At 42.4% G+C, this 70,322-nt stretch overlaps 7 protein-coding genes and 1 long non-coding RNA gene across 13 annotated transcripts in view; 4 read left to right on the top strand and 4 right to left on the bottom strand.

The window, feature by feature from the left end:
• Nucleotides 1–757: 757 nt before the first annotated feature.
• Nucleotides 758–7,725, bottom strand: tspan36 (tetraspanin 36). The gene is made up of 7 exons (XM_035638792.2): nucleotides 7,298–7,725; nucleotides 3,819–4,010; nucleotides 3,442–3,516; nucleotides 3,229–3,324; nucleotides 2,245–2,394; nucleotides 1,987–2,070; nucleotides 758–1,369 (listed from the first exon to the last, which is right to left on the bottom strand). Exons 1-7 carry the CDS (start codon nucleotides 7,355–7,357, stop codon nucleotides 1,289–1,291), a joined length of 738 nt encoding a protein of 245 aa, XP_035494685.1. The 5' UTR covers nucleotides 7,358–7,725; the 3' UTR covers nucleotides 758–1,288.
• A 974-nt stretch (nucleotides 7,726–8,699) lies between these two features.
• smarcad1a (SWI/SNF-related, matrix-associated actin-dependent regulator of chromatin, subfamily a, containing DEAD/H box 1 a) lies at nucleotides 8,700–57,433 on the bottom strand. Of its 3 annotated transcripts, none has more exons than XM_047328946.1 (23): nucleotides 57,263–57,433; nucleotides 36,305–36,443; nucleotides 36,093–36,225; nucleotides 35,146–35,215; nucleotides 34,687–34,781; nucleotides 34,292–34,399; nucleotides 33,782–33,860; nucleotides 32,948–33,651; nucleotides 32,003–32,199; nucleotides 31,206–31,296; nucleotides 30,743–30,842; nucleotides 30,273–30,332; nucleotides 30,009–30,084; nucleotides 29,721–29,856; nucleotides 29,460–29,591; nucleotides 28,993–29,088; nucleotides 28,585–28,702; nucleotides 28,347–28,462; nucleotides 27,818–28,006; nucleotides 27,609–27,727; nucleotides 27,168–27,350; nucleotides 26,893–27,002; nucleotides 8,700–9,012 (listed from the first exon to the last, which is right to left on the bottom strand). In XM_047328946.1, exons 2-23 carry the CDS (start codon nucleotides 36,436–36,438, stop codon nucleotides 8,927–8,929), a joined length of 3,132 nt encoding a protein of 1,043 aa, XP_047184902.1. In that variant the 5' UTR covers nucleotides 36,439–36,443; nucleotides 57,263–57,433; the 3' UTR covers nucleotides 8,700–8,926. The 3 variants fall into 3 exon arrangements, with proteins under 3 accessions (XP_047184902.1, XP_047184901.1, XP_035494680.1); XM_047328945.1 differs by lacking the exon at nucleotides 57,263–57,433 and adding an exon at nucleotides 37,158–37,597; XM_035638787.2 differs by lacking the exons at nucleotides 8,700–9,012; nucleotides 57,263–57,433 and adding exons at nucleotides 24,085–25,252; nucleotides 37,158–37,594.
• Nucleotides 10,389–11,265, top strand: LOC118313398 (protamine-like protein). Its single transcript, XM_035638791.2, has one exon. It carries the CDS (start codon nucleotides 10,404–10,406, stop codon nucleotides 11,049–11,051), a length of 648 nt encoding a protein of 215 aa, XP_035494684.2. The 5' UTR covers nucleotides 10,389–10,403; the 3' UTR covers nucleotides 11,052–11,265.
• Nucleotides 15,607–18,784, top strand: mpeg1.1 (macrophage expressed 1, tandem duplicate 1). The gene is made up of 2 exons (XM_035638788.2): nucleotides 15,607–16,126; nucleotides 16,371–18,784. The coding sequence occupies exons 1-2, from the start codon at nucleotides 15,677–15,679 to the stop codon at nucleotides 18,051–18,053; spliced, it is 2,133 nt and encodes a 710-aa protein (XP_035494681.1). The 5' UTR covers nucleotides 15,607–15,676; the 3' UTR covers nucleotides 18,054–18,784.
• On the top strand, nucleotides 19,591–23,096 carry prf1.5 (perforin 1.5). The gene is made up of 5 exons (XM_035638790.2): nucleotides 19,591–20,058; nucleotides 20,747–21,022; nucleotides 21,185–21,456; nucleotides 21,618–21,759; nucleotides 21,923–23,096. The coding sequence occupies exons 2-5, from the start codon at nucleotides 20,753–20,755 to the stop codon at nucleotides 22,808–22,810; spliced, it is 1,572 nt and encodes a 523-aa protein (XP_035494683.1). The 5' UTR covers nucleotides 19,591–20,058; nucleotides 20,747–20,752; the 3' UTR covers nucleotides 22,811–23,096.
• Nucleotides 37,665–45,363, top strand: LOC118313399. 3 transcript variants are annotated; one of them, XR_004794456.2, is made up of 3 exons: nucleotides 37,665–37,775; nucleotides 39,305–39,430; nucleotides 40,141–45,363. It is a non-coding gene; the product is annotated as an uncharacterized LOC118313399 (long non-coding RNA). The 3 variants fall into 3 exon arrangements; XR_004794455.2 differs by having other exon boundaries at nucleotides 39,359–39,430; XR_004794457.2 differs by having other exon boundaries at nucleotides 39,359–39,430; nucleotides 40,168–45,363.
• A 5,509-nt stretch (nucleotides 57,434–62,942) lies between the features above and the next one.
• On the bottom strand, nucleotides 62,943–66,058 carry atoh1a (atonal bHLH transcription factor 1a). The gene is made up of 2 exons (XM_035641162.2): nucleotides 64,943–66,058; nucleotides 62,943–64,622 (listed from the first exon to the last, which is right to left on the bottom strand). Exons 1-2 carry the CDS (start codon nucleotides 65,208–65,210, stop codon nucleotides 63,730–63,732), a joined length of 1,161 nt encoding a protein of 386 aa, XP_035497055.2. The 5' UTR covers nucleotides 65,211–66,058; the 3' UTR covers nucleotides 62,943–63,729.
• Nucleotides 66,059–69,427: 3,369 nt separating this feature from the next.
• grid2 (glutamate receptor, ionotropic, delta 2) overlaps nucleotides 69,428–70,322 on the bottom strand; it is a 434,177-nt gene continuing 433,282 nt past the window's right edge. For both annotated transcript variants that reach the window (XM_035639568.2, XM_035639565.2), the window contains exon 16: nucleotides 69,428–70,322. This exon is cut by the window's right edge and continues 2,268 nt beyond it. The gene's annotated coding sequence lies outside the window, so the exon portion shown is untranslated.

The raw sequence follows: 70,322 nt of genomic DNA on the forward strand, positions 1-70,322 counted from the left end.
TGGCTTCATTCGTGATTCTTCATGCTCTTAAACATGTTGTATATCCTACTGTTTGGAAACAGACTTACTGCAATCATGCATTTTGTCCATTACTTTATAATAACTGAATAAAAAGGTGGCTCATATTCTCTGTTACCTCTAAAGAGAGTTCATGTTAGGTGTTTCAAGGGCCCCTTCCTCTCCCCAACTGCAGGTTTAGGCCTCAAAGTCAGAGCAATTTTTCTACCGCCACCTGCAGGAATTTCCTTGTTACTGCAATGAAAAAATGCAACAGCAAGAAAGGAAATATTTTTAAGTCAGTTGTATCTACGGCCTCCTCAGTAGGTGACAAACAGTAGGTGCTGTGTGACAGGGGATGTGTATGAAGCCCCCAGTTTTTTTTTTTTTTTTAACTTTTTGAGGCCACTGTAAAAAGAACAGTCCTATCTTCTGTAAACCAAGCCCCTCTTTATCAGCAGAGGTCAGGAGGTGACAGTGAGATAACCACGGCGGGTCCCGTTCAACGTGGTGCATCTTAACGTGCACTCTGTAACAGTGACCTGCTGTAACCCTGAACGCTGCAACTGGAGAAGAGGCTAGAGGGTTTTTAAGGACAGGATTAGATGTTTTTTATTTTTTGCTGTTGTTGTTCTGTGAGGATGAACTGTTATGTCATTATATTGTTGTGTATAATGTATGTGTCTATTCAATAAATGAAATAATAAAAACAGAAGACAAGGGAAAGCAGGGATGTGATATCACCGCACCAACTTCCAAATTATTTTGAAATATTGACCTTTTATTTTAGAAACATAATAACAACCAAAAGTCAAACTATGTAGAACTGTGACTTAATTGCAAACAGTCAACTGACCATAACATTATACGTATATACTGAATCCATTCATTCAGTTGGCTAAAAATATCACAATCCTAAATAAGGCATCAAATTGCAGTATCACAATCACAATAGGGCTTTAAATATTGTGTAGACTTTCATTATAGTACATTCCAAGGTGTAATGTTCTTTAAGAGAATATTAACTATATTAACAGCAGAGTGAGTAGGCTCAGCAACATTTAAGAGGTCTCCATGTCGGAAAATTGTTTCCTTTTCTGTCACCATTTCTCTCTTAGTAACAAGAAAGCAGCTTCAGAAGAGTTATTTTTCAAGCAAAGTACATCAGTTGTTCAGTAGATCAGTATTTCCTGTAATCGAATTACTAAATTCAATGAATAAAGCTTAGATTTCTATATGTTGGACCTGTATGCTTCAGTATACTGCAGAAAGAGGAGGTGGGAGGAGGCTTTCAGGCATAGAACGGCTGGTAGCCGCTCCTCCGGCTGCCAGTTTGACAGTTGATCACGCATACACTCAGCATCCCAAAGAACTGCAATGGGAGACATAAAGGTCGTCAGATACAAGCTTGCACTTAAAATACATTTTCTGAAGCAGCATAGGTTGTGCGAGATTAGATCTGAAGTGGATCATAAAGGGTTAGAAGTACTTTAACTGCTGTATGTGAGTAAGTTAAAGGCCAGGATCAAGGACTGAATAAAATCTCTAGAACATAGGATTCTGATGTTTTGTTCCTTGTAAGATCACCTCTGAGTTCAGCTTTCTTAGGAAGATCACTTTGACAAGCAAACCTGATTCAGTAAATACATACTGGAATGTTTTACAAGGTAGCCATCAACGGAACTATCCATGTACATTACCCTAAGTGGATTTGAAGACAGGTGATCATCTATTTAAATTTCAATCAACAGTGCATCAGCTTGTTTTTTCATCCCTGACAAGCTCCAATACATATCACCACCACTGCGAGGTCAAGTGATCCATGCACAGTTGAGTAATGTGTGGAGCCTACTGTTCCTGAAAAAAGATGCGCATCTGTTGCACTGACTGGTTTGAATGTCCCATATCAGTTGACTCAACAGTTTACTGTGTGGGACGCACAGTAACGCTCTTTGTGTGTTGGGTCGCGTCCAATGAACGCGTTTTTACCTTGATGATGGCGAAGCCCAGAATGACCAGCATGGCGTAACGCCACACACCCTCGATGAGGCTCCCAAGCTTGACCTCACAACCCTAAAACACAAGCACAAGTGTAGAGAATATTATCAATAGACTCCACTGCACGTCAGAAAAGTTGGCCTGAAAATGCCTGGAAGATAATTTGCTTGTTGCTAATACCAAACAAACATCTTACAACCCCCCCCATAAGCACACGCCACGGCTAAAGTGTGATTTTACAGGATTTACCTGCACGTTGAGCAGGTCCGGTTGATCCATTCTGCCAGTGCACTGCGTGGTGTTGTTTTTACAGCAGGACAGAGGCACTGTGTTGTTGTGGCTGGTAAACCAGGTCGTGTTGGACCAGCTGGTGTAGTTCTTAACTCCACAGCACTGAAGCTGCAGAAAGAAAAAAACAAACAGGTGATTAAAAAAGTATGATCAAATCAAAAATTAAGATCAAAATAGAGGGAAAGGTAGATGCTAAATGATAAATGTATGTGGGAAGTATCTACCTGCCAACATTACTATTAATCTGCATACAGTGAGTGAAGGTACAGATGATATTTAAGGATGTTGGAGGTCTTGTTTATTTTTGGACTGGCACACTTAATTTCCTGTTTCTCACAGTGACTTTTGACCAGAGGTGTGAATTTGCTGCATCTCAAAGCATGTCCGTGCAGAGGACAACTGTTTTTAAAATGTGTCCATCCTGTTAAGATTTACAGTTTATTTTCGCTGTGCTGCAGATACCTTAACATTAGGGCAGGCTGGAATGATATTTTGAACATATACGGCAACACTGATATACAGTATATCAAATAATTGCACAACTATTTTATGGGCTATCCACTTATAACACATTTGTTTCAGAATTTTTGGAAAAACAAAATAATCTATCATATGGAATAGATGAGGGGTGAGCGAATGGTTTTACAACTTTTCAGTCCTACTCAATAGCTTTTACTGTATTTTCTACATCTGGCCATGTATACAAAGGAATAATAAGAAAATACACCACCAACAAGATCTATATGTATATAAACAGTGTTTTATTTTGTCTTTTTACAAAAAAAACGCAAGAGAGATTCAGACAGACTGAGGAGTAAAACGAAAGAACAAATAAGGAAATGAAAGCAAGCAGGTGAGAGAGAGAGAGAAAGCAAGTAAAGCGGAAGAGGTTGAATACAATGAAAGTACAAACTATTTCTATACAGACAAACATATACCAACCTGACTCTGCAAGTAGTCCACACCTTTGGTCTCAGTGCCCTGTCCGTCATACTTTGCAAAGGACTCATTCATAGAGCGCTCCAGGTCTCCGCTTATCTGGAGAGACATGTACATGATTTAGCAGTTTTAAAACAATGGAGATTCAATAGATCCCTAATAAAGTGTATGCTCAACAGCAAATATTGTGGGACAGATAATACATATGTGACTCACCTTGCCCTGGTAGATGAAGCTAAAAACCAAAGCAGCCACTTCAGCCGCGAAGATCGCCATGATGATCAGAAAGAACTGGAGAGGAACAAAAGGGGGAAAGGTGTAAAGAAAAAAAGGAGATATTGGAAACTAAGCGAAATGATAAAACTGAAGCTAAAGGCAAAAATAATTTGGACACCAGAATGACAGATACAAATTCATGACTAAAATAATACATGTTTGCAGTTGCACTTTCACCTTCACGCTCCACTGCTGTGAAAGCAGCTGTAGAGTCAGACAAACAGACGCGAAGAAACTGAGAGGATAAGCGAAGCACAAATCATGGCCTACACCTAACACACACACACACACACACACACACACAAACACACACTTACAAAGCTGAGGCCAAATTTGGACTCCCGGAGAGTGGAGCAGCATCCGATCAGACCAAACAGGAACATCACGATGCTGATGCCGATGATGATGGCTGCTGGGACCAGTGCATACTTGTCCTGAATGAAGCTGTCAAAGTTGTTGTAGCTCCTGATCACATAGGCACCGATGTAGGCCAACACCGCTCCTGCAGCCTGCAGAGGGAAGGAAATGTCATCATCGCATGTTACACATCCTAGTGTAAATATACAGTATATAATCAGTAAAGAATTACCATAATATCAAGTATAATAATCACACATTCCCTTATGTTTGCCATTGATGTTATTCTGGGAATAAACTATTTGAGTATAGTAATAAGGTAATGGATCTGCAGCTTTTCCAGAAAACCTCAGAACCCATCGACCTTGCATTTAACAAACTACAGCACAGACCAACACACACTGATATAATTGATGGGATTTGTCACATGATCTGTGCTTTTCTTTCTTGAAAGCATCATGTTCGTACATCCGTCACAAAGTGAGAGGAAACGGCACCTTTTCAACCTACCATTAATCAATATTGATATATGAATCTTTTATGTAAACTTATAGTTAAAAAAAACAACAGAAAGTTGAATATCTAAACTGAATTATAACATTTCAGCTTCTTTTTCGAAGGTACATAAGATAGAATCACACGGCAGCCTGCCCATAACCATGAACACCCTTAAGAATAGAGTGAGAACAGAGCTGCGTGTCAGAGCACTTTAAGATTGAGTACAAAGGGATTTGTTCTGATGAAGTTATCTGATATGACCTCGTATGATGAAAAGAGGCTGTAAAGGTCACTGAGGGTCTGTTTCTGTGAATTCAAATGTACTGTAGATAAGTCACAACACCATCACGACTTTTCCACAAATCATGCTTCACTGGTGATCACTGGTCATGAGACTGTGTGCGTGTGGGCCAATTTTGTGCATATACACAACACAGACCCAAAGATAATGACACTGTTAAAAATGATCTCTCATTTTATTGGAAAAATGACAACTTTGTTTATTCTGCTTTCCATATCTTTTTGGCCAAAATACAGGGACAACTGTTATGAAACCAATGTTGGTACATATTTATCTCATCATCGGCTCTCCTGACTTCCTGTCGCCCTTTGAAACTCACAGTATCAGACTTCTTTCAAACTCCTGTCGGCTCTCAAATGAAGCCCGAGGAGAGCAAAGAGTGTCTGCAAAGGGATGAAAGCTAATAACTATAAAACAGGAGTACACTCAAATATCTGTGGTAAATCCATTGTCTTGGGGTAAATGGGAGTAAGTTGGCCTTTGCATCAGAGACGGATAATGTGTGCCAATAAGACCAACAAATTATTACTGGGGAAAAAATGTGTGTGTCTTTGGATAAGTGCCCATTTCAGTATCACTTCTCCTTTAATGACATGAGTTAGGCTTTACAATAGTGTGTGTGTGAGAATGTGTGTTTTGTTCGGCCTTACAATCATTCATCCCTCAGTTGAGCCTCATGACTCACTTCTTTTAGTCACTCCATAGTCACGGGATCCCTGTACAGCACAGTCTCCCCCCCTCCCCAACAAATGGCTCACCCCTAATCTTTCCAGAAACTCTGATCTTGTGCCTAAGAAGCAGCACAAAGAGGCTTACACAACATATTCTTCCCCAGTGCACACCACCTCTGTGGAATGTGAGAGACCTCTGGGGCGACGTTTCTTGATCTGTGTGTGCATGACTCCAGCGGATGCCCGCCTGACAACCGTCCAATCGTGTTTCTCAGACCAGGTTTTACGGGGCAGGCGTAATGTACGTCTGGCAGACTGGGAAAGAAAGCGGCCTCGATGTGGTGTTTCTTCCACATATTCGGAACCTTTTTCCCTCTTAAATCACCCGAGTTGTTCAGAAGACAACATTTTAATGCAGAATAAGATGCATAGGCTGATTGAATATTACAATAAAAAAGGAACCATGTTTTATCAGAGCAGTTGTGAAGTGAATTTCATTCAATTTACTACAAAATACCGGAAATATTTGAAAACGTAAGGGATTTGTCAAAAGATTTGGTTACACTTTTGTGGGTTTGTACAACGTTTGCCAGCATGAAATGATTTCCTACAGACGTAGCAGTGGGTCAGGCAGACTTTAGAAAGATATGATGATATATTGGTTGTATTATAATTCTCTTTCAGAGTTGCAGTTCATCTTGCTCAAAACGAGGAATTTTTCGTCACTGTTTCAGATTGTTGGCCTGATAAATCAGTGGAAAAAATTGAAGACGGGTGCTCACCGTTTTATTCCAATACATGGCCTTGTTTTGTAGCATTAGACTGTTGGCAAAGCAAAGTTAGCCCCACATTCTTCATTAAAGAGCAACAAGCGTGACAGACTTACTGAGCTGCAGCTGTAAAAAAAAAAAAAAAAAAACAGCCCCTAAAGTGGGTCTTTTGCATTTATGTGGTTTATAAATGAGACAGGATGATATGGAAATGTCAAAAAAAAAATACCCACTGCATTGTATGTAAAAGATCTTTGTAACATGGTGGGGATGTGCTGTGTTGAATGCCTTGCTGGTGAGAAATAAAGGGGAAGCATGGCTTTGTAATATAGTGAAGTACAAATCCAATAAACCCTGAACATTCAAAATAATTCACAGACTCGTTAAACACTTGTATATTCTTGTTGGGGGACATGGTGAGTGTGAACTGCGACGAGGAAGTAATTCATTGAAGAGAAGAGAGTGAATACAGGATCAGGACGTGGCTGTTTGGATTTAAAAGATAAACCATGTCTGTGGTTTTGCAATGGAAATACACACAGGCCAAATTTTTCATCTTACAGTAATCTAATTACACAGACATGAGCCGCAGACAGACAGACACACAGACAGAGGACTCGGCCCCCTTTCAATATCCATTTCCACCGCACTGTGCAGAGAGAACTGAGGGCTGTTTGACCAGTGAGGACAAGTGCTCATAGCCATAGTGAATTTATTATATTATTCATCACTTTGACCAAAAATAGCCAGATATAAAAATCTAGTCAGTGACTCAGTCAGTCAGAGTTCAATAGAATCCGGGCAATAGCCTCACTGATTCCCATGAACTCAGTTGCATCCGAGGAGTTTCGGCAATCACAACTCACTAATTTTAATAGAATGAGGAAGTGTTGCAGCTATGGAGATAAGAATGTGCGGGCCAGGAAAAAAAAAAAGGAAGAGAAAAAAGAAAAGAAAAGAGAACTGCGCCAGGCTACCAGGATGTTCATCAAGTGACTTCTCTGATCTGAGCTGTACAACACGGAGCAGAGCAGACAGACAGACAGCTGAATAAGAATAACGACGATTGACCAGGGGAAGAGGAATGATGAATTATCATATATATAGATATAGATATAGATATATCTATATCTATATATATCTAGATATAGATATATATACACATTGGCAGGTGGAGAAACACCAACACAACGACTTACCCAAAACACCAGGCTGAGGAAGAGGAGGATGGTCTTGGACGTGAAAATCCCGCAGTCCATGTTGCCTGGCGGAGGGATGGAGAGATGGAGAGATGGAGGGATGGAGAGTTGGAGAGTTGGAGAATTGGAGGGATGGAGGGATGGAGAGACGGAGAGATGGAGAGTTGGAGAGTTGGAGAGTTGGAGGGATGGAGAGGTGGACGCGCGAGTCGCCGGGGTCCAAGTCTTTATAGAAGTCGCAGAGGCTCCGATCCGCCGCCGACGCGTCTCGGTCACAAGTTGCCCGCAGTTCGTCTGACTCCGCGGTGACGGACCGTGGTCACATGGTCACATGCCTCGGGGAGCAGCAGAGCCACTCCCACGGAGGGAAGCGAGGACTCACAATGCGTCAGGATCACCTTTGTTTCCAAATGTAGGAGTTTGTCAGTTTCACAGTGCTCCGCTTTTCTTTTTCTTTTCTTTTTTTTTAAACTTGTGCCACAACCCTACTGTACACGCAGGGGTGTAGCAACAAAGTTGGAAAAGCCTGGAATCAAAAGTTTATTTTGCTGTTTGTAATTAGTGTCATGATATAAATTAAAAAAAAAAAAAATTGTCTGAATACATTTGCTGAGAGCTATGTATGTTAAAGAACTATGTATAACCAAAAAAAGAGCGGCGGTTCTCTCAGGGGCCCTCACCCCCTTACAAAATGGCACAAAATGGTTTAGTCCGCTCATGAAGACTCAGCATGAGTCCCACTACACCACTTTATTTTATTTTTTTGCCATTTTCAGAAGTTAACTTGACCCAACAGCTGCACGGTGGTGTCGTGGTTAGAGAGGTCACCTCACGGCAAGAAGGTTCTGGGTTCGAGTCCCGGTTCCAACCAACCAGGGCCTTTCTGTGTGGAGTTTGCATGTACTCCCCGTGTATGCGTGGGTTCTCTCCGGGTTCTCCGGCTTCTTCCCACAGTCCAAAGACATGCAGAATGGGGTTATGTAAATTGCAGACTCTAAATTGACCGTAGGTGTGAATGTGAGAGTGAATGGTTGTCCGTCCCTGTATGTGGCCCTGTGATAGGCTGGCGACCTGTCCAGGGTGAACCCCGCCTCTCGCCCAATGTCAGCTGGGATTGGCTCCAGCGCCAGAAGGAAAACAAACCAAGGGAAAAACCATTTCAAAAGGCTCAGCTATTAACAAACTCCTACGACAGCCCAGGATTTGGTGCTACGCCCCTCGCTAGGTCCGCGTACACACGTATCAATATGATTGCGTACTGGCTGAAACTGGCAGGTCATCAATATGTGGACTTCTTCAAAAAGGTTTAAAAGGTCGTCAGATTACAGTGACAGTCCCCAAACGTCTTCTTCTCCTCAGCAGACAAATTATTCTGTCATAAAAAAAAAGAAGAAGAGGCCTGTGAGAATCAATGCATCAATGACTTTATTACCCTTCAAACGAGGGGTTGGCAGTAAAATAGCACAAGTGAGCTTGAAACAAAAATTTGCCCAATGAAGTTAACGTTTTGGTTTTGTTATAGTGAAAACACGCCAATCACTTTAATCAAAATCAAATCCAAGCTGCATGTAAAGGCAGTGGTAAATATGATTTTTTTTTAAAGATCTGACTTCCTCCACTGGTCCAAGTTCATCTGATCTGAGTCGCCAGCTTCATCCTATCTTGTTGACCTCTGTTGACCTCTCCAGTCCCTGATAGAGTGAATTCCAAGATTTCTAAAAAAAAAAAAATGAATTTAAAAGAACACTACTGACAGACTTCAAATCGGAATTTTTGTTTAAATTAATTTGCCGTAATAAATACTGTGTGTGTGTGTGTGTGTGTGTGTGTGTGTGTGTGTGTGTGTGTGTGTGTGTGTGTGTGTGTGTGTGGGCGGAGGAGGCACTATCAGTACACTACAGAAGGCAGTGCCAATATTTTCCCTCACACATCCACAGACTCACACACACTGTATCTCATATACAGATAGAGGAAATAAAACATAGTGGATGAATTCTCTATTGTTTGACCAATTTATTAAAGTTATTTGGAAACATTTCAGACCTACTGATATTCCTGATATTCCATTGGCTACACATAATATAAATGGCGTATTATGTTTGAAATCTGACTTCATAGTTCAAATTACCCGCTATACTTTACTAGCCTACTCTACTGTACATTAGACTCTAACGTACAATAATCCTCAAATAATTTGTGCTGTTCATTAACCAAAAACATTACAGACTGGAGTATAATGCCATTGCTTCATTGATCCTTTTGTTATTGCTTTATTTATTCTATTTATGCAGAGGACACAGCATATAAGGGAATTATTATAATTTTTTTTAAGGCATCATGTCCGAGATCAAGTTTTTGCTATTTGGTAAGAAAGAATCTGAATTTATCCATACATTCATAATGTGACTGCATCACTCGCTGGTCATTCCATGAACCAATAAATAGGCTAAACTTAAAAAAGAACCAGGGAATTAATCTTGAATTTGTTTCTTGGGCTGCCCCTCCTCACAGGCTGATAACTCTAAAAAGGCCCATCTCCTTCCACACAGAGGAGACACACAGTAGCCTACAGTAATATTTTCAGTGTTTTAATATGATGATATAAAACTTTATTTTCTGTTATTTCACTCCACCCCTCACACTTTTACTACAAACGGCCCTTGCTTCTGTATTTCAGGACTGTATATCTATTCAGATGGGTCTGCAAGGCAACTGTGTTTCTTTGGTCATATTTACATTAATTTAATTAGCCAAAACAGATGAAATACAACTAAGTTCTGTAGCCAGTGTATAACACAGATGACTCTTTAACCATATTTAGCCATACAAGTCTGTACTTGATCATTTTGAGGGTGTTACCTTGTTAAAATGTTCAAAATACGGGCCTAAAATTACACTTAAAAAATGCCAGCTGGTAATTGCGCAACAAACTTCTAGATATATTTTATCAAATCCCTAAATTAAAATATAGATATAGACAGTTAAGGTAATGCTGATTCATATAATGTGCTATTCACATAGATATTTTACATTTTATGCAGGATCTTTACAGAATAATTTAGCTGGAGAAAACACAAACCCTTATCAGGTTTGAGAGGGAGAGAAGATGAGCGCTGTGTTGTGGCTCACTCTCCACGGTTCTCATCAGGGCTTTATCAACGCTGAACCTGTCAAGAGGGCAAGCAGAGATATCACTCTTCAGTCCTTGTTTCTCTCTGAACCTCACTCATCCGATCCTGGAACTAGTGCTTTCACAATGTCTTCAGCTGGGAAGAGAGCCAAGTCTCGGAGGAAGAGGACGGGTCCCACGGTGTCAGACTTGATACTGAAGGCCATGTCCGTGTCCACAGAGCGCGTCGGCGTGTCCCTGCCTGGCCTGAAGAAGGCTCTGAAGGCTGAAGGATACGACGTGGCAAAGAACAACGCCAGAATCCTCACCGCCATCAGACGTTTTTTGGCCAACAAATCCCTGGCCCAGACCACGGGCACCGGGGCCTCGGGCTCCTTCCAGCTGAACAAGAAGGTGCCCGCACCTCAAAAGAGGAAGGTGGCGAAAAAGACCAAAAGGACCAGTGCCAAGAAGGCAGCCGGAGTTGACACTCAAGCAGCCAAGAAGTCACCGAAGAGAAGGAAGAAGGCAAAGAGTCCCAGGAGCGACAAGAGAACCGCTGCAGCTAAGAAGCCAAGGAGCCCGTCGAAGACCATGCGGAGGTTCGCCAAATCTTACAGGACCAGAGCTGCTGCCAAGAAGTAAACACTCTCCCACTGAACACTACCTGCCAGTGCTGTGTTTAACTGTGTGGACTAACCTTCTGCATTACATTCAAATACTTGAGTTGGTTTGACCTGTTTTAAAGTTTTACTGCAGTAGACAATACTGGATCTGCTGTTTACACACACCCTTTCCGCTGTAGTGTGCAATGAAGTCAACTGCAATTGTTGGAAATAATAAACCTCTTTTCAATTCACAGAGCGTGTCATGTGATTTTATCTTTCAAAAAACTTTGACTTTCACAAAAAGAATGAACAATCATTTTGTGGTTCTTGCTCTCGGGGATCATTGATGATGGCAGCAAACACGTTTTTGGCGCGTGCTCCCAGAAGAATTTGGTTTTTTTACGCACCGTTACGCACGGGAACTGAGACGTTCAGCTCTGTGTAGTTGCATGACGATCATTACTTAAAGAAACGCTGTTGTGAACAGGAACAGTAGCGCAAACAGCCGCCGGGGTCACGTGTCAGCTTGAAAAACATATTTGTGTTGCTCTTTGAAAACTGGCCCACATCTGCCATTCGGTCACCTATACAGCTTTTGTCACTCACGTTATAAGAACTGGTAAGGACTTGTAACCTGGTAAGAAACCTGAACCCCGAACTTCATTTAAGTTTTAAGTTTTTGTTGGCACCTATTCCATTTGAATATTGATATGTGCGGAACAGTGGGTGTGACCAGGCTGATCATAAAAAAAATGGCAGCTGACGGTGACTTGCAAAACTCAGTTAATCACCACTGACAACATAGGATCAACGGGCGTGACGTGCCGTTTCGTTGAGGTTGCAACAACAACAACAACAACAACAGGGCTTCAACAACAACAGGGCTTCAGTACGCCTCGAGCAAAATTGATGGCAGGCCGAGGATAAGCGTGTCATCCTCACCCAAGATCCTGATGGGATTCAGAAAGCAGATTGCCATGGGGTACACAGTTTTTCTTAGTAAATGTAAAGAGTATGACACAAAGCTATGATCCATAACCAAACCCAATTTAGAGCACTTTGTAATAGTGCTCTAAATTGGTACTAAATTGGTGCTCTAATAGTACACTGAAGCGGTGATTTTATACAAAGAAAGGTGACTGGGGCAGCTGCAAAAATTCTTGAGCTGTGTTTGGTGTCATGTTGCCATCTAGTGGATCGGATTCAGAACAGCTTTTCACGTCGACCAGAAAGTAGAGCAAGAGCTGTCAGAGAGCGCAGACCTCCTCCCAAGGCTGAGCACAGTCCCCTCCCAGTGGCGAAGAAGCCTTAAAAACGAAACGGATCACCTGTTTGCATGGCCGAGAATGATCGTTGATCAATGATCAAGACGTTGGTTGCAAAGTATTCTCCTAGTTTGAAGCTCCTGTTCCCCCATAGAGAGATACTACCCCTACTTTGTGTCAAAATGTGATTGATGGTGGACAGGTGTTAGACTTCACAAGACTCTGTAAGCTTTCACCTACATTGGTTTAGGAAATGTAGGTTAAAATATCATTCCAATTTAAAAATTATCATTTCACCCACATTGGTGTAGAAGGTGTGAGAAGGAGAAAGCCGAGTGTAATAAAACTCAAAACATTCACAGGCAATGAGAAGGGGGGGGGGGGGGGGGGGGGGGGGGGCAGACCCACATAAATTACGTGTTAGATGTTTAGTAACATTTTCAACTTATTTCAAAGTTGTCAAAGTCACTTAGCCATTGCTACTTACATTATAAGCAACCTAACTCCTTACAGCTCCAAACATAACGCGCAATATTACAGATTCGTATCCCCTCTGTTGTAAAACCGCATCTCCGGAGGTATTTTGGTCTCATCCCGTAGAACAAGGAAATGATGATTGATCTATTTTAATAAATAACAGAAATGGCTCTTTTACATCAGAAATCACCTGAGTGCACCCTGGCTGAATTGGATCTCTTTTCAGCTCCCACGACACAATTATTCATAGAGGATCAAAAAATGTCAAGAATATCAACCCCTCTCTGCGCTGGGCGACAACTCTCCCACTGAATTCTTCAAACGCCCGGAGATGGCGAAAAGTATCAGGACCTGAACGATACCATGCTGCATCTTCGGGTAAAAATCACAGAGAAGGATGGATCCAACATCCCAGCCGATACGGCGCTCATCCATTATCCTCTCAATACCATTCCCAAGCATACTCTACCCCATCTATAACGGCGTAACCGTCTACAAAGTATGGACCGATCTCCCCCCCCCCCCCCCCGGTTTAGAGCGTGTTGGATAAAAATGTTTTTGGAATACGCAACCCACCCCAACTCACGCATGGTGAGGAAAGACAGAGAGTCGACGAATCGTAACTCGTAATCTGTTTCGGTTAAACAGATAATTTGACTACCTTGCATTATGATAGAGGGTGTCATACCTAATTCTACCATGCATCTGAGGATCAAGTAACTGTCAAATCCTTTAGCATTGTGAGCTATAAATGTAGCTTTCCGATACTGAGGCTTCCTGAAATTCCGGAGCAACTTTTCGACACACCCTCGACCATAAGCTATCCATTCTTCACCCCGTAAAGATTTTGTACACACCAGATAGGGTAGGATGATAGACCCCACAGACTTCATGAATACACTTGTGATCTGTACAAGCAGAGAAAAGCTTTTTACACTTACACGGGCATTTGTGAAACTGCTCGCAGGTACTGAGGTTCAAATTTGTCAAAGGTCTAGACTTTTTGTGTTTGACATAGCAAGCGCGTGTACGCCATGTCCTGTTGCAGTCCGAACAGTATACAGGTTCAGTATACTGAGTACTGCAGGCAGGATCGAAGCAGAGATTGCAACGACCAGGGCAAAAGTGCTCCTCGCTGTGCTCGTAGCTTCTGTAACAGTAATTGCAAACATGCCTGACCCCCAAAAATCCTTTGACAATTTTGATCCCGTAGTAGTGGTTTTGAAACAAGAATAGAAACATGGGGTTACAAGACTTGGGGTAGACTGTTTCAAATGGTGAGAGAGCACGGTCACCAGAGCCTCTGCAAAACACAGCAATTTTAGGCTTTACTATCTGTTCAAAGTTGTTGACCTCGCTGAGGGCAACAGGCGTGTGATCGCTCGGGCCCGTAAGACGTTGCAACTCTCTTCCCCGTTCTAAGGCCTGTGTAGCGGTGAGGAAGGGTTGATGAGCTGAGCCAAGCAGATGGCGAAGCAGAGCGGATTATTTTTGTTGTGTACCATGTACAGGTGTCGTCATTTCTTATTTAAGATATCAAAGTCTAGCGTTTTGTTTCTCTTTCGTTTACCACCGCCTCAAGGGGTTTCGCAACACTTGAACGACAAATTCTGGACGGGATTCCCCGTCAAAGCGACGTTAGATTGATTTTGAGGAGAACGATTTTTTGACAGAACTAGGTCACTAATACCCGTCGACCATCAATCAAATTTTGACACAAAGTAGGGGTAGTATCTCTCTTCCCACAGAACAAAAAACAGTAATAAAGCTGTAATTTGTAATTACATGTTTTAAAAGTGCAAATGTAGCTAAAAGGGACAATTGTGTTCTGAAGATTATTACAAATGACAATTATTCACCTTAACTAAGATTTAGCTTGTTCATTCGTTACACTTAAAAATGACTCTGGGATCAAATTAAACAAGCAAGTACTACAGCAGTGATTTTATTGGTATTAAATTACATAGAGAACAAATATATAGTGCTGTTAAAGGTAAAACAAACTTGAAAAAAAGACAAATTCCCCACTGGTGGTATAAGACATAACATTTCACATTGTTCTTACTTGTTCAAAATCCATGTTGCATCTATTGCAATGCAGAAGTATATTGTTTTTTATCAAACTTTGGTAATCAGCCAAACGTTCAAGCTCAGGCTCTTAATAGCTGGGTGGTGACTCATTCTCAGAAATTCTCATGACTTTTCCAGTGACGTGTGCTCATGTGACACCTAACAAACGTGCAGACAAATAAATCTTCCTTTCATATCTGCTTTTCTCTTCCCTTTTCATGAGTCTGGTCTGGTAGATGTCTCTGAACAATTTTAACCTCACCTACCCCCCTCTTTAGTGTACACTCTAGTTCTCTTTCTTTGAGGTTCTCTCAACAGGTTACAGTTTGAGAGTTTTTGATCAAGGAGAAAGTAAAGAGATAGATTACATCTTCCAGTTTCTTGCAACTGTTATGTCCAGGCTTTCCTTATATTATTTTTAGCACACTGTGCTTTCATAACCCAAGCACGCGCAGACTGAGAGATCAAATCGTTCAATCGCTGAATGATTAGATATCATAAATCACTGCAATTAAACTCAGAATATGGCTTAACCTGCTGTAGGTTTCATGGTATTGCCTTTAAATAGTTATTCTATACCGTTTGATCATTTTTCTGCAATAAAAAAATAATCTTGGTCATTAGAGTATTCAGGTTAAACCCTCAGTTCTCAGAGGTTTTCTTTTCAGGAAGTAGCTGAAGGGAAATACACTTTAGGGCACACAAAATGCAAATGATAGCAAAACATGTTCAACCCCCACCATCTCTCAAACAAGATCTTCCTGTGTTTGTCATATGATTGACTGCATTGTAGGAGGATCTAGGCTTAGGTGATATAGAGTACTCAGCCCTTTTTTCAGACACAGTCGTCATGAAGACAGCAGCGGCACTCCTGGCCCTCTCCCTCCTTCATGTCTGCTCTCCTGTGCCCATCAGCCGCCCCACCAACTGGCTCAGACAATGTCGTGCCTCCACCAACCTCTCCATCACAGCGCTGGAGGTGCTGCCAGGCGGAGGCTGGGACAACCTTCGGAACATGGACATGGGTCGAGTCATGAACCTCAGCTACTTCCAGTGCCAGACCACTGAGGACGGGGTCTACCTCATCCCGGACGAGGTGTTCGTCATTCCCCACAAAGAGACGGGTGTGGAGACCAACTCAGAGATAATCAGCACCTGGCTGGAGCAGAAAAGCTCGACATCGTTCACCATAAATGCAGACGTATCCTACCTGTCTATGCTGAATGGAAAATTTTCTACTGAGAACCAGAGGATGAAAACCCATCAGGTCAAAGACTCGTCAACTACGGCCAGAGTGCAGGTAAGCTTTTATTTTTAATGTGGTTCGAAAGTATGAAATAAAAAGCATTAAAACAAAAATGTATTTATAGGTCTATTTAACAGAGACAGTTCACATTAAAAACATTGCTGTAAATGTTTCTGTGTTTGCCAGAAGGTTATTTTCTTTTCATCTGGAATGTTATTTCTTCAATATATTTGACAAAATCGTACATTTTCATTCAATTCTGTCATTTTGATGATGTTATATTTCCTTTATTTCAAAGGTTCGTAACTTCATCTACACAGTTAAGGCTTATCCAGACTTCACTCTGGACACACGCTTTGTCCAACAAGCCAGAGAGATAGCGGATGCAATTGAAAACAACCAAACACGAAAGGCAGACTATCTCTCGGAGAAGATGGTGCTGTATTATGGAACCCATGTTATCACGAGCGTCGATGCTGGGGCTGCATTGGTGCAGGAAGATTACCTCAGTTCTACATATGTGTCAGACAATGTGTCCCAGACTTTCTCTGTCAAAGCTCAGGCTGGCTTCAACTTTTTTGACAAACTCAAGTTTGACATAAGCAGTCAAATGACCCAACAGAGCGCAGCGCTCCAAACGTACCAGTCCAACATTCAGTACTCTCTCATTCAGAGCCATGGCGGCGGCACGCCTTTCTATCCTGGCATCACTCTGCAGAAGTGGCAGGAAAGTACCAGGAACAACCTGGTTGCCATTGATCGCTCTGGATTTCCCCTACACTTCTTGATAAACACCAACACCCTCGCTGACCTGCCACAGCCTACAGTTGGAAAAGTGGCTCTTAGAGTGAGCCAAGCCATCGAGCGATACTACAAAGTCAACACCCGCCCCGGCTGTGTCGACGTCAACTCCAAGAACTTTAACTTTCAGGCCAACGTCAATGATAATTCCTGTGATGGCCCTGCTACAAATCTCAGTTTTGGAGGTATCTACCAAGAGTGTATCAAACTTAGCCCCGATGCAGGTCCGCTTTGTGATGCGCTGGCCCAGAAAAACCCTGGAACAGGTGACTTCTCCTGTCGCTCACCTTACCTCCCAACTCTACTGAGATCAGAAGTGAGACAGAAGGGTTACAATTTACACCAGTGCTATACAAGAAGCTATGCCTGTGGATTTTTGTGGCTGTCAACTTGTTACAAATCAGTGTGTCAGGACAACTACTATGTTAGTTCAGCTCGCATCAACACCTACTGGTGCTCCACAAATGGAGAGGCCCCGGACAACTCAGGATACCTGTTTGGGGGCATCTACAGCCCCTCTCTCCTGAACCCCCTCACCAAAGCCAAAAGTTGTCCACCAAACTTCATTCCACTGAGGTTTCTCTCGGACGGGGAAGTGATCTGTGTGAGCAATGACTATGAAACGGGAACCAGATTCGCAGTGCCATTCGGGGGCCTCTTCAGCTGTCAGTCAAGCAACCCACAGGCCGAAGGACAACGTCGCTGCCCTCCCAAGTTCAGCCAGCACCTTGCCACAGTGAGCGATGGCTGTGAAATTCTTTACTGTGTCCAGTCGGGACTGTTCACAGGCGGGCAACTGCTGCCAATCCATCTGCCCCCTTTCACCAAACCTCCACTTGTCAGCCTGCAGGCCACCAACACAGTAATGGTGATGACTGAGGGAGAAAAGAGCTGGGTCAGAGTGGGACAGACCAAGATGTGGAAAATGGCCAAACCAGATGAAATTAAGGAAATTGTACGTGAGCTCAACCCAGAATCAAGTCAGATGTCGGGTGGACAAAAGGCAGCGGTAGCCTTTGGGGTGATGGGTTTGATGGTGTTGGTGGTCGTAGGGGCAGTCCTCCTGACGAGGAGAAGGAAAAGGCTGTCTGGGTTTGGGACGGCTGTGGGCTATGAGGAAATTCGTGGAGAGGCTGGCTGTGATGAAGGAGAGGGGGCGACATACCAAGATGAAGCTTAAGAACACAGCTTGGCGGCTTTTCTCGATTGCCACCATCACATTCACGTGTCTTATGGCAGAGGCAGATTTTCACATCTTTAAGAGTTCCTTGTTTGAATCAGCTGGAATTTACATTGATTTAATATTCATTAGAATTTTTTATGAAACCAATCAGTCATTTACTTTATAACAACTGGTAAGGATAGTAAATGTAATAATTTTAACAATTCATTTATTGGTTGACATTTTGCCTAATAGCTTGGTGTGTATTTTAAGCTTTTAGTTTGTATTGTTAAACTACACGTACTAAATGAGACAATATCATATTGCATTAAAATAGCTCTAAAACAAAATGGTAAACTGACAGCAGGTGTCATTTCCAAGGGCCCATTTGAACCAATACTGCCCCCAGGAGGCCAAGATGCACAATGCCATTTAGTATATAAATATATACATTTTTAGTATAATAATATAATTTAGAATATATGTTCACACACACACACAAACACAAACACACACACGTTTTTATCCCTCATTTAAGAACCTGAATGCTTTGTATGACTTTGTTTAAATGTGCAATTCATAACATATTTTTTAGAAATATTCACTTCAGATAGTGGAGAATATTTTGTAATGTTTTTATTGCTTAAAAATCTATTTTAGATTAAGGACTTATTTTTGTACTTTTTGTATCATGCAACAAACAAACTGTCTCTTCTGCAATCCACAACTATTAAAGTAGCTTAAAACTATTTCATATGTCTTAATGTTTTATTGTATTTATACCTGGTAGGTTTCTGGTCTTGGAAACTTTAGAAATGTCTTGAATTTCCCCCAAAAAAAATATTTTGGTAAGTGGCCACTATCATGAATGGTCAGATCTGCAGGATGTGTTAAGGTGTTTCTAAATCTCTAATAACAATAAGTATAGTGTTGACATTAGAACAAAATGCAGAAACGGTTCAAGTGAACTCACATTAGGTGGGCATGCTTAAGTCAGTAAATATGGCACCAAAGCACATGTTGGTTCTCCAAATAGAACAGCAAATCTGGGTTGGAAAAACAAATCTTTTCCTTTCTCTCGCACAGAGAGACACTTTTATCTTCCCTGACCGTACTGACAAAACCACCAGCGTTCCCCCCCATCCATAAATAGACAATGGCCAAGCTGACCTCATGGTTTTGGTAGGGTTATCAGTACACAGACAGGCTGGTCCAGACATTAAAAACACACGGTCAGTCAAACACATATACACTCATGAACTGTACATTCACGTGCACACACACATCCATTTCCCGCAAAGAGTGCTCTGACCAATGTGCATCTCCTCTCTCGTGACTATACAAAATATCTCCCTCCCCCACACAAACGCAAACGCAAACGCGCACACACACACACACACACACACACACACACACACACACACACACACACACACACACACACACACACACACACACACACACACACACACACACACACACACACACACACACACACACACACACACACACACACACACACACACACACACACACACACACACACACACACACACACACACTGTGTGTGAGGGATTCATAGAGCTCGGTCTTGAACATGAAAACAAACCCACTCATGCTGAGGAAATTGGTTAGGCCTTGGGGGAGAGAGAAAAGGAGAGAGGGAAAAAGAGGGATAGACAGAAAGATACATAGCTCTGAAGCAGGGGAACTCCCTCCTTGGTCTTTTTTTCCTGAGGCGGAGGACGGACAAAAGAGTGCAACCAGCAGGCTTTCAGCACAGCACAGCCTGCCTGCGAAGCCAAAGCTCCCTCAGCCGTTATTTTCAATTCTAGCAGGATCGAGCCTTTAGTCAGTTTGCAGGTCACCGTTCACACTGAACTGTGCCATCAATGGGCTAAGTGCAGGGGGAGCGTTAAAAATCGCGAGAGGTATTTTTGTAGGGGAAGAAAGCTTCAGCCGGACTACAACTCCAAAAGAAGACAAAGGCACCATCTCAAGGACACTACAAATACTGTATGAGGTAAGATGTCCTCTGATGCTTTGCGGTTTTTAGTGCATGTCTCTGTTGGGCACGTTTTTTAAATGTTGACATCAGCAACATCTGTTGCTGGATTAATGCTTTTTTTTTACAAAGCAGAGAGGATTAGAAGATCATCTGTATTTACTGTGTAACAGACATAGTATATCTCCTATTATAAGTCTGCTCACTGATAAACCTGTGGAAGTGTCTTTTAATTTAGAGGAAAATAAAGCAACTTTGAATAAAAAATACTTGTCTATCACAGAGACAGAAAATTGCCTTGAGTTTGTGGCTCAAACAACATAAAAAGAACATAAGACATAAAATCACACAAACAGTTCAATAAAAAACAGTAAAAGCATGTGTGCAAAGCAGAGCTGCATTAAAAAGTAGTGTCTATTTGGCCTTGTTTAAAGTGCATATTGCAGTGGGAATAAAAGGATGAAGAATGTAAGTTCTCTTTTTAGCCAAAGGTACCCTGAAGCGGCAGCCTGAAAGAAGTAACTGAAACGAGTGGAGGGGATGTGAGGAGTCCATTGTGATGCAAACTGCTTTCCTTTCTACAGCACGACTGTTAAGTTCTGAGAGTTATAGGAAAATTTAGCTCAACGTGTCCCCCAAAATGTATCATTAAAATCCAGACTTACCTGACAACTTTCTCAACCTCAATGTGCTCTGTGCCATTCAGGTAACCATGCAAGCGGGAGAATATGGACGGCGCAGCTTCATTCTGTTCATGACGGCCTTGCCAGTGATGCTGGAGGTCTGCATGGTCCACGGCTGTCGGACTGGCTCGGGGTCGGAGTGTGACAAAGCTCCTTTTGTCCCAGGCCACAACCTGGCAGGGGAGGGTTTCGATGTGGTGCGGATGCGTCGAACGGGGGCATATGTCATCAATGTCAAAGCTCATCTGGCTGACAACCACACCTGCACACTGTGTCCAAACCGTTTCCAAAGGGGACAGGTAAAAACTGTAAAACTCACCACTCGGCCTTCTCCGCTTTTCAAACTCATTGCTTATTTCTATTTACAACAGAGCACCTATTGTCATGTGTTCTTCCACTTCCTGTAACTATTGCCTTCCTCCACCTGCATCCCCGTGTACATCCTGTCATTTTTGTCACAGATTCAGAGGCTCCCAGCAGCAGTGCTCGACTGGCGTCCCCTCAGCCGCTGCAGTAAGCAGCTTTCGAGTGCCCTCCACCACTCTGTGGACTCCCTGCTGCGCAGCTCCAACTCCCTGGTGAACAACAACTGGGACATGGGTTTGAGCCTCGATAAAATTGGCAAGGTGGTAATGGGAGGAAGCCGCTCAGACTTGGCAAAGTTCGCCCGTTCACAGCACAGCGTGGACAAAGCCACTTTTGCCATCCATGAAATCAGCTGTACGTACTACAGGTACAGGGGAACGAAACATTACACGAAAGAAAGACACAATTTTGGCATGTTTTTTAAAAGAGCTTGAGACCGCTCGGTAAACTCGCCTGTTTATTGGGCTAGTTACAAAAACAATTATCTTCTCTTTGAGTCATGGCTCTCTGCGTGCCCTGTTTTTTCAGCTACAGGCTGGCCGACCACCCCCAGCTGAGTGCAGAATTCACAAAGCATCTGAAGAGACTCCCACAGAGTTTGAACACAAGCCAGAGCAGAGCGCTGTACAGACGACTGATAGACACCTATGGAACGCACTACATTTACCAGGTCAGAGAGACGTGTTTGACACACAGGGTCTTCTTTCTGTCCCCTTGATAGAGTAGACTTACGACGTATTGCAGGATAGCAGTGTTTGACTAAGATAATGTCAAGAGGTGGATGAGGAATCATGTAACTGAAAAGGGCCTTAATTTGATTATTTGTTCCCCAGGTCCAGCTTGGTGGCAAGGTGAGGCGAATCACTGCATTCAGGACCTGTCTGGCCACGCTGAAGGGTTTCTCCGAGTCTGAGATCAATAACTGCCTGAACGCTGAACTCCGTATGGCTCTAGGTTTCCTCCCCGCTAACGCGTCTTTCTCCAACAAGTGTGAAAACCTCCTGAAGGGCAATATGAGCATGGGCTTCTACCAGGGCTTCATGACCCATAAGATCGAGATTATCGGAGGGGAGAGGTACTTCCCCGACATCCTCTACCAGCAGGACCCCTCTGAAGCGTACCACAGCTGGATGAACAGCCTCCATGAGCACCCTGATGTGGTTTCTTACGCCATCTTCCCTCTGCATCATTTGGTGGAGGACCCACAGATCAGTGCCAATCTGAGAAGCACCGTCACCGAGTATATTAGAGAGAACCAGCTGCAGGAGCACCAGCCTGCTCTCAAGAACTGTTCCCCAACTTCCAACCTGGATCATAACTGTTGTCCACTAAGGGCTGGCAGAGGGGCCCTCAAACTGGAGATCCACAGAGCTGCGGGTATGAAGGCAGACACCTTCACAAAAACAGACGCCTACGTGAAAATCTTCTACAACGGAAAGTACGAGGAGACGGAGACGGTAATGGACGACAACAACCCAGTGTGGAATGCCACTTATGACTTTGGTTCAGTTGAACTGGGTCAGGAGATGAGGTTTGAAGTCTGGGACAGGGATGTGCTCTATAATGACATGGCTGGGATATGTGTGGTGTTTCCCGAGCGAGGAACTCACTCTCTGAGCTGCCAGCTCAGCAAAGGAGTTCTCTACTTCACCTACACAATAAGATGTGATGCTCACTTGACAGGCTTTAGGTGTGGAAGATACTCCCCCAATGCTGAGTAGGACATTACATTACAACGTTTTAATATATCATTTAGAGTATATATAGAGTAATATTGAGTAATTTCTTTAAAAGTATCTCTTAGCATGTCATTTCCCTTTCATTTTAACTGTAAACACTCTTGTCATATATCATTCCACAGCCAAAACGTGAAAGAATCAATCCTTTAACCTGAAATAATAACTGTCGTCTACTATGTAAATGTCTTGTGATGTCTTGGTATTAAACAACCAAAGTCAATCTACATGGACCATGTGCATACCAAAATAAAGACATTTTGATTTTGGACACTGCCACTTACCTTTGTACGTAACTTTACATTGTCATAATCCTGATGCAATGACATATTCAGATCATGCTTTGATATCTTGAAGGTCACACACAAACTGTAACACTACAATATTTCTTTTAAGTGGCAAATGTCAGACACCATATAATGTAACAAAAGCAATCGAGCAATTCAAGAGTTAGTTTATTTATAATCCCTTATTTTTTACTTTTGACATAATGTAGACTTTTTGTGAGCATGGCTGATGACTTTTGAATTAATTATCTTTGTAGTGTAATGTTGGAAAATGGGAAAGTTATCCACTAACCAGTTTGAAGATCCAGTGTGTAGGATTCAGGGGATCTTTCAGAATAAATGGAATACAGTATTCATAATAATGTTTCCATTAGTGTATAATTACCTGAAACTAGCTGCATTTAGACATTTTCTGGAGGGAGAATTTCATTATGTGAGAATGCAAGTGTCCGCACATGTTGCTCAGGACTTTTTCCGGGACATTACCCTGGTTAAATTTCCAGTAATGTCTGAGTGATGCCATGTGGGAATATAGGAAAAAAATATCTGGAAGATTCACGGCGAGCGAGTGGGCGTGTTAATGACTGTAAACAAAAACACTGCTTCGTGCAGCAGAATATTCGTCATGATCCGTCTCCTGCATGCTCTACCCAAACACCAGAGAATGTTCGAGAAAGGTATCGGTTAGTTTGAAGGTCTGAATCGGACAAGCTTGCATTCGTCAGATGTGCAAGGCAAACTCCAGAAAATATCCAGACCCAAATTTCCGGACATTTTCTGGAGTTCGTGTCTTAAAGCGGCTTAAGAATTGATGTATTTTTTGTTACCAAAGAATGAACCCTTTAAATCTACATCGGGGGCGTGTTCAGTGTCGACGAGGACACTTTATGATGAAATTATTATTTCATCATAATTAATGAGGACGTATTGGCGGCTCCTGCTGCTGAATCCCTGTAGGCAAGACCAAACAAATATTTATTCCAATATTTATTATTCAGTTCAAACAGGAGCCTAAAAACCATACAAACGACTTAGTAACACTTGGACACTCACAACACATTGGCCACTTATACAGTACATTAACACAGCAGCTGATTCCTCCATTCATCATCTTCTCTGTCACTTTACTCAAGATATTCAAAGGAGCAGAAACAGCAAAGAAACTAAGTCAAGCAACGTACTTCTATGTTATTCTTTAAATGCACCTTCTCTGTCTCTGGGGTAACGTAATAAGACTTTAAATATAACACCAGAATGAAACTCAGCACATCACACTCACAGTGACAGCGGACATCATTTTCCAGATACTTGGCTGAATTTTTGATGACACCACAACTGCCAACATTTTTTTTGAATGGGAAAAGTAACAGAGGAAGTCAATGTGAATAGCAACATTTTCAGTACAGTTAATCTGCCCACTGCTATATTTCCAAATGTTGCTGTGGCTCACAATACCAAAAGTGTCTGTTTCATAAGCACTGGTATGACACAGATGTAACAATGTCTGGTATGAAGGAGGGTAAAAAAAAAATTATTCTCTGTGCACCACCAATATCGGTACAACAATTTTGAATCTAAGAGCATTGTCCTTCACAGGATACAGTAGTTACCTTAATATGGATGGATCAAGGCTGTGTTCACATAGATTATGTGAGTTTTGCTTCAGTCATACACCTCAAGAGTACCAAAAATGTGATGGTGTACTCCTTAAGCATGTTGCGTTTACGACGGTTTGGACTGAACCGCTTAACACCACGTTCTCTCAAGTCTCTTCACCTTGGAATCTTTTAGGTAACATGAGAAGTGCATAATATTAAAAAAGGCTAATTTTGTTTAGCGCCCCCCCATATATACTGACAAAGTTAGAGCAAAAACTGTGCATATAAAAATAGTGTTTTAGGCACAGCTAGCACGCTACACAATCAGTCAGATGTCAATATCAGAACTTTCATTTACGGCAGCATATGGTTCCCAGTAGTTTTCCCAGTATGGACGCAAAATGGTGCGTTCAATCACTTAAGTCTGCCCAGGTTCACAAGAACGTATTTGTACAGTCACAAGTTTCACGTGTTTGTGTATCACAGTCCCAGTGAAGCTTTGAGCAAAGAGGCCATATCTTCAGGTATGGTTCCCTCACCACCTAAAGGACAAACAGTGTTTAAATTTTTCAACTGTAAAAACTTAATGGAGGTGAGGTTACAGCACACGGGGCAAATCATTGAAAAGCTGCATGCCACAAAATATGACTGAAATACATGCAAGACAACGCTGCCAAGCCTCGGACCTGGTGCCTACATGTTTGTCATGGAAACAAACATGATAGTGGATCCTTGTATTAGCTGGCACACAGACTTGTAAAATGGATCTGTTGCATCTCATTTGCAGGTTGGTGCTTCTGTCAGTGTTGGGGCATTTAAAGAGGTTCAATCTGTCAATGTGTTCTTTTAAAAAAAACTGTCTGTTATAACCCCTTAAGAGCAGCATACTCCGCCTGCATGGCGGCAAGGTGTAGTCTCTGTGTTTTTAGTTTAACAGCACCATGGTGGACAGGTGACAGGCGTGTTTACCAGTATTTTTGTGTTTTGAAACACAAAAGACGAAAATTAGCATGTCCATGTTTACATAACTGCTTATCGAAGCCGGAGACATGTCACTTTAGAAACGTGTGGAGGAACAACCGTTTCTCCGAAAGGAACTCTAACATGAAAGTGCACATCAGGTTCCAAAGAACAGAGAAGCCTGGGTCACAACATGCATGGAGGAAGTGACTTCATTCTCTGCTGAACACGCTATTACTTCTCAATATCTTTGACATGGAAAATAGCCTTTGACTGCAAAATGTTACTGTGTAAAATGTTTCATATAACCTTTAAAAACATTTACTTGTAGATGTTCTTCCTTCTCAACAGAAGTTCTGTAAAAGTGCTCTAAGAGAGGAAGTTGATAAAGAAAAGCATAAAACCCCTAACTTTACTTCCACATCCACGTCATCATTTAACCTTTTCAGAACGTAGAAGAGCTATTTGTTTTTCTGTCAGCTCGTGTAGAGCTACACATGCAGGGGACAGAATAACACTCATGTCCAGCTACATGTCGAAGACCCTCTTATTTCAGGACAGTTTAATGAAAATTGAAAACATTTAGGTCTTCTGTGATAAATGCTAGCCGAGAGCAAAATTCAGAATAAAATACACCATTTGTCTCATAATTGGTTTGCATACTCTACATGTTTGATCATCGAAAGTTTTATGTTCACACTGGTGATAAAATGAAATTTCATTAGATCTTCTTTTATCTGTTCCAGAAACTCAGCTGAAAACTAAAGGGGGCAGAGCGTTAGCCGTCAGGGCCCTGAGGCTCTGTCTGAGGAAATCAGGTCGGCAGTAACCTCTTATAAATCCCTTCTTATGACATTAAAAGGGTTTTTCCATTCTATTCCATTTTTTCCCCCCCCCGAATTGGTTTTATATCTATTAAAAATACAGTCTAAAATCATTTCAGTTGTTTATACGAATTGCGTGTCATTTCAAAGTTCATTTTTAAAACAAGTGACAGCCCTACAGGGTCTGTAGGTAAGCATTTTGTTTACCCAAAGGTAAACATAGTGTTTATAAATACTATTATTATACACATTCAATATATGTTGTCTTATCAACGCAATAATTCTTTAACTCAGTAACAATTTTTTTTTAAACTTGATTCAGGGTGATTTTCAGACCGGGTGTCTGCGTGCACTTGAGAAAATGGAAGTGATGAGTGTGTGCGTGTACATCTCCTCACCCTGATCAGCGGCAGTCATGTCCTGCTCCAGCTTTAGTTTCTTCTGGCCCAACTGCAGTATGCTGTCCTCTATGCTGTCCTTACTGATCAACCTGATCACCTTCACAGTCCTGACACACAACAAGGATATCAATACATAAAGCAAAAGGAAAACTTTTACCAAAAATGGTCTTCTAATTGCAATTGATGTGTGAATACAGGAGGAATGTTTTTTTATGTCAATTAATAATAAGGAATTTCAATGACAGGAGTACTAGTAACACATTCAACTGTACCTGGTCTGGCCTACACGGTGACACCTGTCCTCTGCCTGTTTGTCATTGTAAGGATTGCAGTCGATGTCATGTAGAATGACAACATTAGCCGAGGTGAGGTTGATGCCCAGGCCACCGGCACGCGTTGACAACAGGAACACAAATATGTCAGGGTCCGTGTTGAACTCATCAATCAACACAATCCTGCAAGACAAGCAAATCAATTTCGCCATTATGACATAATCTATTGTATACTGACAAAAGTTAAATACCAGACTTCTTTCCCCCCTCCATTGAATTTTTAAAAATCACCTCATAGCAAAAACCAGAACAATAGATGCACTAGACTCATAGCCATAGCATCAAAATGAAAAAGTGTTGGGCCGTAATTATCTAATATAGCATATAGAGTGGATTGGAGTTTAATTTTATAACCCAAAGTGAATGTGACACAACTCTGACCTGTCGGCTATGGGCGTGGATCCATCGAGTCTCACGTAACGATGCTTGAGATGTTTCAGCAGCACTTCCACAATGTCCAGCATCATGGTGAACTGGCTGAATAATACCACTCTGTCTCCCTGTAGGATTAAAGCAAAGTTCTGCTGTGATTTTTCACCCCTTTGTACACAGAACTCCAGTATGAACCGCAGACACACATTTGCATATACCTTGTCTTTAAGAGAGGCCAGCAGCTCTGTGAGGTAGTGGAATTTCCCAGAGTCGAGCAAGAGATAATTTTCTAGCTGGTAGGAGCCGATGGACGAGTACTGATGGCACAGACGATGCAGCTCAAAGTCAGACATCACCTCCATGTCCTCCTGGATCAGAGCAGCATCTGCGTCGAAGTGAGTTGGCTCCTGAGGAGGGAAAGACAGAAAAACGAAAAAAACAACATTTGTATTACAAGATAGAAGAGTAAAAAAACAATTAAAAGTTGTATATTTCAAATTGTAGTAGTTTTAACATAAAACTAAATGCTGTGCTATCCTTAAATGGTTTATGAGGAAAGCTGGAACTAAAGCTGTTGTGGTGAAGAGATTTAATTTTTCATTGACATAACTGAACTTGTTATATCAGTGTTTAAAGTTTACTTATCCTCACAACACAAGTGGGAAAAGAATCTTGACAAAAGTTTTTAGATGGGGGGGGGGGGGGGGGGGACACACAAACAAGGGATAGTAAGAGAGGACGACTGACCTTGAGCATGAGTTTGCTCATGGCTTTGAGCTTTTCTGTGGTGTAGTACTGTCGATGAAGCAGGGGGTGGTTGGCCATCTTCCTCAATTGCATCATCACATTACACAATTCGCGCTCTGTAGAGAAAAGGCAGGGAGAAATGATTAAAGACACATTCATTTTGGTTATTTATTTAAAAATCAACAATGCAGCCATTTACTACAGGGAGCAGTTAATGCCGCCATTTAAAAAGGCTTACTCTCGCCAGTGGTGGAAGCCTTGAGTTTTTTCAAGAGGTTCTTGTAGAGCACCTGCTGTTTCTCACTCATTGAGCAGGACTCTACTTTCTCCACCTTCGCTGGCAGTTGCTTTAGGACCTGGAGAAAGGAAACACCATAATTATAATAATTGGCCGAGAAAATCAACAAATACTATAAAAATAACAATAATTTCATTGTAATCCAAACATTGGATTCAATTACTATTAAAGTTTTGACAGTTTGATGCAAAGAAACCAAATAAATAACAATAATTCTTTTCCCTGCAGAACATTTAAGCAAAAAACAAAAAATATAAAGGTCTAACCAAATTGGGAGAGTTTGATGCCAATTTGCAATTCAGAACGAACTTGAAAAACAAAATTTGTAGCGTTGCCAGATTGACTCACCTCACTCTTGACTCTTCGGAGGATGAACGGTTTCATGATGAGTTTGGCCTGAGAAATGCGATCCCTCTCAAAGCGGCTCTGCTCATCGTGGGATTTCTGATACATAACATATTAACATACAACGTTTAATAATTTTAGTCAAAAAAGATTAAACAAAAAAGATTTAACAACATTTTTTTTGTTGTCATGATCAAAGTAATGAATGAAACATGATCAAAGTAAGACGGCAAAGTGATGGCTTTTTCTAACAGCCTGATATTTTATTAGGCACGAGGAGTCTTGCTATAATCTGAGCTTTGTTTCAGAATTTCAAACCCCGAAAATCAGACTGATTATAATTCAACACGGATTCAAAAGGAAAGGACAGGGTTGTTAGTGTGCACGCAGTTACTTGATGCCAACCATCTTCAAATGGACCAGCTGTTCAAACTGAGCTTACTGTTTTACAAAGACTTGCACACACTTACCATAGAAAACATTTTGGAGAGCTGTGTAGTGGAGCTGGAAAACATAGAAGGCATGATGAAGTTCAGCAGAGACATCAGCTCTAAGAGGTTGTTCTGTAAAGGAGTTCCTGTCAGCAGCAAGCGATGCTCCGCCTAAAGGAAAAGAGAGAGAAAGAGACATCCCAAACTGTCATGTGTGATACCTCTGGATATTAAGAGATGGAAAGGCGACAGGGGAATGTTTGTGGTGGAATATACGTTACAAAAGGACTGGGAACTAACATTAATTGCCATGAGGTGACGGTAACGCAGGGTGTTCATGTTTTTCAGCATGTGACCTTCGTCAAACACAGCATACTTCAGACGCAGTTTGCGGAAAAGGCTGCGATCGTTGTCGTTTCCTATTGCCAAGTTGTACCTGTAAATCAAAGCAAACACAAGTCAAGCAAAATAACTATGTCGATTTGTGATTAGTTGTGCATTACGAGTTACTAATGTGGTCTTCAAATACCATCTATACTGAAATGATATGTAAGATATGAAGAAGTTGGTCTGTGTGCGTTCGCTTACGTCGTCACTATGACGTTGAAATCAGCATTGTCACTGAGGATGTCGTGTCTGAGGTAGCGGCGATCCTCCACAGATCCTGAATAGAACATGAGAGCATAAACATAAAAGATCAAGCTGGAAGCAAATATCATGTTTGTCCTATAAATGTATTGATCAGAGTAAGACACTAAATATAGGCATGGTATCCAAAAATACAAGAACCCAACCCTTTCACAGACATTAAACCTCAATAACAATTGTGAAAAGACGATTGAGGAGTCTTACCGTAATAGACTAAAACATTGAGGCTTGGACACCACAGCTTCAGCTCTCTGACCCAGTTATCTACAGGACAGACAAAATCAGAATAAATAACAAAATGTGGAAAAGTGGAATTTTCACAAAACAAATTAAGAACGGCAAGAAGCTTATGAAACACAGACTTAAACATTAAAGTCTTAATGGGCAGTTACTATACTATTGTATAGTTAGTATATATGGAAAAATCTAAGGATAATTTAAATAAACAAAAGGTACAAGAGTGCGTGGCCTCTCTACCACACAAGGCAAGGTCCATGACTTATCTGCAGTATGGGACAGGGCCACTTTATCATCAGCAGAAACTATAGCAAGCAAGGTTGATACAGGAAGTTGCACAGATAACCACAATTACCTTACTCAAAAGACACATGCAAGTTATTATCTATGTGTATGTTATTTGGCCAGCAAAGTGAGTGAATTTCAGAGCCCATTACCCAGTGTAGAGGACGGCACAGTGATGAGATGAGGACCTTCTATTCCGTTCTGGTACAACTGGGCCAGAAATGCTATGGCCTGAATCGTTTTCCCCAAACCCTGAAAGGAGTGAAGGAGGAAATGAGAAGGAAAGATACAGAGTCCGTCAGGCATCAAACGTGTTTCAGATCACACACTACCAATGTAAACGGTAAAAAATCCTGTCAAAATTTAGTCACACTGCAGCTTTACTTAACTATACAAATCTACAGTCACACGTATCTCACTGTCTTGCTGCTATTACTTCATTTCTTTATTCTATTCGGTTTATTCACCCACAGGATGGCAACACATCCACGCAGAGCACTCTTTATTGCTGACAAAGCTCTTTACACTTTACAATAAGGGCCTTTTATTTGTGTTTGACTTTGGGCTTGTGATCAGCTCGCCCTCTTCCCACAGGTCCTCGGTTCTTCGACTAACCATTTCATCAGCAAGGATAGCGCTCAGCTTGTGCTCATGCAGGAGCAGCAGCCACTTGAGACCAATCAGCTGGTAAGTTTTCAGCTCCAACCTGAAAGACAACCAATACCAGGCTGAGAACAATAATAGGATATTTCATTTTAATAAAAGCACACATACTCATAGTTGTCTCTGATAACTCCTAAAATTATTTATGAAAACTTCAATGGGCATTAGTGTTGTGTGGACACAAATCAACCAGAGAACTCCCATTATGTTTTAGCATGCTTTCTATGTAGCATATTAAGAAAAGATTCGTGATCGAGGTAAGTTACAAAATACTAAAACATGTTTCACCATTATGTCCTTATATTGCTGCCTCCTCAAATCACGTGACTCGTTTTTGAAACCGAGTAAACTGTCATTCAAAAACAATGCATCCTCCAACAGAGGGCAGCTCTCTTTAAAATGCATTTGATAACTCAATATACTTGATTGATGATTACAATATAGTGTCAATGCAAAACTTGAGACTGTACATTTTTATTGAAAGGCAGGCTCTCTTATTTCATACTTATTTTAAAGCATCTGCATACATTTTTCTGAAACTGCATCACTGGTGAACCGCAACTTAACCAGAATATACCTCTAAAGAAGTTGTGCTTTTAAAATGGGAAATTACATGAAAACATAAGAAACAAAATCTGCAGTCGCTTGGTTGACATCGAGATTTAACCTTAGCTAATCATTTAGTTTGACTGTTTTATGGGCCATTCATGAATTACAGTACACTTTTACTTTTTACGCATTTTACTCACTGGCTGTTGAGTATGCTGGGCTGCTCCATGGCCCCCGTGCCCTTCTCCATCACCCTGGTGACCTGTTTGACCATTTTTGAGGAAATGGTCTCACATTTGGTCATGAGCCCCAAGACGACCTTGCGCTCTTTGAGGACAAGTCTGCAGCCCAGGAGTAAATCCTCTGAGAGTCCATTTTCCTTATGGAATAATTCAACCTGAAAGTGAAAGAGACAAATGGCTACAGTTCAAAGGATGTAAAGTACCTACACAAAACCTGCTCAACACTAGGGCTGCAACTAACGATTATTTTCATTATCGATTAACCTGTCGATTATTTTCTCGATTAATGGATTAGTTGTTTGGTCCATAAAATGTCATAAAATGGTCAAAAAATGTTGATCATGTTTCCCCGAAAACCACAAGATGATGTTTTGTTTTGTCCACACACCAAATATATTCAGTTTACTTTCGTAGAGGAGCAAAGAAACCAGAAAATATTCAGATTTAAGCAGCTGAAATCAGAGAATTTTGCCTTTATTTTTCTAAAATTATATTTGAAACAATTAATCGATTATCAAGATAGTTGGCAATTATTTAGTAGTCGATTAATAATCGATTAACTGTTGCAGCTCTACTCAACACTACTGCACAATTTTTACACAAGTTCTGTATTTAATCATTACATGAGCTGGCAGAGGACTAACCTGCATTAAGGATACTGTCATGCCTTGACAGGTTTCATATATCTTTAAATAATTTTTATTATTTCAGTATAATTAGGTACTGAATCAAACATAACAGGTCATATGTCCCGCAGGATGATTTGTTTCTCCATTGTTACGTTGTGCAAATGGTTTTACTTGACATAAAGGACTCAGCTGCATGATGTCAATATGTCTCAATATCAGTATTTGTTTAGAAACACACACACACACACACACACACGCACACACGTTCACTCACCAGGCTTTGCCAGCTATTGAAGGGCCTCAGTTCCACAATTTTCTGGGCCTTTTTAACAGAACACCCAGAGATCAGCGACAGCTCGTCTATCGATGCGTCCTGGAAAAACGTGATTATCTCCTTCTTAATATCTGTCATGCCACCTTTGGGGTCCAGCTCTTCATCCGAGTCCTCAAACTCGCTGCTGACTGTGTCCTCTTCATCGTCATTCTCCCCCTCAGAACTGACATGTTCATCTGAGGCCCGAGCCTTTCTTTTGCTCTCTGCTGCCTGCTTCTTAGCTATACTGGTCCCGCTGGCAAATCTGGAGAGCATCTGGGCAGCAGCAGAGGAGGAGGAGGAGGAAGATGGCTTTAGGGAGGAAGAGGCAGTTGTTTTCTTGACAGAGGAGGACGACACTGGGTGAGAACTTTTTTGAAGCCACGTAGAGAGAGTGGAAGCACTACTGTGTTTGGAACCTTTGCTGTCTTCTGTGTTTGACTCGTCTTCACTGTCTTCTGTAGCTTCTGTATCATCTGTACTGTCCCCATCTGTTTCACTGATGTTTTTGTGGTTTGTAAAATCCTCATGACTATTCCTCTTTTTACTGTCTCTGTGATCTTTGTGATGCTTCAGCTCTTTGTGGTCCCTGCTTGACTTGTCTTTGCCCTTTGATTTGCTGGGTTCCCTTTCTTCCGACTCGTGAGAGCTGAAGCTGGTATTATCTGACAACAGAGGGGAAAAAACAACAGGCTGAATCAGAATCAGCTGACAACATGAAAAGTCAAAAGTACACATACACATAAAGTCAGTGAAGAGGTGGCTGGTTTCAGATAACAGCTGATGTGTTCGCACCTGGGTCTGAGAACATCTGCAGAACCTGCAGAGCCTCCTCAGCATTCCAGTCGTGTTCCTGCAGCACCAGCCGCAGCTCCTACAATAACACAGACATCAGCAAGGGACAAAAATGAAAGACAAAAACCACTGCTTCCAGAAAGAGTCTCGTGAAAAAAAAAAAAGAAGTAGCAACGCTATCTTTGAGTGGTTCATTAGTCGCGTTTAAGACTTTTTGGGGGGGGATTTTGTAGAGTGTGTAGGATTTGATTTCGGTATAAAATCTTAAGATGGTTTAATCAGGGCATGAGTTGAAATGAATACTGGATGTGCTTCAGAATTTTTTTAATTACATGTCAATTGGTACTGTGCGAGAGAAAACGGAGAGCAACACCTCCTTCCTCACATACTCATTGGTTCAGACACACACAAAGTAGTTGTCACATTATGTTGATCATATTCAGTATAAATGATACTATTAATATCAGAAAAAAACAGCTTTAAGTGTAACAGAGTGCCTGTGTGTCTTACCTCCTTGTCCTGGTCAGGAAACTTTTTCTGCAGTCTTCTCACCATGGCCTCCTGCTTCTCCCAGCTCGGCTCTTTAACGTCGTCATCATCATCTTCTTCACTAGAAACCTTTTTTGTTTAAATACAATGTGAAAAAGTCTTTAATGGGCAACTGAAATGTGCAATTTGCAGGGAGAGGAAACAGAAAAATCATCATCATCATCATCAGCATATTATCAATACGTCATGCATTAATCCTCATTAAAGCAGCACGAGTGTAAAATCTGTTATAACATTGAAAACCATTACAAACACTAACAATGGCTTTATTGGTACATGCAAATTAAAATCACAACTTACATATTAAGTCAATTTCACTGCAAACCATAATGACAGTAAGGTAAATTGGTAATTACCACTGATGATCTCCTCTTCTTGCTGGGTTGAGCCTCGCCACTGTCCAGAGAACTGCTGGATCCATCCAGCTTCCTCTTCCTGTCCTGTTCTGGGGCTGAGAAGACAAAACAAAAAAGACAGTTTTCTCAAAAGTGAGATATGAAGGAGAAACCTAGCCAGCTTATGGAAGGCATTAGGGTTTTACTGCAAATCTGTAATAAATTTGGAAGTATTTCTTATTATTCTTTAAATGTACACTGGGCTCATATGTACTGTTATACATTACGTTTAGAATCTGCTTTATTGCCCTCATAAAGAGCCAAACATAATTGACTACAAATCAAAAATGTTCCTCCTTGACATATATTTAAAATGAAGCCGTCATCATGCTAGAATGCACAGGAAAGTGCTCAACTCTTGTTCATGTGGAAATAAGGAAGAGGCGTCATTAGGTGCGAATAAAAAAAGGGATTATTTACCTTCTTTATCGCCAAATTTTAAAAAGCAGGCATCTACAGCACCCTCCAATGTGCTTGTGCTCCCAATGACCTGAAAATGGAACAGAACAATGTGAGTAGCGGGGAAAAAAGTATCCAAAGTGTAATGGAAAAATTGATGCAGTTGACTCAGCGTCAACTGCATGCTCAGGAAGCAGGAGACTTCTGCGACGATGGCGGCCAGAGACAGCCTTCGGCTAACCACCGACTGTTCTGGCATGCATAGGATATCTTGCATCACTAACCAAACACTCATCTTCACAGTCTCTCTGAGAGAAGAGGAGAGAAATTCCTCAACATAACTTGATCCTCATAATAGCGATGTGGCATCTATTTAATTTTCAATTCAATTTTATTTGTACAGCCCCAAACCACAACATACATTATCTCAAGGCACTTGACATAGTGAGTTCGAAACCTCACTATAATTACAGAGAAACCCAACAGTACCCATAATGAGCAAGCACTTGGTGACTGTGGAGAAAAAAAACTCCCTTTTAGCAGGAAGACATTTCTAGCAGAATCGGACTCAGACGTGGCCTGGGACCCAGATGAATCCTGCGAGCTCATTTAAATTTGCTCTGCCAGAATACAGTCTGGATCCGCTCCATTGGGCAGTGATTTCCCCCGGCAGAAAACTTGCCGGTCCAACCACAACAGATTATCTGATAATGGGCGGGGTTTATACTACGTGGCGGAGGGATGCGACTTTTGTCAACAACCAAGGCTGCCGCTGAGGCCAGGCTAACTCAGATGTGGGTGGCCAGCTGCCTCGACTTGTTGGGGTGAGAGGAGAGAAATGGGGGAGAGAGGAAAGGAGGCTAGAAAGAGGGGGAAGAGAGGAGAGACAGAGACCAGGAACATTTGTATAACCATTGTTTCGGTGGATCTATGGTAGGTGGAAAAGTCACTGCTTTATCTTGACTCACCTCTAGTAGCTCCTTCCTTGTCAACTGAGGAAACATCTCTAGGAGCCTTGCAACTTTTTCTTCCAAATCATTGTCATCATCACCATCCGTATGATCTGGTACCATATTTTGGGATGATTTCCCTTTCGGATTCCTGCAGAAGAAAGACAACAAGACTGTAAAATAGCATGAATCAGCACGAGTGTGACACAAGTTATCTCACTTTCACTCACTTGGATTTCCTTGGCGATGTAACTTTGGTCTTTGGTTCAGCAAGGACCTCGTCCTCTTCTAAGTCAATAGAAATGACTTCCTCAAAAACCACTCCTTTGGCGTGGGACTTCGGGGGGGCTTTGACAGGTTTCATCTGAGCTGAAAGGCAACAACATCACAAACAGGTTAGCAGATGCACTCGCAGCAATAATCAATTACATGAGGGGGATGCACATTACAATGTATTTGTGAAGTATGCTGTCGTGTGTTTTTTTTTACAGCTTTGTTGGTTCATTGGTGCGTGTCAATGTTCAGCTGCCTTCCTCTCATGTAACAGTTCTGACTGGATCTGTCATGATATACTGATACTGTGGACTTTTAGTTCTTTTTATTCAAAATTCAACTGTTCATACCACTTTGACAACAATGTGTTTTCACAAGATGCTATCAAACTCCTATTGGCGCAGTAATAAGTGTGTAATTAAAGAACTACACCACTTTCGTTTGAATCCATCTCACTTCTTTCAACAACAAAAAGACGACCTAGAGGCAGAAATGTAAGATGGTGGATACAGAAGGGACCCAGATCATGTATCATGCATGGAACATAGAGTGACATTGTCTCCAAGCTCCACTAGCCTTATCTTAAAATACCACCACATCATTGGCGATATTTAAATGAATTGCCCAGCTTCATCCAAGGCACATAACCTCTCTCAATAACAACAATATGACAACATGACAGTTTTTTGGGGGGCTGCGTGTTAACAACACTAGCAACAATCGCATCATCTAACCAGCAATGCTAACGATAGCACGCCTGGCACATCTGGCTACCAGCGATGTAAGCTAGCTTTCACATCTGCTCTTCACCTGGCTTGTTCTCCTTCTCCGACTCGGGACTGTTGGAGCCGCTCTCCTGCTCCTTGTTCGCCGCCGCCGCCTTCTTGTCGAAGCGAAAACGTTCTAAGTTGAACGAACTCATTCTCACACTGTGCACGTCGCGACTGACAGCGGCCGCCCTTTGTCTCGTCCTAGGCGGCGGTGTGTTCTCTGTGCGGTCGCATGAAGCGGTGCTGCTGTTAGCCAATGTGACAGCCTCGCTACCGAGCGTCGGCTGTTAGCATAGCAGCTCCGTCGGTCGTACGCGGTGAGCCTGCGCCGTTTGTCAGCGCGTATCGACGGATGACAAACTGATTTGGTATCGAAGAAAGCAGCTCGAAACCCCGGTGCAATTAAGCTTGTTGTTTCCCGATTACAGCCGGTTTCCCGCGAACTCAAGCGGCCCTGGAGGATGTCACACCGACTCCGGTCATTGGTCAGGGGAAGCGGTGGGCGGAAACTCGTTGGTGAGTCAAGATAGTTCACTGTAGCATACTTCCGGTTCTTACGGGCCGAGTCGTTATCAACGATTTCTTGTGTTTTACCTCAAAGACCCCAAGAGAAGGGGGCGAACTGTCTTGACAGTCGGTTCACCATCGCTTATGAAAGGTAATTAATGTGTGATGTAAGAAATTATATTAAGTCAAACATTAGTCAGAAGCTTTTGAATGCCTCATGTAATCGGCATATCAAGGCTTTAATCGATGCGAGGGTTAACTATAAGAGCAACAGCACACCTGAGTGGAGTACAGCCTTCATCAGCATTATGATGATAATGATAGAAATATTTATTCTTAAGGCCAGAATTAAAACAAATACGTCATAAAATCAGAAAAAGTTCAAAGACAGTTCAAAGACTCAAAGACACCACGAAAGGCTCTCCAATAAAAAAAATTTTTTTCAAGGGAGCCAGTGTAAAGAGGCAAAAACAGGAATGATGTGATCAAGTCTCTTGTTTCGAGTTAAAGTCATGTGTTTGACAATTCACGATAGTTACTATGAGGAAGTTTAATGGGAAATGAAAAATATATGTATTAGAATTTTAATTAGAAATTGGCTGTTTCTGTGTGTTTTCCGGTTTCCACTAGATGTCACAGTCTCCTGTAAAACGTCTGATGAGACGAGGACTGTTATACATTCGCTGATCAAAAGGGGGCAGCAGATACACATTCTCGGAGATAGGCTCGGTGTATGTGATGAGGTTTAACTATACTTGTAGATAATAATACTGCCTCTGTGTAACTTCGTCATCTCTGAGTGCTTTGTGTCATCTCACTGTAGACAGCTTTGTGAGTACTATTCCACCCACTGTGCTGGGTCTCTGTGACCCACTGCAAGGTGCGGCCAGAGAGAAAGAGTAATGAAGAGCGTATTTGACCAAATTTGAGTACAGCAGGATAGAAAAGAATGACATAATGATTAGGTGGAATATCAGTGACATTTATTAGCATTAAGACACTAGGAATCTGATATGAAAGTGAAGCCAGTCACTTTTAATCTGGAAAATAAGTTTCAAAGTTTACGAGCAAAATCCTCGACAGAAATTGATCCCAATCGGTTCATCTTTGTTTTCTTCTGTAGAACATGAGCAGAGATTTATAAAAAAAAATAAAAAATAAAGAACTTCACACATTGAGCTTCCGAGTTATCGCTGTAACAGATTTACAGTACAATCTTCAATTTTCAATTATAAGAGTCACGATCATACCTTACTCAACCTATGGCCATTGTTGCTCTTGTGTTCATTTAGTCTTGATGGTCAATGTCAATGGTGAATACTCCCACCATCAACCCCTGCATATACTGCGCGCGCGCACACACACACACACGCCCGCGCACGCATACACACACACACACACACACACACACACACACACAGACTTACACTCCCTCAGTATCACTGCCTTGAACACCCCAAAATAATTCAACAATATTAAATGAAACCTCATGTATCTTTTGTGTTTCGGAAGAGGATTGTTTTTTAATCATGTCTGTTTATCTAATCTTTAATTTTTTACAGCTGAATATGTATATATATATATATATATATACTGAATCTGTTAGATCATTTATAAGAACTATAGATACGAAATAACGAGCTGAAAAATGTTCATCCTATCATGTGCCTATACCTGCAGATCTCTCTCAGATACAGTGAATGTATAAATGATAAATTTGGGTCCTGTCATCAGAACAACCCCAGCAGTCAATACAGCGCCATCCTGCCGCCTTACTGTCGCCCCCACCATCGTCATGGAGACCATGTAAGTTATAGCATTGCGTGCGTGTGTGTGCGTGCATGAGTGTGTGTGTCTGCTCTGCTCAGGGCACAATAGGCAGACTGACACAGAGTCTGATAGGGGTCATGACACTTCACAGCAGGAAACTCAAACAGTGGCTCCTTGCCTTCTCCTGGTCAAGGTTTTTGTATGTGTGCGAGTGTGCGCAATGGCAAAGAAAGTCAGTAACACACACACACACACACACACATACACACACACGTGCACACACAAAAAGATGAGTATTGTGTTAAAGGAATGTTTTTCTCGAGGCGATGACTGAGATAAAAGCCTAGAATCATTCCCATTGCAAAAGGGAAGTAGGTGATAATGCCATTCTGCTGCTTTTGTAAACAAATTTTAATTTCAATATCAATAGTCAGAGTATGCACACACACGCACACACACACACACACACACACACACACACACACACATACACACACATACACACACATACACACAGTAGCCGAGCACATATAAACACTGATCCAGTGGATTGAGTTGAGTGTGCACAATGTAGATGTGTGTAATTCTCATACTGTACATGGTTGCATGTTAAATGTAAAAAGTTTGTGTATGCATGTCTTAGCTGTTAATCACGTCTGCTCACGTTGTTTATAGTGTTAAGTGCCAAGTGCATGTATAAGTGCCTACATTGGATGCACGTCTGCGTATGCCTGTGATTTTTTAAGGTTGACCGAACCATGGTGTCCCTGTAGACTCGTCACAAAGTCTGTCACCACCCAGTCACCATGGCGCCCAACTTGGCCGAGACCCGACGGCGGCAGGGAGCACCTTGTCACCGTGGTAACACGTCTGGGATGTAACGGCCCCCCCTAGGAAACACACACACACACACACACACACACACACACACACACACACACACCACCCCATATGAAAGTTCTTTCTGCAGGCAGAACACATTTCATGTTAAAAATTATTGTAGCCATCGACTCTGACGGATGCGGCTTTGAGATGAAAGAGTCCAGACATGTCAAGAAATTCACTGTGAGATTTGATGAAAGATCGCTCGAGCTAGAGTTTTTGTGCTATTGCTATTGAATGTAACCAGTTTAAGGCCCCTTTTAAACTAGTTTGGCAGTTCCAGTGACTTTCATTCATGTCTCCTTCATCTTTGCTAAAGCAATTATTAGCTCGTTTATATTATGAAAATTAACATATTATTTTGACACTGCTGTGATATTAGATGCAATAGACTATATCACTTATAACTCTTCTCTATGGCTGTTGCATTTGTGCTGTATTTTCTCAAATTGATTCATCAGTCCTAGATAATCATTTGAATACACAAAAACACTTTAAGCCAAAAGTTGTTTTTTTTGGCGTTGATTCGATACCATGGATGGATTGAACAGACAAGATATATCCAATGAAACATGAGCTAAGTTTGAATATTGGAAGTTCAAAATAGAAGCCTGGATTTGTTGCTCGACAACAAAGAGCAACATCAAATTGAAAAGCCAGTGAGTCCATGTTGTCACAGTGCTCTGCTCCAGGCGTTCATGGCCTGGAGCAGACAACCCCACATGGTGCTGGTCTGTCAATGAACCTGCACAGGGACAGGAAATATCTTTACCTGAGATGGATAAAGAAGGACATCATTTATTTTTTAATGCCAGAGCTAGTTGATCCATAGGAGTGTATGCAACCAGTGTTGCCACACTGAAGACTTTGTTTATGTTTTAAGGAGTGATATGATGTCACCCAATGCAGCCCAATACCTGGTGCTTGTAGTATATAGTATATTCAGCGGTTAACCTTTGTTGCTCGCATGTCATTTGTTCATACAGTGTATGAACACATAAAAGGACTTTGATTCCAGTTTTATAATGCTCTCAGTCCTCACATTTATACAACAAGAACAAAAAAGAAAACTGAACAAACAAGTATGGATGAAATAAATAATTAATACCTGATGAATATGTGGACAGGGGATGGGTGGATATGTACATTGTGTGCTATACATTTTAATCATACAAGTTAAAGACTGAAAAGTCAAAGCCTCACATTTTAGGCTGTAAAAGTACAGTCTGTGACGGAAGTAAGTGGATGTGAACCAGAAATGTTCCAAGAGGCATGTGAGGTGCTTTTATAAATGTGATGACTCTTTGTTCTTCTGTGAAAACCTGTCACTATTGCAATCCATTGTAACTCTGTTACTCTGTTAGACTCTGAGGAGAGGAACCACAAACTTTCCTAATCCACCATTTAAGCATGAGTGACTGACAATAACAGAGATATTAGAGATTGTTGGTTATCACTTAAACCACCGGTCTTACCTCACAACATTCACTTTTGGCAAACAATATCATGATGGAGCAAGACTTGGTTTTTGCACTGACTCTGGATGATTTAATACCTATGATCATTTATTGATTAACTTAAATAGTTTAGTTTATGTTTTTACTCATATTTAACTACATTTATATGTATGTTTACATTATTTACATGGCATAGACTTTGCTGTACACTAAGTAAACAAAACTTCATAGACTAGTGCAAACTATTGGTATAGTATAAATATAAATGTCTCTGAATGTGCGAACAAACATTTTGAGTTTTGATCATGTAGCAGTTTACCATAAACCTCGATACAGATCGCCATCCGATATCAGTAAAACGCGCTCAAGTCCTCTTCGATGTGGGCTGTCAGACGACTTATCAAACACTCGTTTGGCACCTTTGTGCTACTTTTGTTTAGTCATCACTCATATAACCACTGTCTCTCTCCACAGGCAAAAAGAAACAGCAGCAGGGGAGAATTCCCATGCTGCTGGAGGTGATGCTGCGGAGCAGCCGAGACAACCCACCAATCACAGAGAGACAATGACTGATCTTCCTGGCCGCCTTACAGAACATCAGTCAAACTGAGCTTTGTTAGCGCTGCATTCCTGTGCATTGTCCTCCTGTTTGCACTCTGCGACAAAACAATGTTCATTTCATCTATATCACACGTGATTCTAGGATTTTCCTACTGTACACGCATCCTTCCTCCGATGCCGTAATCTGTCCATTTGTCTCAGGTGTGGTTTGACTAAAAGGTTTGAACACTGATTTCTGTGGCAGCAGGAATCAATGGCCGCAGTCTACTTTGTGTGGGTCTGTCACATTAGCACAGTGTTTTAATTAAACTGAAGGAGACGTGCAGGAAGACAGGGGGACAATGACTGATCCCCAGGCTGCCGGACACGACGTTGTTCAGACAGAGCTTTGTTAGCACTGCCTGCCTTTGAATTGTCCTGTCTACAACCGCTTAATCAAAGGATGCCAATTATATCTCAGTCATTTAGACATAGAATATTATGAACTACATGACTGATTATTTGTCTTTGTAAAAACATAGTTGAAACTCTACTCTGATAACTGTGCATAGTGCACAAACTGACCAGCCAAACCTTTAGCACTTACTTTATGTATTAGTGCAAGTGTGACATTTTCCTTACAGTATCATATTTGACAGCAGTTTGAGGGATCAGTATGTGTGAACATTTGTTGGGAGAACACTTTCAGCCTAATGAACATGAAGATACAAGCTGTCTCAACCAAACAACATTATGCCGATGCGCAGGAGCGCGCATGGACGAGGTGTAGTGCGACTTCTAAACTCATTCATGAAGTTATCCGAGGAGAGGAGAGCCTAGACAGCAGGAGAATGAAAAACTCGTTAAGCTATTTTTTCTTCTTTCTTTTTTTCTTCTGGCAGACAAGCTCAGGCAACTGTGACTGTGTGTGTTTCTCTCTGTGTGTGTCCTGCCCTCTCTATTCTGTAGACTGGCAGGGAAGTTGATACGACTGAGATAGGAATGTCAGCGCAGGATCAACACCCCTGCTGGTGGACACCAGTTGGGGGTCGGTCTCCTCTGGGACGCATCTAAATGTGTGTGTTTGATAAGACATGTGAATAAGTGTGTGTGTGTGTGTGTGTGTGTGTGTGTGTGTGTGTGTGTGTGTGTGTGTGTGTGTGTGTGTTATAGGGCCAGTGTCTGGGCCGTTTTGGGGGGAAGGGAGGTTAGAGCGGTGACAGGCTCAGCTGTGTTGAATTGTGGGAGAAAAGAGCTGACGCGACGGGAGTTGATGTCTGACATGACCCCTCTCAGCAGGCACACCGCAGGGAGCTGGGAGCTGCCGCTGACTGAGTGTGTTTTTTGTGTCAACGTGTATTTGTGTAAGTGGGAAAGTGAAGGAGAGACGATGAGTTATAAAGTGAGGAGCAACAACAACAGCAACAACAAAAAGGACGTTTCTTTTCGTCGCCCTGGTCCACTTTCACCACCAATCCTGATTTCTCTGACATTCAGGGCAGAGTCCGGCTCTCCGTGAAACACCACCTTGATGGATGTGACACTGGACTTCTCCCGCGGTGTAACCCAATCTTCTCCGGCCTTTCCTTCCTCCACCTTCCATTTTCTCTCCCTCCATATCATATACCCCTCCTTGACCTTCTCGCTCTTTGTTGGTGTCCCCGTGCTCCCTCCTTCCCTCTCGCTCTGCCCTGCTCAGTCTCACCTGAGGCTTCATTCAGGCTGGTAAAGTGATCTTCGGGTCTATGCTGCTGCGCTGCAGCTCGTTGTGCTTCCATTCAAATCCATTTCTCTTTGCCCGTTTTTGCGCTTCACATTTTTTCCTGTCTCATCTGTATTTGTATCGTCCGTCAATTCTTTCTTTCCTCATTTTCTTCCATATCAGTCAAAACATACACACACACACACACACACACACACACTCCATCCCTTTCTATTCACTGTCTCTCCTCTCTGGGTCCAGCACTTTGCCATCAGTCTTCTGATAAGTGCCCACAAAGCCCCCACTGTCTAGTGTGACCCTCTATTCTTCTCCCATCCTCTCTCTCTCCCTCTCTCTCTCCTTCTCTCTCCATCCTGGAGCAGCCAAGCGTGAGGTAAAAGAGGAGGGGCAGTTTATCTTGTGCACACACCCCAACTTGTTTTACCTTCACCCCTTCTTCTACTTTCCTCTCGTTCCCTCCATCAAACTTTTTTGCCCTTACTCATTTTAACTTCCAGCCACGACCTCTGCCTTTGAAGAACTTTCTGTCGTTCTTACTCTGGTCTCCGTCTGACTTTCCTCGGTCTGCAGGGAAGCCTTGCCCCTCCTCCCGCCCGCGCTCACAATGGATGCTGATGCTTTTAATGTGGGACAATGGGGCAGATCTGAAAGGTTAGCCAGCCCTTTGCACTGTATCCCCATGCACTCTCCACCCTCCACTGATCCTTCTCTTTTCCCCCCACTGTCACCTACACCTGCCTCTCATCTTGATCCTTTAATTCTTGTAAATTTCTTATTATTTCTGTTTCTCCCCCTTACTGATGTTGTTTCGGGATCATGTGCAAAAGGGATGCAGCTAACATGAAAAGCCTCATGTGATCATACATTTTGCTCGTAACAGAGATCTGATAACAATATGACCTAGTTCACGCCAACAAAAGAACTGCATCATCTCTATAGTGAGAATTTAAAAAAAAAAAAGCTACAGTCGGCCAACAAAAAAAGACGGCCCCCCATATTTTCCTGCAGCGCAATGTGACATCACCTGGCTGTGCATCACATGGGCCGATCATTTATTGCATGATACATTCAAGCAGAGGCACACTGGTGTACCATTTATGAACGTGTAAGACAACCTCAAAGAGGAGCCCGTCACAGTTGCTGAATGAAATGATTTAGCCGTCAAACTCATGGATTTATCACTGGAACTGAACAATAGAGATTTTTGAAAGTCACTCGACTCATTCAGTCAGACTTTTCTTTTTTAGAACAAATTTAAACTGCCTTCCAGAGTTTACACCACTGAAAATGGCATCTTTCTTCACCTCTGTTCGCAACCTAGTCCTGTCTGTGACTTCTTATTTAATAAAAAACTTTTTCAAGTTCAAGTTATTTGTGCACGTGAAATTATTTTCTCTCTCGCTCCAAATTCAAGTCTTGTCTTTCCCACCATCTCTGCTTCAGCCCCCAGTCACTCCTGTCAATCAGTGAACTAGTCGGTCGGTCGGTCGGTCCGCCGACCGTCACTCTGAACATCTGAGTACTACTAATGGATCTCCTTGGCCACTTAACTGCCTATCCTGCACTCTCTCTCTCTCTCTCTCTCTCTGAGTATGAATAGAATAACCCTAATGGTGCTTGTTTGCCACTCCACTGCTCTCCCTTATCCTTGTATGGCTTTATCATCGCTGATCAGTGTACCTGGAGATAAGTCTCTGTGTGAGGGTGCGGTATCCTCTTCCTTGAGCTTTTATCACTCCTGATCAATGTACCTGGAGTTCTCAGTCAGAGACCCCCTCCCAAAAGGTCATGTTTTCATTCGCCCCAATCGGCTCACTGCCCGATAAGACAATTTGTCAGGTGGAAATCAGAGAGGCCTTTTCGTCTCTTGGTCGTCTTGGGGGGGCGGGGGGGGGACAGATGGAGGATTGAGATCCAGAGGTGGAGACGGGGAAGAAGTGACATGAAGTGAAAAGAGGTAAAACATGTAGAAAGAAAGGCAGGTGTTTTTTTTCATTGCCAAGGGGAAATATTGATCTCTACAGCTGAGGCCCTTTGAAAATGCTTCTGAAAATGTCAGTTTTGCATTGTAGTGCGGAAGTCTAAGTGTGCCGATTATGGTTGTGTCATTTTTAGCCGTCCAATAGATTGTTGGCTAAAACGCCTTCCCCAAACAACAACCCTCCAGCTGTGAGGCGACAGTGCTATGCGCCACACCACCGGGCAGGCAGTGGACAACACCAACAAATGTTTCTATAAAAATCCCAATGTTACTTCGGCACTCTTATCAAACTTCAGAGTTTTTTCTTTTTTTTTACATTAAATTAAACAGACAAAAAGCTGTGTTTCACAAATCCCTGCATTGTTCTCTGCGCCCTCTGATGTTTTTGAAATGAAAGAAAGCAGATATTGAACGTGGACAAAACTGTTACTTTTCCGGTGGTTACTTCTGGACCTGCTCATCAGTATTCAACCCCTCTCCCTCAGGCTCTCCCACTCAGGCCCTCACTAATCTAATCACCTCCTCTGCAGACTCACACAAAGCCTCCAACAGTCCAGCCGCGGCACCTTAATCGACATGTTATTGCCCACAATCCCATTTACAGCACAGAGGCAAATCTGCACAGATGCGATTGTGCTGGCTGTTAATCCAATAAGTCCCCCGCTCACATCTCTTTTACCCGGCATCCTTCATCTTCAGAAACAAGGTGACAGTGTTTTAATTTTCATTCTTGGGTTACTCTCCCTCAATTTAGCTCACCGTGTGTGGTTGGGTTTATGGCGCGAGACACGTGTAGGCGCTGGTTATTGTACAAGCTTTTATTTCTCCCCTGTGGGAAAATGAAGAGCAGGTTTTTTTTGGTTTAGATGTGATTAAATCAGGAGCTTTCTGTTATTGTTTATTCACGGAGGCAGTGTCTATTAGATCATACAGGTAAGATTCGATCACGGCAAGCGGGTTGGTGCTGATTATTTGGCTTTGATAATTGATGTTGGTCACCGGGGTCAGTGTACAATAAATGTTTTTCTAAAAGCCAAGACCCTGCTACCCTTCCTCCAGACCTGAACCTTTAACTCTGGGATATTTTAACCGCTTTGAAAGAAACTACAGAAATGGATCATTTCCATTTAAAATCAGATCATCTCCATACATCGTTCTAAACAGGTTCACACTGTAATACCACCTGGACAGTCAGAACAGTTGGTCAAAGGTAAAACGTCTTTAAACATGTGATCTTCTTGTTTGTTGTTGAGATGACATCAAATACAGAATTGTAAAACCAAAAAAAAAAAAACAGTCAGGCCCAGGGTTAAAAAAGACAACCCAGATTTTACCTGACAACCTAACAGGACATTGTCTGAAATTCACTTACTATATTGTTATGCAATGTGATACATGGTTAGAAGATCTGCTTCTTGCGAGCTAAACATAGTATAATTCATAGTGGGGCACAGGAATAATTATTTTTGGCTGTTAAGGATAATTTCATCATGAAATTCAATCCTGTAAATCAGAAAGACATTACCGACTGACACAAAAACACAAGCTGAGTTAACCAGTCACTGAAAAATGGCAGTGTGTTATGCTGTGTTATTTTCTGCCCCTTGCCTCTAATCTGTCTGACAGAAAGGACCCACTCAGGGGTGTCCATTGTGCTGCCTGTAGGATTACTTGATCTCCCATGGGGCCTGCCCCTCACTCTCTTTCTCTCTCTCTGTCTCTCTGTGTGTCTCTCTCTTTCAATTCATTTGTAGAGGACCGTGATGTTCTCTGGTAAATTTTAATAAAAGTTGTTTTAAAATAATCAAATCTCTCTCTCTCAGTCTCTCTCTGAGTGTGTGTGTCTCTCTCTCTCTCACTCACACACACACACACACACACACACACACACACACACACACACACACACACACACACACACACACACACACACACACACACACACACACACACACACACACACACACACACACACACATGTTGCTCTCTACATCAAAATACCTTAAAGTCTGTTTAGAAATACATATCACACACTATTCTATACAAACTTACACAATATGCCAGATACAGTGTATGTTCAATAAGAGTTCTTGAAAATAGTAGCCCTTGAGGTCAGTGCAAAATATCTCCACATACAGGGTAGGAAGTAAAATAAGATGACCAAACATCTCATATTTTCACAAAAAGATCCCTACATTCAGGGTGTGTGTGTGTGTGTGTGTGTGTGTGTGTGTGTGTGTGTGTGTGTGCGCGTGCGTGTGTGTGTGTGTTTGTGGCCCAACCCCGACTCTGGGTCAGAGTTCCTGACACACTCTCACACCCAGCAGGGCAACGAAATAATTAACTCTGACTGTGATTGACAGACAGTTCATCACACTGACACGCACACAAACACACGAACACACACACACACACACACACACACACACACACACACACACACACACACACACACACACACACACACACACACACACACACACACACACACACACACACACACACACACACACACACACACACACAGGGAGCCTTAGTTTCCCATAAGCAGCAGCGTCGACAAGACAGATGATCTGTGTTCTTCTTTTTGCTTCTCACAGTTAAAGTGAAGAAATAAACTTAATTGATAATAAATTAAATGGGCTGTGTGTGCGTGTGTGTGTGTGTGTGTGTGTGTGTGTGTGTGTGTTTGTGTGTGTGTGCAACCAAAAATAGCTGTGGTCCATTTTTTTCTGACTAAATGATCTTCATGTCAGCGCCTCTCGATGCACAATAGAACATTGGCATTTATGTATTTAAACAATGCATTCATTGTTTGGCCGTCTGACAATGAGTAATCACTTTTATTTTGGCCTTTGAGTGTTTGTAATCCCGAAACTCCTAATATTACATAGAAAGTCATGGAATGACTCAGAACCTCGTCATTACCGTGTTATACAGACGTGACATGTGGACACTTACTCGTAACTTTTCTATAAGGTTTGTTTCTTCTACTCATTATTGTGATGGTGTTGAATTCTAGGTAAAAGTCTGTGCTATCCGTTTTTAAAATAAGTCCGGTCTGACTGCATATTTTGATATCATCTAACATCTGTTTAACATTTCAGTGTCATTCAGATTATAAAGAAAAATGAAGGTACAGTAACACAGACAGCTCTATAGCACGTTTACCAATGAAATGTGTGGGTGTTTGTGGGGTGGAGAGGAGTTAGTAGAGGAGGATCTGGGCGGGTGGATGGGCTGGTGGGGGGGGTGGAGGTTAGCCCGTGGATTGAAATGGTGTGCCTCCCCCTGCCCGCCCTCCATCCCCTTGATTCTGAGAGGCCGTTTTTCTCTGCGACCACAAAGGGAGAGGGGTCGGATTGCGCCGGCACATTCACCGGCCCACTTTGTTTTCAAATGGTTTTGTTTAGTTGTGACACTTTAGACATCCAACACCTTCCAAGAATCCGAACTCTTGCGTGGGGGAGTACAGAGGGCAGGTGGGTGGTGTGCAGGCATGAGGAGAGAGGAGGAGTGAAAGGTAATGGAGGGGAGGTAGAGAGGGACCAGAGAGGAGGAAACCTCGGGGCAGTTGGAATTTGTTTTATGGGAATCGGGATGCAGCTACAGCATCACCTCTCGCTTCCCCTCCCAGTCTTCCTCTCTCTTAAAGGCTCTCTGCCCTGAGTCCATATGAAATGATGTGTGTTTTATCTTTTGCCAGCCCCATCCTGCTCTGGCTCCTGTGTGCCACCCTGTCCCCTTACCGCTCTCAACCCCTGCCCTCTCATCCACTTCTTCGTGCCTCGAGGCATTCACGCTGTTTAATCTTGTCCACCTCTTGAGTGTTTAAGCAGCTTAACACAGCAGGACCTGGACGGCTCAGTCAAGAGAAGGCTGATGCTTGACAGCGAATACAGGACTAATTCTCGGCTTAGCCCCCACATATTACATGGCATGTTCTGACAGTCTATTGATATGTGTGATGCCCTAAGCGTATGCATGAATGCAAATACACTAAATACACTGGAGCATACACTCCAACACACGTGCATGCCAATACGTTCTCCAAGAAAAAGTGTTGTCTCATCAGACTTTACCAAATGGAATCGTTTATTCATTTTCTTTCAAATTAATGAATTGATTCCATTTTCTTCCTTTTTTATTACTTTTTAGGGCAGTTTATGCCATTAGATAGTAACAGTACGGGGATGACAGGAAAAGGAAAGAGGGAGATCTTAAGTTGGGATGTTGAGGTCCCTAGGTGGCGTTTGAACCTCGAGGCCATGGTGACACCCGCTGTGCGTTAGTGGAGCTAAAGGGGAACAATGTAAGTTATTCCAAAATGTAGAGGTCACATTGTTCTGTAAGTCCTCCCAGAAGTGTTATTAAATCAGGTTCTTCATTGCTTAAAGTAAATGTTTTAGTCTGTCCTATTCTGACCTCACTATTTACTTAACATTATCTAATAGCTTTTTCGAAAAATACATTTTTAAATGACTGAAAAACCAAAACTCCTTTGAGATGCAAGAGTTAATCTGTGTAGTAATAAATTATATTAGATGTTCTGCTTATTGATTAAATGGCAAACATCTTCCCAGGTGTAGGGATACACAGGGACAGCCTTTGTAAATGCTGCTTGACATGCTTGACAAGGCTGCAGTACCTGAGCTCACAGGGGCCACGGAGTCAATTGCTACACATAGGCAGTGCTTTGAAGGGCAGGGGTGCGTGCCGAGCCGGGCCGGGGGTGGCTCACGCGCACACACACACACACGCGCGCACGCGTACACTCCCACACACACTCGCACACACAAGATCCATTCCACAACCATACACACCACCTCCCAAAGGACGGATGGAGCAGCAGCGGGCTGCAGGTCCAACTTCACCACACACCATCCGGCCAGGGGTAGCTGAGTTCACCTATTCACTTCACTTTTTGAGAGGATGAAAAAAAGTGTGAATATGCATTGAGTGTGCGTGTGCGTGTGCATGTGTGTGTGTGTGTGTGTGTGTGTGTAGGGGGGGGGGGGGCAGCAAGAAGGGCAAAAAGCTAGAAAGAGAGCTAGAGAGTGTGTCTGAGAGAAAAAATAATGGATAAAGGGACACGCAAAGAGAGCAAGCGAAAGACTATCTGCTGCATTAACCTTCCCCTCCACACTGCCAGTATAGAGTCTTTTCTGCACTCCTCTTTCAGCAGGGAGGACCCAGGGGACGGTAATGCTAAGCCCCGCTCCATTCTTCTACCAGAAACTTTGATTTCCTATTAGGTTCCTCCTGATGGGGACTGATGGGAAGAGGAGGGGAGGAAAGGAAGGCAGGGAAGGACGGACACCGAGACGGACGGCGGGAGAGAGGAATCAGATTGGTGGGAAAAAAAGTGAGAAGGGGCCAACACCAGAGCAAGAGAGGGGGAGAAGAGCAGACAAGCAAACGCAGCGAAGGAGGAAGAGGGAGAAGGGTAGAGGTGAACAGGGAGGGCTGGCCACACATCAATTGTGGCGGTGGCAGCACGTCGGCTGTGGGACACTGGCTATTCTGTCCTGGGTAACAAGGGCATTGTTTACTCTCAGCCCATTTAATACTGACCTTTCCTAGCTGGCAGACAAACAGACTAAGAAGTAAAAAGATACAATGAGTAGCAAACATATTGGTATGTAATAGGGAAAGGTGAGAGACAGTGTGACCTGTTTGTAGGGATACAGACAATGTAGATAAGAACATAGTACAAATATAATTATAATCACCTTTCATATAAAAAATGCTGCCCAAAGGGCTTTAACATTGAAAAAATATAGCAAACAAAATGATTTAAAAAGCAAGAAGAAAAGCAGAGCAGAAAAACTTGTCTCTTTTCTGTTTATGCTGTAACTCGTTTCATATCTGAACTAACAACCATGCTGGCGTGATAATAGATATATTAAGGTAAAATGATTAGGTAGGGTGAAATGAAAAAAAAAATCCCACCGGTCAATCTTGTCTCCTAATAATTACATTTCTATGCAACTATTGTCTGAGTGTCCATTGTAATTTTTGCCTGAACGAAGTCTAGGATTGCATAGGAGCATTGAAAAAGCCCATATCATTGTCACAATTCACGGGACAAACATATGTGTTTGTGCATTTTGCGTCATGGTGCTTGACCTCCCATGAGGGCAATGCAGGAACAAAAACCCTTTGCTACACAGGGAGTACAAGTTCAACCGATCTCTTTTGTCACCTCAGTTCTTTTACAGATTTTGCGTAGTTGACCCCATTATGGAGACAAGTGTAGAGTTTTTGTAGAGGGTTGCCGGACGTATGCCGACTTTAGGTTGACATGTGGCACGGTAGGTAACTTTCTTTGGGCAAAGAAGAAAAATTATAAAAAAGATAGCAGGAATAGAGCAATTCCTGCATTCATTTTGTGGGCGAGAAAAATTAATTACATCCCCCTGGCCCATAAATTAATAATAATGTCTGCTAACAAAACTTCTGCAGTCATTATTTGTGGTTATGCATTGGCAAGAGAAGGGAAGTGAACCCTCTGGAATGATCTGCATTTATGTATGAATATCTCTTAAAGGGGCGGTAAGCAATTCTAATACGAGAATAAACCTTTTGTAAAAATCAAAAAGCGAATATTTCCTCGCTGTCCGCTAGCTGTCTGTTCTATGTGTAAATTTTTTTTTTTTTTTTTCAGCTCAGCCCTGGCTCTGTAAATCGAAAACAAAACAAAGGGTGCAGAACTGATAACGTAACAACTCAGGGGTTTTGGCCTGGTGGTGAGCGTGTCGGTCTCCCATACCCGAGGCTGCGGGTTCGAGGCTCAGTCAGTGCAGTAAAATCATAACATCGACAAAGAGAGAGACAAGACGTTAACCCCTTTGACTTATGGTCAGATCCTCTGCTCTGCTGCCTCTGGGCCTGCACACCTCGCCATCAGGGAGACGAAAAAAATAAATTCCCGAGTTTTATCAAGGAACCCTGCTGGATAATGTCAGGGTGGCTGTCCGCTAGTTGGAGCTCAGTAGAAGTTAGGTGATGGCGCAAGACAATGACCCTAAACATCAAAGTAAATCTTCTGGTGAATGACTTCAAACAAAGAAAATCCACCTGTAGGAGTCAGACTCAAGACCTTAATCCAACAGAGATGCAGTGAAATGACCTCAGGAGAGCAGTCCACACCAGACCTCCTGAGAACATTTGACTTGGAGGTCTCATCTCCCGAGTTGACTTTGGTGTCAGCATGTACTTTGAAGTCGGAAAAAAACGTGGACGCTGTGAACAAAGTGTGATGTTCACACCTCTTTCCAAGATTTGCATAATAAAGAAGAGCGAAGAACAAGGATCCGGTGTGATGGGCATATCAATAATTTCAAAAGTATGCACATTTATCATTAAAACACCTGTATTGGCTAAACATTCTGGTGTTGGTGCCGTGAGAGATGGGCAATGCAGATTGCAAGTGAGCTTATCGTAAAATTATGTTCATTGTTTTATTGTGAACAACGTCACCAACTTGTGCACCAAACTTTTCGCAGACTATCCAAGTTGTTATTCCGACTTTTTGCAATTATTCCGACACCACGTGAATGCGATATATAATGCATCTGAAGCATTTCTGTTGGAAGAATTGTCTAATTTTCCTCATGAATGTTGTGCAGGTCTGATCTGCCGCTAATGGAACCTGTTCTTTAAGGTTATTGCTGCCAAAGCAGGTTCAAAAGAAAAAATTACAATAGTTTGTGTTTTATCAGCTATAGCACATTGTGAAGATCCAATCACATCTATGACAAACTCATGGACAAAAAACAGATACTTCCCAAAGGGTTCACTGACGTTTTCCTGCCACTGTAGTTCACGAGCCAACCAAGACAGCCCATGTGGATGATTCGCTCTTGACAACAACAACATTTATCTCTTTATGATAAGTAGTTCCCATGTCATGTGTGGGAAAGAGGGATGAGACAGATATTAAAGTAGTGGAGGCGAGACAGAGAGATACGGAGACAGGGACATACAGAGAGAGACAATAGGGAACGGGAGAGAGGTAGTCGGAGAGAGAATGATTGATTGATGTGGTCAGTGAGGCGTCACTGATCTCCACGGGAGCCCCCCAATGAAGAGGATGTGGATTGACCTTAATGGTGTGAAAACAGGCAGACTGCAGCACTAATCTGGGAGGAGGAGGAAGATAAAAACAGCCAAATCAGCTACAAACAAACAAGAGTCAATGAGCTAGAAATTTCTCAGGTTTGCAATAAAAAAATTTATGGTTTAATTTCCCCAGTAGGCTACATTTTACAACAACACGAGGGCAGTTTATTCTACGGGGAACTCATTTCTTCCAAAAATCTACAAACTTATTTTCACTGGGAAAAAAAACAGGGAAAGAATTATGGATTTTTATGACAGTGAAGCAACAAAATACTGCAACGGGGGAACAGGATTAGTTCCAAAATGAAAAGAAGGAAAGGAAAATGTCCCATCAACAGACGAATTGGGGAATTCAACAGGTGGGATATGGGCCAGACAAACACCCATTGTTTATGTGTTTGTGTTACCCTGCAGAGAGGCTTGCTAATCCGTTACAGCAGTAGGAAATGTCTGGCTATATTAACTGTGTTATCCTGCGGGGATCTTGTATCTCGGTGAGGGTCCTTTATTCTTAAAGATGCCCAGAGGCAATGCAATCCAACAGACAACGAGTACTTAGAAACTGGTTCGAGTTAAGACCATCTGAAAGGAGATTTTCATAGCTCCCTGCATGCTTCACGGTTACAAATTTCAATTTCAAAAGAGTTGTATAATGAGTAGCGGTGTGGTGATTTGGAGATATGGTGATTAGACTTTAAATAGTCATAATGAAATTTTAAAAGCAGCACTTGATAAAGGCAAACTTGAGATAAGGCATTTAAGCTATTTTTTGCGAGGGTTGGGGTTCACGGACCCACTGTTACGTTTCCTGACTAGTTGAAACGAACCATGTTAATCCAATTCCTTCACTGTGGGAAGTAATGTGCTGCTGTTCTAATCTATCAGGGGACTTGTTGTTTCGGAATTTGCCCTGCAGCTATTGTTGTGCATAAAAGCACTGCTCCGCTGTGTGCAGTTGGCTGGGCTTTTCCTCAGGACTCGGGAGTCCACTTGATACTTAAGCCACACACCAGACATCACGTCTTAAGTAACCCTAAATACAACATATTTGTGTGGTATCGTCATTTCAAGTGGCTGCCCTGTAGCTGTGACAGTGGGGCGGTAACAACTAGAGATGAACTGTCATTCAGGAAATATTGGCAGCTTTGTTTGTGATTCTCTGCTCTTAACATTTAATCTTATTCATAGTATGACCTAATTTAAACCAAGGTTACCTGTAAGAATAAGTAGAACTTGTATATCAAAATGTAACATAACCTGACACAGTACATACTGTGTTTTGCCTTGGAAACTGCAGTTTATTTGAAAGTAATTGTTCTTCATACTAAATGTTTGCTGAATACAATACACCAACAGTCCTCGTCTAACTGAACAGAAGGTCCTGAGTGTGGTGGGATAACTAACGGTGAACTAGTAGAATATACCGAAGTTCTGGATGTGAAATGAAACAATTGTACCCATTGACAAGCCTTCTTTGCTCAAAGCTCAATGCACATTGGACAGTCATTTGATATACCTGGTTGGTTTATGCAGCAGGCCAAAGATGTGTGTGTGTACATGGTGCCGTGAAAAAACGGGAGCCCAGCTGGGGTAATAGTGTGCATGTATACGTGCGTGCATGTATATGTGTGTGCGTGTGCGCGTGTGCGTGTGTGTGTATGTGTTTCTACCTGTACGATTACCATTAACAGGACTTTTTGTCCCTGCAAATGCACTTGTGCCATTCTCCTTCTAAATTTTTGTGTCACTAAGTCACCACATCTCAATTGCTTCCTTTTCAGAGCACAGAAATGGCTTTCCGCAGCTCCATTGTGGTCTGCCTCCTTCCCAGATCGGTGGCTGAATGGACAGATTGAAAAGAGCGGGGTGAAAACGATAGGACATGTATCTCTAATTGGCAAGATGGAGGAAAAGATGTGCAAGTGCATGTATGTGTGTGAGCTTGCACGAGCACCACTGTGTGTCTATGTGCAGCTGAGAGAGGCAGACAGGCAAGGTGGGGGGGGGGGGTTGCTGTCGCTGTCTGTGTACTGCGTGCTGTGTGAGGGCGGGAGGGAGGCTGTAAGTGATACCCTTGTCTGTTCCCTACTTGCCCCACTCTGAGGCCGCTCCACCCAGGCCAGCCCGGGAGAGAGTGGGGGTCCCCTGGGAACTGGACAGGACAGGGAGGGAGAGAGGGGACAGCATGGAGGCCAGGCTTTCAGCCATTATGAAAAGGAGCGGAATCAAATACAAGCAAAATCTCCTTCAATATACTGTATCCCTCACCTGAGTAGGGCTTCTAGCTGAAAGGAGATCCATGAGGGCAACTGCACAATGGGCCCAGGAAGGACAAGAGAGGACAGGAGAGGAGAGGAGATATGTACTTAGGTTTAGAGAGGAAGAGAAGGTAGAGGAAAGGAAGAAGAGGAAAGGGAACTTTTGCCATCAGGTCTCAGGGGCCTGATGGCAAAAGCCTGGTTACCCTTATTTACCAGCCTTGACTTAGGAACTACGGCCACGTGTTGGTAAGAAGATCTTAGCTCACGGCTTGGAGCATAGGGAGTGAGTCCTGTAATATATCTGGGGGCCAGACGATGCTGACCTTAAAAAGGTAGAGAATCTTAAAATAAATCCTACATTTAACAGGACGCCAATGAAGGGAGGCAAGCATTTTAGTTCCTAAGACTTGTGAAAAGCCATTGCTGCACTTACGCAAGCAACCGTGAAAGACTATCGTAATACTCCAAGCCAAAGCACCGTGGGTCTAAGCCAAGACTGCAAATAAACAGTTTTTGTATCAATCAAATCTTTGGTAGAATCAGATGGTTGAAAAATAAAAAATACTTGAATGTAACCTAAACCTATACTTTCTTCACTTGCTCATCCCTCTTTTAAATTCGGTCATTATTAATTAGTTCCTGAGGTGGTGGTGCTGCAACACAGTGTTGGGTCATGGACCTGACACTGGTTACCCATCCAAGTGACAATCAGTGGCGTATGGCTCCATGCTCTCACGTGTACATGTTTGTACAGTACACGTGAATCTGGCAGATTGCCAACGAAAGGTTATGTGTGGTGAGAATGACCGGTGTCAAGTGAGTTTGTGGGTGTGTACAAGTGACACGCACACGCACGCACGCGCGCGCACGCACACGCACACGCACACGCTGCACTCTTACCCTCTCACACACCTCTCATGTTCCAAGGTGTGAAAAAGATGGAGAAGCACCTGCAGCAAAATCACTTCCGAAGCATCCAGAGGTTTTGCTTTTCAAGTGTGCAGAGCCAGTGCAAGTGGAAGTCTCCTCCACAGCTGAGGAGGGCCGGCCGCACGCTCTCCGTAACCCGACCCTGCTGGAAGTCATACTGTGTCAAAAGTGTTTCCTATTGGGAATTATGAATGCACACACACGCACACAGGCACACAGACGCACGCACGCACGCACACACTAACGCACACACTAACACACACAAAGCGATGTAACTGATTCCGCAGGAGCATTGAGTACTGTGGATAATTGGTAGCACCATTGTGCTGCTCTTCAATGGGCTGGTTACCCAAGAAGCCTCATGTTCGTGTTCATGTACATTTGCTTTGAAGGTGGCGAACACAAAGAGCTGAACCCTGCCCAGAACAAAGCCCTGGGAGACCCTGCTTCACCCACAGACATCTTTCATGGAGAGAACCACAGAGATAAATGATCTTCTTCCTTGTAACAGTGTGTAAATGCTGTGTGTGTGTGCGACTGGGTTAGTGTGTGTATGTGTGCAGGTGGACATGAAGGACTTTAAGGGATGGGCTGCTTGTCATCACGGAAACCACAGGATGTATTTTGTCAAAATATTTTTTAACACCTATAGAAGATGAAAAGCCCTCAAAAAGCTTTTGGGAAACTTTCAAAATGAGGAAAAATAATTCAAAGTGTTGCAATATTTTTTTCTCTGCAACTCACATGTCTGTGTGCATTAGACTTTTTTCTTTTGCAGAGGATTTACTGTCACTATCTAAACTCATATAGGTCCATCAGATATTTTGAGCCTGCTACAGAGCGGTCATAAACGATGAGACTCTCTTGTCCAGAAACAAAATCATTCAAGACAATATACCTCTGTGAAGAGCAATGATTTGTTGAAAACAGCTGTGGATACCAAAATGAAAAGCAAATACAATAAAAAAAAATCTCTTTTTATAAAATGTACGATACAAATATTCACTTATTTTACTGAATCTCACCGTAATGAGATTGCTTGATTTTCACATGAACTTATTCAGCTTCTTGTGCCTGTCTGAAGAATTGTGTTTTGTGCCATGATGGTGACACCCTGGGAAGTCTCATCAGGCTTAACTTCTCTATAAATGTAAGATAATTTGGCTCAAATGAGTATCTTAGTCAAAATCAAAGAACATAAATCTGAAAATGAACTCATGAAAACTCAAACAACATGCACATGTTCACAGCAGCAGGGCCTCACCTTGTTCTTGTCTCCTTGAGAAACAAACAACAACAATAAAAAGCTACTGAATATATAGGGTGTTCAATTAACACCTACAATCCTTCAGCCCATACCAGTATTTACTGAGGGATGAAACACACATTGACCGTAACACCGGGAATATAAATTATCATTTAGCTCCATTCCCAAGCTCATGACATTTCTAAATCACTATCTGAAAGCTAAAGCACCCCAACAGATTTCACTGACGAACAATAAACTATCAAACTAAGCATTTGGACTAAAAAGAAACCCCCACCAGTTGGTTTAACCCATGATGTCAGCGATGACATCACCATAAAACCGGGATATTCTGGGCGGGGCCTCTTTCAAACAATTGACCTGCATGGTGGCTCAGAACAAAGGAACAAACAATTGTAAGTATGGACAGAGAAACAAACCATAAAACAATTTCCAAACCTGTAAGTTAAAGATAACTGAAAGTAACTTACGGCTGGTTGTTTGCTTTAACTTACATACTGTATGCTTTGATGTGAACCGTTACATAATGCTAACACAAACAAACCCGGGATAGTGAGTGAAGCAATGTTACCTTAGCAATGCTAATTTATAGCAAAATGAACACATGTAGAAAATAATAAGATGTAAGATGATTTGTAAAGGGACGAGTGGTGAGTACAGAGATCTCACCCACTTCGTCACAAAATTACTGTGTATTAACTACTTTTTGTGTTTTTGTTGAGTGTCTCTAATGATGGTAATGTTTCATGATAACTGAATTTAGTGTAATCCCTGTCTTTTAGAGTACCATACATTCTGAAATAAGTGAGAATTCATTACCATTCAAACCAATTTTATGCCCAAATAGACTATCAAATGTTCAAAAAACATACAAAAACAAAGCAAACAATCTATCAGATAAATGTACATATCACCCGTGTGCCACAGCCATGGAGATGTAAACACATTATGTGTGACTGTGTGTCCCTGCGCTATAAGGAAACTCATAAAAAATTAACAGCATCACTGAGTTGGAGCGTGCGAGGCAACAGGTGCAACGTGTGTGTGTTTGTGATCGCTACAGGCTAAGCTACAGTATAAGGTAATACTGGCCCGTGGTTGCTAATGAGAGGGGAAGGCCTCAGGGGGATTTAGGGGTAAACAAAGGGGATGGTGGTTGTTGACCCTTCAACCAATTGGTTGAACTGAACTGAACCACTGGCATCTATCTATCTATTTATCTATCTATTTATCTATTGCTTACTTTTAATCCTCACTTCCCATCAATTCCCCTGTTGCAGTTGTCTCTACTCTCTCTTTCTTTTTTCTTCCCTCCTTCCCTTTATTATTCCATTTCACTCTGCCCATGTTGTCCTCACTCACCATGATCTCCCTGTATCTCTCTCTCTCTCCCTCCCTCTCTCTCTCTGGGACAGCAGATGGAGACTATGGCCCAGTTCTGCCTTTTGTTCTGGGTCCCCAGAGAGACCTGTGGCTTTTTGGACAGCACACAGCTCGGCTCCCCATATCTCATACAAAATGCAAGCTCTTTTCTTTTCATTAAAAAAAAGAAAGAAGGGGAAGCTGAGGAATGCACATATTCTGAATGCATTTATTGAAATGCGCATGACCAAAGAGACTCGGAACATGCTGAACGCACCTCATGACCAAAGATCTCACATCAACCCCTGACCACATTGGATTTCTTTGGTAATTATGCACATGATCCATCTTCATGCAAGATAACATTAGTTCTTCTCTAGCTGCCTATAGTGTTTGAACTATTTACTATTTACACACATTCCTGTCAGACCAATGTGTGGTTTCACATTTGATTTTAAGCCCATCTTATATTTTTCTCGATGCACTTAAGCCTGTTTGCCACAACTAAGAGTTAAAGATAAATGAGAGACCGTTCGGTTTATAACATTGTTAAACAGCTTTCTCTAAATAAAAACTCTCAGAAGACAGCGAGGAAACAGACATGAGTGTGGAAACATGGTGCCAAAACCATTTGAGCGATAATGCTGGTGCATTTTGAACGCTAACAAGATGACAGAAGATTTCCTTTTTCTTTCCTTCACAACACGCACCGTGTTCTCTGGTTCTCTCGGACCACATCGGTGTCGTTATTTTTCATAACGTCCGTGCGTAAATAATTAATGCGTATGAAACAGTGAAACCTCACCCGTGCCTGGCATCCCACCTGTTGTTCATGAGGCCGGGTTTTGTCTCCCTCTTGCCTCAGGACCACCACTGGTTAAAGAAACAATTCTGTTAGTGGCCATCACTGCATCAAATATAACAGCAACCTTATTTCAGAGAAAAAGATTCATGCATCTTCTCTAGAACCCTCTGAATATTTAAAGTGAGTTAAAGTGTTCCATCAAAAGATTAATTTGAGGATACGAAAAGAATATGGTTTTATTAAATTGCACCCAGTGTTTTTTTTTAGATGAACCAGTCTCAACGCACATGCAAACTAGAGAGATTAATAAGCATAAACACAATAAACATCATGGTGGTTTGCGTAATGCTTTAAAAAAAAAAAAAACTGAACTCTAGTCAAAGCTAAACTTAAGGAGACAACGATTGTTCGGACCTGATCAGGCAGGACTTGGGAAAAACATATTGTAATACTGACACACTCATTTTAAACAACGTGCTAGAGTTATACATAGCCTTTTTATTGTCTCACTGAGATTCTACTACAGCATCATTTCAGTATGTTTACAGAAACTTGATCACCTTTCACCGCAACACGAACTCGCTGCAGATGCTGTCCGATCATATACTCAGATACAGTTCCACCTGTATAAATTCTGTTAATTATTTAACACGGCATCTTCATTATATCCTCTTTTTTTTTAATTCCATGCCCTCAGGAGGCGAGCGAAGGGGCATGGGCTGTGATTGGCTGAAACCCGTGGGTGGGGGACAGAGCACTGACAGGTAGCAAACAGGTAGCTCGAGTCGTTTCATAAATAATTTCCCAGTCATTAGCTTTTGGTTTTCTTTTTCTTTGTTTTTTTGTGCCATGCTCCTTTTGTAGATGACTCGCAAATATGCTAGAGAGAGAGAGAGAGAGAGAGGGAGAGAGACGAAAAAAAGAAAAAAAGAAAAAAACTCACTTCAGACTGAGTCACGCAGCGGGACGGGACAGGTTGCCAGAGTGCGTGCGTGCGTGCGTCCACATGTGTGTTTGTTTGAGTTGATGGAGAGAGAGAAAGAAAAGAGAAAGAAGTGTGTGTGTGTGTGTGTGTGTGTGTGTAAAGTAAGCCTTTCTTCAGTTGAGAAAGTGTGTTCCCTCTCGAGCCCGGTCCTCGGGGACGCGGTGGGGACCCGCGAGCGCTCACCAGCTGACAGCGCGTGCTTCATTGAGGCCATCCAACACCTCGGCCCACGAGCCTGCCAACAATAGACTGAAATTAATGCACACTCCCTATTTACCGAATCTGGTATTCACCGAATGGACGACGTGGCAACAGTTCAGGGCAGGCGGGGGGGGGGGGGGCGAGAGTGGAGAGAGTTTGTTGCAATAAAAAAAAACAGTGTGCCATAACTTAATGCAGGTTAAGGTTTTTCCTGCGTGGAAGTTGAAAACACCATTGAGCTACACACTCAATTACCGGCCTGCAGGCCAGGGGGGCGCGTGCACCTGCAGCATATGGCGAGCGAGCGCGTGTTGGTCACGTTTCAAGTCGCTGTTTGTTTACGATAAATTACATGTTCATGTCGTGTTGGACGTTTCTTTGAATACACATAAATCATGTGGTTTGGAGTAAATAAGGATAGAAATTAACTTGTTCAGCATAATAAACTTTAATATGCACTTAACAAGGACGTGTTTATTTACTGTGAGCTGCGTTTATACAAATATAAAATAAGAACGCAGCTACTGCAGATGTACATTTTGGTGTATATAAATGTCCTATGAATATAATATAAATAGGTAGTAAAATCTTTTAGTTACATTTATTTTAATTTCAAATATATTTATCAAAACTTTTCAATGACTTTTTTAAAATTATTTTTCATTATTTTCCTTGTTATTGATGATAGCTACAGAAGTTAGTGTTCAGTTGTTGAACTTTTTGGTCTTAATTCATTAAATTCCCGCTTACGCCCAATAGAAAATAAGCCTTATCATTTATTAGGCTATTATAATTATTATTATTATTATTATTATTATTATTATTATTATTATTATATGAAAATATTTAGATACAATTTAACAATCAAAACTTTACTTAAAGATATGAATTTGATGATGACACTGCAGTAATCTAATGGTGTGTGGAAGCAACACAGACAGACATTGCATTTTCGTTTGCTTTTTTTATTCCCAAAATCAAATTAATATCACAATAAATGGCAGAATGACAACTCGTTTCAGCAAATTTAACTACGAAGTTATATAAAGCAAATCAAAATTAAAAGTAGCAATAAATACATGTCAATTAATCTCATCCAGTGAAAGCAAAAGACACAAGTTCATCAGAATATACAAAAAGAAAATACAAAAAGCAGGCAGCATTGATGGCTACGTTAAATAGGCTATTTTGTGGACGGAATTGGCAGCACTACGCTATATCACACAAATCAAAAGAACATTTTCGTTTATGGTTTGAAAACAAAAAATCGCATTTCTCAAGCCTCTGGCTCGAATATTTTTTAAAGTGCACATGAACTTTTGAAGTTGCAAAACAACATACATTATTACAAACAAATTAGCAAATACAAATATAAATCACAACAAAAAACATTTGATAACATTATCAACTTTTTTACATTATCAAATATAAACAATTATTCATACAAGTATGATTTTGTGGAAGACAACTTTTTGGTCGGAGTTACGTGGGGAATACCCGTGGCAGTGCTGCGCGCGACATGGCAGAGGGGTCTTCCAGCCACGTCTCCATGGAAACTGGAGATTACAGGCTATACATCTATTGGCAGAACCGAATTAGGGCAATATCACATTTAAAAAAAACCAAACATATTTAGACTATGCAACAAGTTGGTAAAATAGAATTATTGTTCAAAATTGAACATGACTATTTCGAGAAAAAAAAGGAAACATTTCTATCCTCTTAAAAATGCAGTTTGTTTTTTGTTGACAACAGATATGGACACGGATAGACATTGTGTTGTTGTCGGCGGGAGTGAACCAGTTTTTAAATTCTATTTAGGCTATTTGGAAAGAAACAGAGTGATGGTGATGATGATGGTGATGGTGATGGCCGCGGGGCAGCTTGAGTTCTGAAAGGTCGTCCTCTTCGCTCGAGTGGAGCTCCATCGCGATTTCATCGGAGTCACTGAAGTGAGAGTGCGGGGAAAACTCCCCATCGCTCCGGGGAGACTCTTGTCTTCCGCCGACCGGTGCCAGTGAGCTGCCCAGCCGGGTGGCGGGCGACGGGGAGGGCGAGCACATCGCTTCTTCCACCAAGGCGGCGAACGCGTCGCTGTCGAAGGAGGAACGGAAGGGCGTCCCGTTGGCGCGGACAGGCGAGGCGCTGTCCGAGCCGGGCGCCGCCGCCGCTGTCCGGCAGGTTGTCGGGGAAGGGGAGGCCCGGTCTCCCCCTCCCTCAAAGCCAACGGCGGAGGAAAGCACAGTGTCACTGACTGGCGAGTTGTTGTTGTTGTTGTTGTTGGAGGAGGAGTTGGAGTTGGAGTTGGAAATGTCGGCGTTGCCGCTGTTGGATGACACCGGACCTTCGAGCAGATCAGCCAGGGCGTTGATGTAGATCTGCGCCATCTGCAGAGTTTCGTATTTGGAGAGCTTCTTGTCGTTGTCCAGCGCCGGGATGACGCTGCGCAGCTCGTCGAACGCGTGGTTGAGCCCGTGCATCCGCCGCCTCTCGCGCGCGTTGGCGGCCACGCGCCTCTGCTTGTGGACGCCGTTGGCCGGTTTGCTGGACGGGGCTCTCTGTCTCGCGAGCGCCTCGTCATCGGGCCCGGTGACGGTGCCCTTGAGACGGCACAGGTCCCGGACCTTGAGCGAAGAAGAGGAGGGGCTCTTGGCGGATTTTCTGTAGCCGGGAGGGCTGGGGTGGCCCGATGACCCCGGGGAGTCGCTCTCTGGAAGAGGAATAAGAAAACTTTAGCCAACAGTAATGTTCTTGTTTGAAAACAATAGTGCATAATAAATGAAAATGCACTCATGTAAGTGAGCTCGCAAGAGCATTAAGCAATAAACAAACAACAATACACTTTGCACTTTAGCTCCCAATTGTGAACAACAGTAGCACATGGCGCTTCCTTCTGCTTCTTTGCACCTTCAGTGGATGCGAGAGGACGTTGCAAATCCCCGAGTTTCAAATGACGTTTATTTGCAGGTGACTGTTAAAGTTTGTCCAGACGTTTTAAGTCGGGACTAATTCAAAAGTTGCGTTTCTCACCGTTGTAGGAACCGGTGCTGGGGCAGGGCGAGAGGCGCAGGTAGTCGGGTGAAGTGGCGTGTGCCGCGCAGGTGCCAGGCGGCTGCACCGAGGCCAGCCAGGCGCGTGGGTCACTGCCGCTGTCCACGAGCGACAGTCCGGGCTCGTAGCGGGACTCCTCCGGCTCCTGCTCCCCTGCCCTCTCTCCCAGGCTGGAGCTCTGCTGCCGCGAGCCGAGGACCGCCTCGAGTGCGTCTTTGCTCCAGTCGTCCACACTTAGGGCATCCATGTTTCCCCAAACACCAGCAGCGAGGCAAAGTTATGACCGACGGGTAGCGTCGAGAGGGAGAACTTGTTGGAGGCACGCACTGCTGTGCTGTCGCACTTTGTGGATATAACGGTCGCGTGCGGGACTCCTTCTCTGGTGTCCAGAGGCGCGGCGTCGGTTTAAAAAGCGGCACGCGCCTGGGAGCCCCCCTCCTCGCGCCGGTCGCGTGTTGACGTCCAATGAGGAGCCTCGGCAAAACCCCGAGAGAGGCGATTATGGCCCCCCCGAAGCCGGACTGTTTATGATAACGTAACGATTCAAGGAGTGTTTAACGCAAGGGAGGTAAGTGGAACCTCCCCCAGGACGCACGAGCACGGGGAGGCGCGTGGTTTCTTTCTTAGGTGAGGAGCGTGGGCAGGCGGGACAGGACTCCTACCTGTCCGTGCGTCTGCCGCACGTCTCAGGCATGAAGGGGGGAGGGAGAAGGGAGGACACCGGTCGAAGTTGTTTCCCTTGCATTGTCTTTCTCGGTGTCAAGGCTGCGTTTGTGTCTCACATGTGGGCCAAAAGCCATAGTTGAACATTTCCCACCAGAACCCTCTGGCTCCAAATTCAACACAGACTTAGGTTGCGCATAGACCTAGCTCATATCACTGGACCCAGCGAAGACTATTGAAAGAAAACCAAACGGATGTTGAATCAGGAGGAACTGGACTTTATTGAATCCAGATGACGTGAATGAATGAGAATGTCGACAGGCATCTTATTAAAGAATTCAATAAAAAAAAATTTCCCCCACATAAACGTAAATAGTCTTTAGGGTTCAATCTTAATACTGGCACTGTAATTTTATATTTTTTTAAAAAAAAGCGAGAAGACGGAATCAGTTGGCAGAAAAAAAACAAAAAAACAACTTTGGGCTAAAGTAGAGTTTGACCAAAACTCAATCTAAAAAAAAAACTGAGACTCGCGCACACATTGTCAATTCATCCATTCGAAGATCATCTCCAGTTTCCATTTTTCCTTTGTGGCGGGTCTGAACCCTTTTGATCCGGCTCTCGGAACGCCCTGCCGGTAGAAAGGGCTTCACAGGGATCGGAAACATGAGCAGGGGTCCGGCGCGCTCAACACTGTGTCCGTGTACCGTCACGAGCTGTAGCCAGGAGGAGCATGTGGCGCCTGCGCACACCTCCTGTCTACAAATACATATCAGACATCATCCTATACATATAGTCAAAAATGCCAAACACGGTATCATCACGAGTTCTTGCAAATGATTGTCTTTGGGGTCAGTGCAAAATATCTCCACACACACTGAATGGGACAAGTAAACATCGGATGGACAAATTCTCTCTAAATCTTTGACAAAACAGCTGATCTTAGTTCTGAAGATCACTTTTCATTTCATCATCAGAAATTCTGCTTGAAGAGCTGACGCTGACTGGGCAGATTGTAGGCAAACTGCCTCACAGACGGGAACAAAATAAACTTTGGACAAATTATAGCAACCGAGGAAACCACCTGCAGTCTACTGATCAAAGCAGCCATGCTTACTGAGATGCAAACTTTAGGCCTATAACCTGGCAAATGAACAATGGACTAATTGCTGGGTGGAAATTGGCTATTTAGCCTAATTGCCACGCTCGACTTAGGATAATGAGGATATAGCTACATACAGTAGCCCAATGTATGAGGCACAATGATCAAGGGGGGGGGGGGGGGGTTGAGGCAAGCCAGTATCTGTGACTATCTTCGCCCCGTCCAAGCCCTTTGTACACTTCATTATATGGCCGAAAACCACATTGTAAGCTGCAGGCCACGACCCTGTCAATTAAACATCACACCATTGACGTAAACTGGGGCAATATATTAAGAATGGTAAAACATATAGGTCTCGGTCCATAATCTAAAACTAAAGAGGTGCTGGAAATGTGTGTTGGGGGGGGACAATAATAAACACAATTTATGGGAAGAAATCCCATAATTTCAGAGATGACCAGACATCAGTCTTTTCTATTTTTTATTCATGTATTCATCCAGGGGACCTCTTGCGGGCTAGAGGTCTGGCGCCGAGCGTTCGCCCCCTCTTTCCACCTACAAGCCCCCATCCAACGTGCCGGCCAGGGCTCCTGAAGCTACCGACAGGTTGGATATTGTATCTGGCGATTATTAAAGTGTCGTAGCCACAATGGAGACTCTATGTTCCATTGGTCACGCCTTGGGGGGGGGGGGGGGGGGCTTCTCGATGGTGGTGGGATGGGGGCTCCCATTCCGATGCGCGGAGAGGAGTCTGCGTGCTGCCGCTTCTCATTCCCATCTCCCGGGAGACCGCGAGGCGCGACGAGCACGAGACTGGAGTGAGGGGAGCACGACGGGCATTTTCAAAACTTTTACCATATCCATTCCTAACTTAACTTAATCCAGATCGGATGCTGCTTTTTGATGAAGTAGTCCTATAAGTATTGAATATTCACCGAGAATCTTTATTGTTGCCAAACTTTACCAGTTTGTCACAATAACACCTGCAACGTGCAATTCATGGTAAATGGAATGGAGATTTTCTCAAGTAACTACTGTGTAAGAGGGAAATAAAAGTAATACGTATTTATTTTTTGACTTTAATAACTTTGAAGACCAACCTTTTACATTTAAATGTAAAGTTCTATGTTTTATTGCTTTGACATATTTACATGTTGATGCATCTTATACGACAATTTCATTTATCAAATTTTGCTTCGAAAAATTAGTGAAACTTTGTCAGACCTCTTACCTATATTGTTGCCTTCCAACAAGAAACTGTTTATATGTCTATGCCCCCAAACCCACTGCTTTACGCCCAGAAAGATTCAGCACATTATAATTGAAGTGAACATTCACTACACCAAAAGGTGACAAAAAAATGTATATAGGCATATAATTATTCTACATACGGGGGAAATCATGATAATGGTTAAGACTGCATCAAAACTATGACTGGGATATTTCCTCTGACTTGTAGAAGAACATGTGTAGCTTGACATCTGGTTTGTTGTAGCTCCCTTTTCGGTCCAGTGGTATTCAAAGCTCCATAAACATCTGAAGAGAGAAAAAAAAAATCCATTTATCTTTAGCAAATTTGGCAAGTGACTGGCTGCAATTCATCTTGTCATAACGTATAAACTGTGGCAGAGAGAGACTGGGAAGTCTCTGCAACCCGCGGGGGGCTAAACAGCGCCTCCACCTGGTTACAAAAAGCCACTACAATGTAGTGCTCCATTGAACTTGACAGCAGTCGTCCTCGGCAGCGCGTCTCTCCAACTGTTAACAGCAGCATGCAGGCCTTTGAAGTGATCGCCTGTTTGGAGTGAAAGACACAAAAGATCAGCTCATGCTTGACCTTAAATTCTATTCGGCACATCACACAGAAACATTTCACATGATACCAACGTACCAATTTTAACCAAATTAGTTTAACTTGCTTAACTTTAACTCGAACTTTCTCCTCATATGTAAGGTTTCTTGTTAGTGTTAATATCATCATCATCATCATCAATAATAATAATAAAAATAATATACAGCTTCAAGTAATATAAGGGTAAAATACATTTTCATGCATATGTCCTATCTGCCTCAATGAATTTTGCCTGTTTTGGACCAATTGGCTGATTGAAATTTAAATGGTCCAAACCCAAATTTTGCCGACCGATCATTTCTTCTTTGACTTCATGCATCAGTCGTCCTCTGTTGTGTTATGATAAACGTTGACAAATGGATGATAATAAAAGAAAAGGGAAGAGTGAGAAAAAGACAGAAACACCTTGCTTTGTCTTCATACAAACAGGCAACTTAACAGCAAAGATGTGATATGTGCAGAACTTGAAATCACTCGCAGAAAAGAATAAAAATGAGTCGTACCCACGAAAAGGGAAACTGTGTAGTGAAGGAACTTTGGCAATAACGTGTGCTGGTAAAGTAATTTTTGATTATCGTGCAGCTGCTCCACAACAAACAGGAAGTGGCAGTCTTTCTAGTGTGATGTTTTATGAGAATCGGCCATCAGTGAGGTGCCTCTTTATTTAAATGTGCAGATGTTTGGAGTGATATGACAGAGAACTTCAATGTGAGAGGGGAGCACCTAACATCACAAATAATTAAAATCATGTATAGCGGCAATTATCCGCCATTGTCTGATAAATAATCATTTATTTATGTGCCATCTTTTTTTTTTTTTTTGGCAAAGACAACAAATACGATCCCACTGTAGAAAACCTGTTTATTAGACAAATTATACACAGAAAGCTTTGCCACTTGTAACAGAGGCCCCAGTTTGTTCAGTTTTTGAATAATATGCAACACATACAACAAAATAGGCCTATATTAAATACTGTACATCGTAAAGTTTGAAAATTATCAATGAAATCCTGTAGTTCTATGTATGAAATAAAAAATGCTAACAGGTAGCGCAACAGCAAGTTTGTGCATGCGGTCTTTTTAATCATCTTGCCACTTTTTGTTATTTTGCCAGCAAATGATAAAATGGACTCAGGGTGACATGAGAAACGTAAAGAGTTTGTGTTGTATGTTGACCATGGGCAGGACAAGGGAAATCCAAATGCAGTAACGTGACTGCTGAACTCAAGACTAAAGCTCATCATGATATACTCTTTTCTTTTTGTTAAACAAAAATAGCATCAACATGTAAAATATACATTTTATAATGTCTCTTTCATTAAACTAAATAAAACTTTTTTTTAAATGCCTGTGTCCTATTTGTCATTCAATAGCCATACTGTAGCCTAATATAAGAAATGGATGCCTAAGAATGCTTCAAAACACCGTGGCGTGACTGAGTTCTCTATGCACAACATTTTGCGGTTTTAGTTCTTAAAGATAACAAACTGAAAACTTGTTCTAAACAACTAACATTATCAATTATTAATACAGTGTTAGTGAAAAAAAGGTTTGGTTCCATTTTATCACCCCAATCCACATAAAACCCTTTTAATGATCTTAATGTACCGTTCCCCTTTCCCACCCCCAAAATGCACCTTAATGGTCTCATTTCAATAAATTGGCACTTTAAAAAAAACAACAAGTTATATAAACAGTACCCTTAAGATTACAGATATGAAATAGAAGTATCTTTTGAACTCA

Source organism: Scophthalmus maximus, chromosome 19 (assembly GCF_022379125.1).
Source record: "Scophthalmus maximus strain ysfricsl-2021 chromosome 19, ASM2237912v1, whole genome shotgun sequence".
Lineage (NCBI taxonomy): Eukaryota > Metazoa > Chordata > Actinopteri > Pleuronectiformes > Scophthalmidae > Scophthalmus > Scophthalmus maximus.

Bases quoted from the DNA above. Each gene is read 5' to 3' on its own strand.
- atoh1a (XM_035641162.2), bottom strand. From the start codon at position 65,210: ATGGATGCCCTAAGTGTGGACGACTGGAGCAAAGACGCACTCGAGGCG. The intron at 64,623-64,942 runs GTGAGAAACGCA...TTCCTCTTCCAG, and splicing joins CAGCACCGGTTCCTACAACG to AGAGCGACTCCCCGGGGTCA.
- tspan36 (XM_035638792.2), bottom strand. From the start codon at position 7,357: ATGGACTGCGGGATTTTCACGTCCAAGACCATCCTCCTCTTCCTCAGC. The intron at 4,011-7,297 runs GTAAGTCGTTGT...TTCCCTCTGCAG, and splicing joins TCCTCAGCCTGGTGTTTTGG to GCTGCAGGAGCGGTGTTGGC. The intron at 1,370-1,986 runs GTAAAAACGCGT...CTCCCATTGCAG, and splicing joins TGGGCTTCGCCATCATCAAG to TTCTTTGGGATGCTGAGTGT.
- prf1.5 (XM_035638790.2), top strand. From the start codon at position 20,753: ATGCAAGCGGGAGAATATGGACGGCGCAGCTTCATTCTGTTCATGACG. The intron at 21,457-21,617 runs GTACAGGGGAAC...CTGTTTTTTCAG, and splicing joins ATCAGCTGTACGTACTACAG to CTACAGGCTGGCCGACCACC. The intron at 21,760-21,922 runs GTCAGAGAGACG...TTTGTTCCCCAG, and splicing joins GAACGCACTACATTTACCAG to GTCCAGCTTGGTGGCAAGGT.
- smarcad1a (XM_047328945.1), bottom strand. From the start codon at position 37,269: ATGAGTTCGTTCAACTTAGAACGTTTTCGCTTCGACAAGAAGGCGGCG. The intron at 36,226-36,304 runs GTGAGTGAAAGT...TTTCTTCTGCAG, and splicing joins ACATCGCCAAGGAAATCCAA to GAATCCGAAAGGGAAATCAT. The intron at 29,089-29,459 runs GTAAGTGTGTGC...GTTATGTATCAG, and splicing joins TCTCCAAAATGTTTTCTATG to AAATCCCACGATGAGCAGAG.
- LOC118313398 (XM_035638791.2), top strand. From the start codon at position 10,404: ATGAGCGCTGTGTTGTGGCTCACTCTCCACGGTTCTCATCAGGGCTTT.
- mpeg1.1 (XM_035638788.2), top strand. From the start codon at position 15,677: ATGAAGACAGCAGCGGCACTCCTGGCCCTCTCCCTCCTTCATGTCTGC. The intron at 16,127-16,370 runs GTAAGCTTTTAT...TTTATTTCAAAG, and splicing joins CAACTACGGCCAGAGTGCAG to GTTCGTAACTTCATCTACAC.